At 37.0% G+C, this 69,653-nt stretch overlaps 8 protein-coding genes across 11 annotated transcripts in view; 7 read left to right on the top strand and 1 right to left on the bottom strand.

Moving 5' to 3' along the window:
• Positions 1-5,462: 5,462 nt before the first annotated feature.
• On the top strand, positions 5,463-8,046 carry LOC126788313 (uncharacterized). Its single transcript, XM_050514290.1, has 4 exons — positions 5,463-6,054; positions 6,726-7,181; positions 7,313-7,610; positions 7,700-8,046. The coding sequence occupies exons 1-4, from the start codon at positions 5,638-5,640 to the stop codon at positions 7,837-7,839; spliced, it is 1,311 nt and encodes a 436-aa protein (XP_050370247.1). The 5' UTR covers positions 5,463-5,637; the 3' UTR covers positions 7,840-8,046.
• A 633-nt stretch (positions 8,047-8,679) lies between these two features.
• On the top strand, positions 8,680-15,375 carry LOC126789486 (EH domain-containing protein 1). Its single transcript, XM_050515650.1, has 16 exons — positions 8,680-8,898; positions 9,043-9,122; positions 9,423-9,491; positions 9,594-9,651; positions 9,769-9,821; positions 9,910-9,952; positions 10,035-10,096; positions 10,623-10,736; positions 10,969-11,071; positions 11,164-11,213; positions 13,638-13,766; positions 13,843-14,094; positions 14,207-14,286; positions 14,431-14,557; positions 14,659-14,802; positions 14,877-15,375. The coding sequence occupies exons 1-16, from the start codon at positions 8,814-8,816 to the stop codon at positions 15,060-15,062; spliced, it is 1,635 nt and encodes a 544-aa protein (XP_050371607.1). The 5' UTR covers positions 8,680-8,813; the 3' UTR covers positions 15,063-15,375.
• Positions 15,376-18,950: 3,575 nt separating this feature from the next.
• On the top strand, positions 18,951-20,892 carry LOC126788736 (upstream activation factor subunit UAF30). Of its 2 annotated transcripts, none has more exons than XM_050514751.1 (3): positions 18,951-19,101; positions 20,233-20,449; positions 20,699-20,892. In XM_050514751.1, exons 2-3 carry the CDS (start codon positions 20,276-20,278, stop codon positions 20,825-20,827), a joined length of 303 nt encoding a protein of 100 aa, XP_050370708.1. In that variant the 5' UTR covers positions 18,951-19,101; positions 20,233-20,275; the 3' UTR covers positions 20,828-20,892. The 2 variants fall into 2 exon arrangements, with proteins under 2 accessions (XP_050370708.1, XP_050370709.1); XM_050514752.1 differs by lacking the exon at positions 18,951-19,101 and adding an exon at positions 19,787-19,859.
• Positions 20,893-21,218: 326 nt separating this feature from the next.
• LOC126788275 (GDSL esterase/lipase At4g26790) lies at positions 21,219-22,820 on the bottom strand. Its single transcript, XM_050514248.1, has 3 exons — positions 22,386-22,820; positions 21,569-22,058; positions 21,219-21,484 (listed from the first exon to the last, which is right to left on the bottom strand). The coding sequence occupies exons 1-3, from the start codon at positions 22,758-22,760 to the stop codon at positions 21,291-21,293; spliced, it is 1,059 nt and encodes a 352-aa protein (XP_050370205.1). The 5' UTR covers positions 22,761-22,820; the 3' UTR covers positions 21,219-21,290.
• Positions 22,821-25,015: 2,195 nt separating this feature from the next.
• On the top strand, positions 25,016-29,446 carry LOC126788384 (ubiquitin C-terminal hydrolase 12-like). Its single transcript, XM_050514371.1, has 4 exons — positions 25,016-25,082; positions 25,211-26,010; positions 26,104-26,261; positions 27,571-29,446. Exons 2-4 carry the CDS (start codon positions 25,769-25,771, stop codon positions 27,948-27,950), a joined length of 780 nt encoding a protein of 259 aa, XP_050370328.1. The 5' UTR covers positions 25,016-25,082; positions 25,211-25,768; the 3' UTR covers positions 27,951-29,446.
• Positions 29,447-48,142: 18,696 nt separating this feature from the next.
• LOC126787720 (uncharacterized) lies at positions 48,143-51,061 on the top strand. Its single transcript, XM_050513618.1, has 5 exons — positions 48,143-48,282; positions 48,461-49,045; positions 49,146-49,325; positions 49,414-49,571; positions 50,642-51,061. The coding sequence occupies exons 1-5, from the start codon at positions 48,275-48,277 to the stop codon at positions 50,863-50,865; spliced, it is 1,155 nt and encodes a 384-aa protein (XP_050369575.1). The 5' UTR covers positions 48,143-48,274; the 3' UTR covers positions 50,866-51,061.
• Positions 51,062-53,299: 2,238 nt separating this feature from the next.
• On the top strand, positions 53,300-55,975 carry LOC126787147 (MATH domain and coiled-coil domain-containing protein At3g58400-like). The gene is made up of 3 exons (XM_050513071.1): positions 53,300-53,568; positions 53,664-53,821; positions 54,945-55,975. The coding sequence occupies exons 1-3, from the start codon at positions 53,354-53,356 to the stop codon at positions 55,973-55,975; spliced, it is 1,404 nt and encodes a 467-aa protein (XP_050369028.1). The 5' UTR covers positions 53,300-53,353.
• A 9,116-nt stretch (positions 55,976-65,091) lies between these two features.
• Positions 65,092-69,653, top strand: part of LOC126786867 (ubiquitin C-terminal hydrolase 13-like) — a 5,247-nt gene continuing 685 nt past the window's right edge. The window contains exons 1-4 of one of the 3 annotated variants that reach the window (XM_050512831.1): positions 65,092-65,198; positions 65,555-65,674; positions 65,771-65,928; positions 68,027-69,149. In XM_050512831.1, the coding sequence (XP_050368788.1) occupies positions 65,179-65,198; positions 65,555-65,674; positions 65,771-65,928; positions 68,027-68,073 (345 nt within the window). In that variant the 5' untranslated portion in view covers positions 65,092-65,178 and the 3' untranslated portion in view covers positions 68,074-69,149. Of the gene's footprint in view, positions 65,199-65,231; positions 65,675-65,770; positions 65,929-68,026; positions 69,150-69,653 lie in introns of those variants that run through there. The other 2 variants (XM_050512830.1, XM_050512832.1) reach the window with 2 other exon arrangements.

The following is a 69,653-nucleotide window of genomic DNA, read 5'->3' on the forward strand; positions in this document are numbered from 1 at the left end:
AGAAGATGCAAATTGTCATTGTGCGCATGTAAGATTTCATATTGGATTTTCTCTAGGGATGGCATCATCGAGAGTTCACAAAAATGTGACCGGAGTGGGGTGCTGACTGAGGCAGCAGCTTTGGCCAGCTGGGTAAGTAACGTAGATTTCATGGCTTGTACATTTTCACCTACGGTATGTACTATAGAAATAATAGAATACAGCAGTAGAAGACATTGTACTATAGACTCGTTGTTTTTGTAAGCTTGGCAAATTTGGATTTCGTGCCGCCTTCTCTTATAGGCTGAGGTCGTCGTCACACTGATTCTTGCTCTTGATGCAGCAAGAATCGGAATGACATATTTCGTCTTATCCTACGGGAAATTACATTACCCTAGTGTTATGACATAGTAAGTTATTCACAAATCACAACCGTCCGTCTCGTAGGAGCAAAGTATAGTGTAGAAACCGAATGGTTGCTCCATTGTACAAACTCTTAAGTACATGCAAACCCAACATTCCTCCCGTCTTCTACAATTTCCTTCCATGCCGACCAATTTTGATTAATGAGTTGGTTGATGCTGGTTTCTTCTTCAATTGATTTGGTTACACAGAATACTGCTGGGCCAATGTGTTATCAAATAAAGGCCAGCTAATATCGACTGCAATGCTAAAACAGAGGCTGACACCTGCTGAAAATATGACAATGCTATAACTTTGTGTCCCCTCTTTCTCTGAATATTAATTGAACAAGTGTAGCTACTTTGTAAGGGTACAAGCTCAGCCTTCAGCTTAATTGCCAGAAGAAAGAAATGAGGGAATGAGAAACCAGTGTCAGCCTTCAGCATGAGGAGTGTTTTCTACAGTCTAACGTACAGCATCAAGTTCAACTGAAGAAAAAGATGGATGTCAATTTTTTCTTTGTAGAGAAAAATTCATTTTTACCGGTATCAATATCACATAGTTTATCATTCTTGTCTGGAATGATTGTATCACTTAAGCATGCTAATTTGTGTACTCTTCGTTTATGAATGATGATTATTATTTTGATAACATAGTTGAGGAAATTTTACGAATAGTGAAAATATCGGTATGCCAATATATTCATCTTCCATTGTCCTAAGAAAAATTGTTTGTAAACTTTGAACATTATATTAAAAAGTCATCACAAAAATTTCTTGACATTCAAATGTCACGCAACCTTTTAGTTGATTTCTCTAAAACATTGCTAATACATATTTTGTTCAAGCAAATAACAACGCTGGACCGGCTCTTAAGATGTACAATAAGAGCAACGACACATGGCCCCAAATTTTAGGACCTATATACACACCTAGCAAATATATTAATCTTGCAAAGTGGCCTTTTTGCACAAAACCTTGAGTGTTTCAGTTGACAATTTGATGGTCACTTACTCACTACTAACTTCCACCGGTTCAAGAGTTCGATTCACATTAGTGACATTACTGCATTTTTACATCATATATATATTTTTAATTCTTTTATTCTTTTAGACCACATTTCCTTTTTCTTTAGTTGGTAAATACATTTATCCAAATATCCCTCATCATTTTTTCGTATTTCCTTAAAATTTCTTAATTCGTTGGATAAATATACTAGTTATCCTTGATCTTTCTTCATCCTTTTTTTGCCTATTAGTTTGTGTTTAAGAGATATTTTGTTAAGAGTAAGATATCATAGTTTGTTGATAAAGAAAGGAGAAAATTAATCATATATAGACTCAAATCAAATTAAAAAAAATAGAAAAATTAATCTATTTGGTTGTATGCGACTTAAATTTGCAACAATATTTTGCAACTAATTTATTTAATAATATATTTATATAAAACCTTGCAAAAAGTTAGGGCCGTAATTTTAATTTTGCACAGGTCTCCAAATGTTTTGAGACCGCTCTAGCTCTGGTAAACGAAACATGAATGCCATCAGGGTCTGAGCTTTCTTTCTGGCAACCAATTTGATGATAGCAACAAGCAGCTCTTCTATTGAAACCTTTTCAAGCCTTTTTTTTAGCATTGGAGTATTGGACTATTGGAGTAGTAAATGAATAATGCAAGATATAAACTCTTCCATTAGCTGTCGTGCAATGTCTTGACACTATGAGTCTTCAACTCAGATTTCATTGTCACCTTCGATGTGTAAAATTTTATTGGGAAATTAACGGTCTCATAATGTTTTTATTTTGTTTGGGCTTTTGTTGGCTGCTTTCGTGTATTTCCTATTTCTGTGACTTTTGCAATAGAGAAACTAACCTTGTTGCTTGCGAAATAACAAAGCAGGAGGTGATTGATGATGAAATGGATTGCTCAAAACTCCATATTAATAGATTTTGTGAAGCAGAATAATGCAACTATCATCAACATTCTTTTCCGTAATGTTGAACTTCAACCTATATTTGTTGCTTGAAAGCTTGAGACCTTCTTCAACATTTCAACTGTCATTGCATAAACTAGCTAGCTAGCTACAACTGTTAAGAATGTTATATATACTGCTCAACCTCAACATTATAATTTTTCCAGATTTATAGTTGAAAGAAATTTTGAGGACTAACGGATTTCATCCTCAAGAAGGTCGCCATTCCTTGGTGGATTAGGACTTCGGTGGAAGATAATTGGAAGATTCTTTTTTTTTTCTCTCTCTTTTGCTTTTATAAGGTTTATGCATATTTCAGATATGAAGGTTACCAGAAAAATTAGCAAGGTTTGGTCTTTAGGACCCTGCGCTGGGACAAATCAGGAAGTGACTCGCGATTTTTTTTTCTGTTTTTACTTTTGGTTAATTTGTGTCCTTATCATGTTGTCTATGTCATTAAAAAGATATACAATTACGGAGGGCGCAAGGCGCATGAGAGAAAACCCTAGATGTTGGAGTCATTTGCTCCATCTATGGAGATTTTCAACAGCTCTCTCACCATGGTGGCCCTCTCAAGCTAAGGGTCGGCAATGGGCCGGGTCGAGCCGGGCTTCAATGATTTTTTTTTCAATTTTTCGGGTCGTGCTTACTACTAAAATCTAGGCCCACGGGCTACTTACGACCCTGGCCCTTATGAGCTTTTCCGAGCCTGGGCCTTACGGGCTTTTCCGGGCCGGACCCATTATATTTATGTGTAATGTATATTTTTTATAAAAAAAAGTATATGGTAATTATTTAACTAAAATATAGTACAAACAATAAGAAATATAACTAAATAATTTAACTAATTAACATATACAACAAATAAATACATATAAAATTATTAATTTTAAAAATGAATGGGCTTTTGGTCGGGATTTTTAGGGCCGGGCCGGGCTTTGGTCTAATGGGCCAGGCCAAGGCTTTGAACTCTCGGCCTCTACCCAGCCTTATACCCATAAGGCCGGGCTTTGACCGGGCCGGGCCTTCAGCCTTATGCTGGGCTACCCATGGGCCAAATGATAACCCTTATCTCAAGCCTCCCTCCATTGGAAGCCTTCACAAGCCTCCTTACTATGGCAGCGATCTCAAGCTCCTCTCCTTTGGTGCTCATCGATCACCCTCCCCATCTCTTTCCTCAGCTGATGGTTCCTAAGTCAGATCTTTGAGTCGGTTATGGCAAGTGGCGTCACATGCTTTGGTGGTCTAGCGGCAATGCAAGTGGAGGATATCTCCAACAATTGTAATGGCGGCACAAGGTTTTGGACTTCAGTGGCGTCGATGAATCAGCCAATACGTTTTCCAGATCCGATCATCTTATGAATTTAAGTCGGAGCTGAGGCCTTTGGGCATGGGTTGTGGATCGAATATGAGGAGGCATGCATCAAGACCTCTCTGGGCCGAGTTTGGTCCTAGGCTTTTGGGCCCAGGTCTAGGCGGGTTATTAGAATATGTTTTTTTGTTCTTCAATCATGGCAATTTAGATTTCTAGTGGACATACCTATGTTATGTACCAACTATGTGTTCTCTCATAACCTCCTGTCTATCCATACGGTTAGCGGAGGAGTATGTAATAGGTATCTAACCTTTGATGATTTTCCTAAAAAGAAAAAAAGATATACAAGTACGTGTCTTCTTTTTTTATGGGAAAGAGTTTAAATCAAATATGTGAACCTCCATGGCCTCTGCCATGTTGAAAACAAGGGCATGATTAATATCATTAGGAACCTTATTCTTTCAAATATTGTCATTAAGCAAAGTATGTCACTGCTAAATGCATCAGCTGCAAATTTTGTCTCTCTTAGACCGTGTGCAAAAATGCATCAACCACTAATTTTCCAAGTCTCTAAGGCAAATCAAAGACCCTATAAATTGTAATAATGACGAGCTTAAAGTCTCTATCCATCCACTTCCAACCTTCTATAGTTCTATGTTCGTTGTTTTATAGCCAATGTTTTTCTATCTTCTTTGAACTACCAACAATCGATAACTCGGATTACAAAATCCCTAGCTACCGCTGAGTCACCGACCATCGAACGATCACGTAGGTGGCCGGGTATCTTTGATTTAGGTCTTGAATTGGTAAGTATATATATTAGGTTTTAAGCGATCTGACATAGATGAGAAACTGCCAACAAAATTGAATCGCAAGTAGCAAAGTGCTACTGGCTAAACATTTCCTCACACGTAGCCTCCTTCACTCACCCATCCAAATGTTCAATAGACCAATACTACTTTCCTTTTGTTTCGTCTCCAAATAAACAAAGAAAACCTTGTTTTCTGTCGAGCGGTGATTCTGTTAATACTGAACACTTGGAGCTTATATATGTCTTTATCTGTATAGACGCATCCGATAAGAAAAACAAAGCCTAAACCTTGTTTTCTGTCGAGCGGTGATTCTGTTAATACTGAACACTTGGAGCTTATATATGTCTTTATCTGTATAGACGCATCCGATAAGAAAAACAAAGCCTAACCTTTGAGATTTAGTATTTCTTCATGTGGCAATCTTTGGCTGGCTAAATGCGTAAATGGTGGGCTGATTGGACACGTTGCATGACAAAGCAGCATGGGATCATGTTCCTTTTTAGCAATCACCAGCTGTGTCCATAAGAACTTAATTAAAGAACGTACAATTAGGAATCATTTACCCATTTAATATTCATCGATCAATTGACATCAATAATAGAGCTTAGGATCTGAATCAGACATAAGTAAAATTAAACACAAATGTTCATGTGATGACTTATGATTACCCTAGCTACTATATTTAATCTTTTGATTGTAAATTTGATAAGAGTACATTACAACTGGATCGGAGGTGAACTAAGACCGTCTTCATGAAAAGGATTGATAATGAACACGATATGTAACCCTAAGTTTGATATGATGGGATAATGAACTCGATGTATGAATTTGATATAACTCGATATGTAATCCTAATTTGTAAAATCAACAAGTCTAGTAATTAACTCATACAACCTTTGTTTTCCTTGAGCACAAATATAGCTTCTTTTATTTTTAAGCAAAACCGTACGTACAGGGTCAAACAAGTATATATAGAAGGTCTTCAACATGATTTTCCAGTCTTCTTCTCTCTAACTCATTTTGGTTATAACCAAATCACCAAAGAAAACCATTACATATATTGATATATGTACCCCCTCTGTAGAACTCGTAACAGAGATCGATCAAAAACCCCTTCAGGAAACCGAGAGACTCATTTTCTTTTCTTTTTCTCCGAAATCCATGGGGGACGAAAGCGGCGGCAGAGATGCTCTGCTGGCCGAACGGAGAAACATGATGTTCCAACGCTGCGTTTCGCACGCGCACGACGAGTTGAAGAGCTTCCGATCCTATCTCCGGTGGATGTGCGTCGACCAATCCAACGCCGGCAGACTGTGTCTCTCTTGGAGCGTTTTCGTTGTTTTCACGATCGTCGTTCCGGCGTTGTCTCATTTCGTTTTCGGCTGCTCCTTCTGCGACGGGAAGCACAAGAGGCCGTACGACAGCGTTGTGCAGCTTTCGCTGAGCGGCGTGGCGACGTTGTCGTTTGTGTCCCTGTCGACGTTTGTGAGGAAGTTTGGATTGAAGAGGTTTCTGTTTTTCGATAAGCTTTATGATGAGAGCGAGACGGTGAGGAAGGGTTACACCGCACAGCTTAATGTAAGTTTTCCATTATTTACTTTCTTCTTCCTCAATTGTTTAGGCTAATCAAGTGTTCTTTTATATGTTCTGCGTGTGAGAATACGAGATAATTGATGTGTTTAAAACAGTAATTCTTCATTAGAAGCATGATCGAAGTATGTCAATAGAGAAAAAGAGTGTCTTTAGCACCTCGTATGTTATAGGTGAGTATCGATCTTTTTGTTATCAAATGAAAGACATGCATGAGATTGCCAAAATAACGCTGTTAATAGTTAAAATTTCAATGTAATTTCAGTGGTGGAAGATATTTACCACAAGTCCATATAGCCAAATTATTTGTTTTGTGTGTGTGATTGGTAAGCCATTGGTTTAAAATTTCAGCTATATATAGTTATATACCTTTTATTAGTCTTCATCGGATACGGATGTTAGTCCACTTGAAGTCGTGTTTGTTGTTTCATTACGTAATGAAAAGAATGACGGAGACTCAATTTCTCATAATTATTACATCAAACCTGAAACGGAAAAGAAAAAAAAATCATGTTCTAGCTAATATTGAAGTAAATGTACAAAAGCCACCGCGTAGGCAATTAGGCATGCATATATACCCTCATTTAGAAGTTAGAATCCTTTCATATCTAAGGTTCTACGGTCTAGGAGACTCAACTTAGTTTATATTTTTCTTGTAGAGATCTTTGAAGCTTGTTTGCTGCTTTGTCATACCAAGCTTTGTTGCCGAGAGTGTATACAAGATATGGTGGTACGCATCAGAAGCCTCGGAGATTCCTTTTGTGGGAAATGTTTATGCCAGTGCCGCAGTGGCATGCATAATGGAACTCTTTTCCTGGCTCTATCGCACTACCGTCATTTTCCTCGTCTGTGTTCTCTTCCGTCTCATATGCTACCTCCAAATCCTACGTCTACAAGACTTTGCCACAATGTTTGAAGTGGACTCTGATGTCGGATCAGTGTTATCTGAACACCTTAGGATCCGTAGGCACCTGCGGATCATAAGCCACAGGTGCCGCGATTTCATACTTTGGACACTCATTTTGGTCACAGGGAGCCAATTTGCGCTGTTGCTCATCACGACCAAGTCCAGCGCCATTTCGAGCCTTGATGTTTACAAAGGCGGCGAGCTTCTGGTATGCTTCGAATTCCTTTCCCTATATATATGTGATTAGAACTTTGATCTTTAATCATTTGTTTCATGCATCATGGCTTCATGATTAAGATGAAGCATATATCGTAACAGTGTGATTCTTGTTTGGTACAGTTATGCTCCATAACTTTGAACACCGGGCTCCTCATCTTGCTGCGGAGTGCAACCAAAATCACACACAAGGTGCAAGCAGTCACATGTCTTGCAGCAAAATGGCATGTCTGTGCCACATTAGACTCGTTTGATGCGACAACGGCTCAGGTGGCCAGTAACGGCCGGATGTTCCGTAACGAATCCGATCAGGATGAAAGTGAGGACGAGGCTGAGGATGAAGAAGATGAACTGGACAACAGCAAGTTGATACCATCATATGCATATAGTACCATCTCTTTCCAGAAAAGACAAGCTCTAGGTAATAAAACATTGCATTTTCTATATATGTGAATTTCTTTGCTGATTTGCTGTAGTGTTTTACTCATATATTTTCTTCTTTACTTGCAGTGACATATTTTGAGAACAACAGAGCTGGCATTACTATTTACGGGTTTACATTAGACAGGACTACACTACACATGTTGTTTATGATTGAATTTTCGTTGATTCTATGGTTGCTGGGGAAGACCGTTAATAGTATTTCTTAATCAAGTAATTTAGGACTGTTTTTCTTTTTCATGGCGGGCTTCTCCTGCTGTGTTTATTTTTTATTTTTCCCACAGTTGTCAATGTTTATATTGCGATAGGAATTTTGCATTGCATTTTCTTGGCTTCACCATTATGGCTATTGCCTGCTCATTTACTTATCCACGGTTGTGGTACTACGATAAGCTAAGAGACGAAATACTTCATGTTTTTGAAAGTTCATATGAGTTCTCTTGGTTAATGAGATCTTTCATAGAGACTTACTCGTAAGCGCATTCTTTTGAGCAAACACACTTTGGATCAAAACTTGGAAAGCGCATTATGGATCAAAATTCGGAAGTCACAGAAAAATTGATTTAGTTCGTCAAGACGACTTGGATAACGAGTAATAACATTAACTCGTTAACATTTGCCTCTTTAGGTGGGAAAAGAGTTAAACAGTGAAAATTTCAAATCATGCCGTTGACAATTTATATTGTTTTTATGACTATACTAAAAAAACAATGACTTGCTGACTTCGGATAGGCATAGTATGCATTGCTGTTTACTAGAACTGTTAGATACAAGAATAGCGAAAGTCTAAAGCACAATCGATGATGCTCTGAAGTTGTTTTTCCGGTGTGTCACCATCATTCGCAATGTATTGCATTTTTGCCAAACACAAACCTCGAAGCCGATTGTCACAATGCAAGCGACGTGAAGTCATCTTGGGACTTTAATCAACAACCCTCTAAATCTATTGCGCGTGCCACTTAGAGTCCCGTATGGTATACATCGTCGTATCGACCTTGACTACTTTACGAAACGTTCCGTCATTAGTCATTACAAGTTCACACCACCACCAAAACGACGCCGCATTTCCTCCCCGTCGGTGTCAAAAGCACCGACCTGGAGTAGAAACAAAACAATACAAACCCTCCCCATGAATTGTTCTGCTTCTCTTTTTTGAATTCAAATCCAGAAAATCGGAAGTTCCATGGAAATTTCCTCAGTGCCGATCAGTTCATGCTCCAAAGAGCACCAGAGAATCTACCGGGAGTGGTTTCAGTTCGCCGATTCAGGTACAGTGCTTCACCGCCCACACCCCTCATTCTCTTTCTGTTTCGTCTGAAGCTTGGGAGATCACTCTTGTAGTCTTGTTCTCGCTTCGTTTCGGTTCTTCAGAAACTGGAACAAATGTAGATTTTGGTTTTGACTTTGTGCAGATAATGATGGCCGCATTACGGGGAGTGATGCTATCAAGTTCTTCGGCATGTCCAATCTGTCCAGGCAAGATCTCAAGCAGGTTAGCTTCGATTTCTTCGAGTTCATGTCTATTCATTTTTACTGAGTTGTAATTTTTTTTTTAGTTTCTTCTGTAGTAACTTAGTACTGTCTTGGGTTTAGTGGATTGGTTTGGAAAACATATAGATTAGTGTTAGTTGAGTTATAACATCTTCAGTTTTGTTCATTTTGAGTAATGCAACTTCTTCATCCGGGCCTTATTTGGTTCTGAAATCTCTATTGTCGAAATCAATCTCTATGTGTTCTGGAGGCTTTTGTTTCATCAGACAAGTGTTTACTTAATTAGTTTCTTTTTACTAAGGTTTGGGCGATCACCGATTCAAAGAGGCAGGGATTTCTCGGTTTCACTGAGTTCATTGCTGCTATGCAGGTAATTTTGTTAGTCTATACTGATGGACACTGCAACCGCCTGTATTTTGATTACTGAGAATCTGATGTATTGTTTGTTGTTTGTTGTTTGTGTCACTTTTAGCTAGTTTCTCTTGCGCAGGCTGGACATCAGATTACAAATGATCTTTTGAATAGAAATGGTGGGTTGCTTTGGTATTGTTTTGTCTAATGATGTATGCTTATAGTGGTATAAGTATTCGGTTATGTTGCCAATTTAAGTACAAGTTGAATTTTGAAATGTTTCCTTTGTATGGCAGCCTTGGAAAGCTTGAATCCTCCTGTCATGGAGGGGTTGGATGTGTTATTAGTGGTAAATATGCTACAACCGTATTCATTCAATTCTGGTTTATGTTTTTTCGATATTAAATTGATTTCATCTATTGGAGTACTCCATCCAGAAAAAAAAACGTTCGAACAAGACAAATGAGAACGAACTGAATGGTGAGGACTCTCTCAGTCTAAATGTGAGACTTGTATTTGTACTTGTGCTGTTGATTATGCACTTACATATCCAGTGATGCAGATGCTCCTGTGGTGCAACAATCACCTTCAGCACATTGGTTTTCTTCAAAATCATCCAAAAAGGTATCTCTAGTTCTCAGAAAAAATATTTTGAGGCCACCTCATATTCTTTCTATTTCCTTTGCTTTATTCAAAATTTCTTATATAAAAATTGAATTTTAGCTTTCGTAATGTGTGCTGATTACCTTGTATTATTATGACTTGGTATGCTAGTCTCTCTAAACCTTGTAATTCAATTTGAATTTGAATACCCAAAAGATGTAGCTTTTGGTTGTAAGATCTCCAATGGAAAATGCAAATGCTGTAGGTTGGTAACAGTTTGTTGCACATCTGCTGCAGAAGTGTTGTGCCTATTTTAAAGATAGGGAGAGGAGAAGCTTTCTCAATTCAGTTCCAAGAGTGTTTTTTACTTCAGAGTAATGTTAATTGACATGAATGAACAGTTTAATAATTTTACCATATTAAACTAATAAGATCTTTTGGTGGCTGAGTTGATGCTAAACTTTTTTATGCTCATGTATTGCAATTGTTTTGTTTTGTTACACAACTTAGTTTGCTGATCTCATATATGGAATGACAATTTTCATAGGTTCCGCTCTCTGCTGTAACATCAATTGTAGATGGTTTGAAGAGATTATATATCCAGAAACTGAAGCCATTAGAAGTTATTTACAAGTTTAATGATTTTGTCTCCCCCTTACTGGTGAGTGAACGGTCTTACTTGTTTCAGTTTTTCCTTGAAAAAGTGATACTTGTTTTACTTTCTTTCATTTCTTTGAAAAATTGATACTAGCCAACTCTTCTTTGCTTACAGTTCCTTCTCGAAAAAAAAAAACCCCCAGTTATTATTATTATTATTTTGGTTAATTCCCAGTTATTAAGTTTTGTTGTGTACATGATAATGATCAGCTTTTGTTTATCTTTTTATTATTCAGACAAACAGTGATTTTGATGCCAAACCCATGGTTATGCTCTTGGGTCAATATTCCACTGGAAAAACAACATTTATTAAACATTTGCTTAAATCTAGTTATCCAGGTGAGTAATCTTTCTTTGCGTTTTGTGTCTTGCCAGAACATTTATTTATTTATAATCTTTTCCATTTCTTATTGCATGTCACCCTTTGACAGGAGCTCACATTGGTCCAGAGCCTACAACAGATAGATTTGTTGTTGTTATGGTAATCTCAATATTAATTCTATTTCTAGTACTCTTGTAGTCTTATCTCACATAACAAAATAATATTTGTCTATCTGTTTTATGTGTTTCCTGCAAGTTTTGAAAGCTATAAAACACTTCAGCTCCATTTAGAGTCGGTAGCAATTTTGAAAGAAACCATGATAAAAATTCTAATATTTGTTTTGGTTGATGTGTGTGTGTGTGTATTGTGTAGTGGATGATGGACCGTTTTAAGGCCATCAATAAAACCCTGTAGAAGATAGTATAGTGTAAGAAAATGTATCGTTATAGGCCGGGGATTGAGGGTACTCTGCAAGATAGAGCAGTAGTAAATAATATCTACAATATTCACATATATACAAGGATTTATAAACTGATTTTGATTATGAGTTTTAATTCATACGAGAAAGAAATAGATAAATTATATACATATATACAATTGACCATTCTTAAGCGCAAACAAAACAAAGAAAAACACAAGAACACACATATGAGAATCTAGCAACCCTAGGCATGTTTATTTCATATCTAAGCCAAATTCAAGAGAAAACAGCCCACGCGGCCAAGTAATCTCTCATGTCTATAATAACTATCCCAACTACCCGAGAACGCCTCTGACAATACTAGAGAAATTCCATGTAACATAAACATGCTCCATATTACATGAATCATTCAATACAAGCACAATTTGGACATACTAACACATAATCTGAGCACGCCTCTGACAATCTACACGTTAGTATGCAACGTATGGTTAATCTCTACCAATTTTACTTAAATCCGTGCACACCGCTGACAACCGAAGTCATTGGTACATTCTAGATGAAGAACATATAATCATAAGTACTTATAATCGAAAAAACATGAAAGGTAACTAGATACCAATCACATCACATAGAATGAGAAGAAAGAACAATGAAATATACTGAAATTAAAATAGAATAACAAAAGGTCATAGTTTACACTTTTTGTTCTTCAACACGCTTGAATCACGCCAAGGAAAACTTGAACTATCACAAACTATGTCTACAGCCAAAGAAAAACAGAAAAACCTAAACAAAAGCTAGAGTTTTGTGGAGGAGAGAGGACAGTACAGAGAGCAGAGAAGAAAAAGAATTGCTGCGGCAAAAAGGAGGTCCAAACTCCTTAATTAAGTCTCCTATAGATAGGGAAGAAACCCTATAAAGTTGAATTAATCTTGGCCCTTCTTTGAGTAGATGCTAAAGGGATCCAAGGGCTTGAAATAACTTATTTTTCTGTCCATAATTGATGCTCAGAAAAACCCCAGTAGAAGCCCAATTCGTGGCTGACACATTCTATCATTTCTTGACTAGGATTGCTTTCTCTCTTTATTCTCGGACAGTTTGTGACCTCTGCTCAGTAAATCGAGCATAACTTCCTCCACAAAATTGATATTGCTATGATTCCAGCGCCTCTGGAAACTAGACTCATAGGGCTTTCCATCGATATATTATTCATAATTTTCCTTCAAGTAGATTGCCTGCTATGATCCGTTTAAGTTGACTGTTCTGCAGAGGCAGAATCCTGATTCCGGGTTTTATTGCTCCTTTTGGTCCTTTAAACACATCTTCTCTTATTTTGCTCCAATGTACCTAAAAACAGCAAAACTAAGTCAAAATGAACATTATTAAGAGAATAATTAAACTAAATGAGAGAGATAACATGTTAACAACGTCGCATTATATGCTCCTATCAGTGGATACTGGTGATGGATTTCTGCTTTATCTATCAATATATGCTTTGTTTCTTTTGATACAAGTATCAATCGTTATCAAAGTAAAATTGTAAAGCTCAGTTGCTAGGATTTAGATTCTTGTACTATAGTTTCATGTTTTATTTGAAATAGAATATCTCTTTTCTATCATGTTTTTAAATAAAGTTATACATTTGTTAAGTAATACCTGGGTCTGTAGCCAATTGATTAGGTTTTAATGTTTAATCAAATTAGTGTACGTATACGTATTCTAAAACATAGACAGTTTGGGTTGGGTCCAGTTTTTTTTTCCTCAGGCATTTGATAAACTACTTTGTCAAAATTATTCTCAATGATCTGTTTTAGAATAATCTCTATCAGTCCTGTTGGTTGTCACCATTTTTTCCCTTCAAAATGCTACATTTTTGCATGATCTAGTTATAACTCTCCTCTTACAATTTACACTAAACTAATTTATTTTCTGTTTTAAATGTCAAATGGGTTTATTGCATGCAAAAGACGTTTCAACGTATCCATATGCTTTCACACTTTGCATATCATTTGGAGGTTTTTCAAATTGTTTAATGGTCCCACAAATTTTCTCCAGACTAATAAATGTTTGTTTTGAATTATTATAGCAATGTACTCTTCTTCTGTTTTTTTTCCTTTCCAGATTGATATTGTTTGCTTGATTACTTTAATTCCATGTAGTCTGGACCTGATGAAAGAAGTGTTCCTGGGAATACAATTGCAGTGCAAGCCGACATGCCATTTAGTGGTCTCACTTCTTTCGGAACAGCATTCTTGTCCAAGTTCGAATGTTCCCAAATGCCACATTCTGTATGTTATCTTTCCAAAATTACTGTGGTGTAAGTTCCCATTGAGAACACCAAAACTTACTCTTATGTATCTATAGTTGTTGGAGCACATCACATTTGTGGATACTCCTGGTGTTTTATCTGGGGAGAAGCAACGAACACAACGAGCTTACGATTTTACTGGAGTGACTTCATGGTTTGCTGCAAAGTGTGACCTCATTTTGCTTTTGTTTGATCCTCACAAGCTTGATGTGAGTGATGAGTTCAAGCGTGTGATATCATCTCTACGTGGTCATGACGATAAGATCCGTGTTGTACTCAATAAGGCAGATCAAATTGATACTCAACAAGTAAGCATATAGTTGACATGGTTACGTCGTCATGTTATACATAATACACCTTCTATTGATGGTTTTGATTAGGTCATTTGACGTTGCAATTGATGTCGTTATACTTATATAGTTGATGAGGGTTTATGGAGCATTGATGTGGTCCCTCGGAAAGGTTCTGAATACTCCTGAGGTCATGCGAGTCTACATTGGGTACCCCTTCTATCTGGATGTATTCATTTGAATTTTGGAGAACTTAGTTGATTGAATTTTAGTAAAACTGTTCATAATGTCTTGAGAGTATTTCTATAATTCACGTTTAAGTGTCCCGTATGGAAGCTAATTTCTGTTTTGCAGATCATTTAATGACAAACCTGTCAATGAGGCTGCTTCTGGTCCAATAGGGAAGGAACTCTTTGAGAGAGAACAAGAGGATCTTCTTGCCGACTTAAAGGATATTCCTAAGAAGTCGTGTGATCGCCGGGTGAGTATGAATCTTTTTTCTCATCATGTTGGGTTTTTTATTTCAATGTGGGATTCAGGATTCGTTACCGACATTTTAATTATGTCTTCTTTTTTTCCCAGATCAATGAATTTGTCAAGCGTGCTAGAGCTGCCAAGATACATGCTTACATTATTAGCCATTTGAGAAAAGAGATGCCTGCTTTGATCGGGAAAGCTAAGACCCAACAGAAACTAACGGATAATCTGGAAGATGAGTTTAAAAAGGTAATCGTAATTTCCTCCTTATGTAACTCCATTCAGTACCATTCAGTATTTTTCACACATTACATGCCACACAGGTTCAAAGGGAATTTCATCTACCTCCAGGAGATTTTCCAAATGTTGAACAATTCAGGGAGACCTTAAGTGGTTACAGCTTTGACAATTTTGAGAAGCTGAAACCTAGTATGATTAAGGCAGTTGATGACATGCTGGGTTATGATATCCCAGAGCTTTTGAAGAATTTCAGAAATCCTTACGACTAATGGTGCCGGAATCTTAAAGAAAGTATTTTGAAGTACCTACTGTTGAAAGGAGAGTTTGCTCTTCTTGAGCACCTTGGTTACCGCTGTAATGTAATATGATTCGGGCCTTCTGCCCTTATTGTAGTCTTTCCCGAGTTTAAAAATAGATGTTATTGTAGAATATTCATAGGCTTTGTATGTTGTAATGCCAATTTTTGCTTTCGGTGGATTACTGAGGGGCAGTAAAAAGCTGGGATTTGAAAGAGAGATGACAATGTAACACCAAAAATTGTTGTTCCTACAATTATTACATACTCCAATTTATCATACCGAATAGAGCATATATATGTTCCGACTAACGTTGCATATATATATATATATGTAAAATCTTTTTATGGTACTTGAGGTATGGTCAATTAGAAACTGATATATAACGTTTTAAATAGGACATTTGGTACCTAACGTTTCAAAGAGAACATTTGGTACCTAAATTTAGATTTCATAGGACACTTTGGTACTTTTATTGATTTTGTTAAATATAGAGGGTAAAATTGATATTTACATATTATTTATCAAAATAAAATATAAATAGAAATTTATGGGGTCAAGATTAATTTCTCACCTTGGTATCTATTATTTTTGTGTCGTTTGTGAGAAAATAAACATGAATTAATTCTAAGCTTTAATTGAAGGTGAAAAATTATATTTTTATTTAGGAAATCTAGTATTTGTGATTTAAATACCCATAAGAATGTTTTTAGTTAATTAAATATAGATTCGCGGAGTAGTTTTATCAGACAATTGAATTTCATAAACATAAAATTAACTTATGCTATTAACATAAACCAAAAATATTAACTTAAAAAAATGCATAAAACGATTAAGATTTGAGGATAATGATCATATAAAACTCATGTTTTTATTGTATTTTTTGTAAATAATACACTTAAATATCTACTTTACCCTCTTATTAATCAACATAAGTACCAAAATGTTTTATATAATTTAATTTTAGGTACCAAACTGTATTTTTGAAACATTAGGTACTAAAGTGTCCAATTAGTCATACCTTAAGTATCATAGAAAGAATTTACCCTTACATTTTCCAGTTGTAGGTTTTATTATCTTTCACTAAATTTCATATTAGTTGCACTTGGTTTATATAATTCTTTACAGTTAGTCATATCATCTTTTGATGTAGAGGCAAAATCAGTGTTGCTATTAAGAGCAAGTTTGGCCTTGAGGTGATTATTTTAAAAGCGGTTATAATTGTGTTGTGAAAATAATCAGCTGTGAAAATTGTGCATTCTCAATGTGATGGTATCTCTCTCTATCCGTTGATTATATTACTCTCGTTCAATCATTTTTCAACCAATGCTACATTTCAACTGTAATGTTATTTAATATTAAAATATAAATAAAAAACATCGTGAAAAGAAAAGGTAATTTATTCGGAGGTAGACCCTCCACTGGGTGGAGGTTCACATATATGTGGTTAACGGCGCGTGTATAATAACCCCTAACAGACTTAAGTTACTTAAACAAAAAATGATCCATATCAAATTACTTTAACCAGCTATTTAAACTTGTAGTAGTAAGTGAAGAAGTCAAAATTATCAGAGCCCACATCAAAATGGCAAAATGGCTCTTCCCTTCATCTCCATGAAGCTAAAGACCTGCAAATCTGCGAATGGAAAGCCCATGTATCTAGACTTTCTTCCAATAACAGGTAATTAAACACACCCATTAATCAGGTATCTTTCTCAATAGCAGCCTGATCTGAGAAAGTAGAAGAAATAACATAATAACCCAAATTAATATACTCTGGCAAAACGGTCCTGGGTTCCGGAATCATGACTAGATTCTTTTAATGGAGGTGGAAGATATAAGCTCTTAGGTAGGAGGCGGTCGATATGATTGAGTTTTGTTTCACTTCCACTCTAAGTCGAATGATTTACATAAATTTGGACGATCTCGATCTCTAGTACCCGTGCTCTTCGACCTCGACATCACTGATTTTCAACTCTCGTCGTTTCCTTGAAGTTCCTCGTCAAAGTTCAGCTTCCATCAAAAGTTCAACACCAATATCGATGGGAAGGAGACCCCAAAAGGTCATGTGCTCAAGAATGTGACATTTTGGATTGAAAGAAAGAAGAGATAGTGATTCGATTGAACCCAAGAAAGGTCAGGCTCCTCCCCTTTGTTCCCAAGCTCAAATGAAGATAATCTTCAAATTGTGCCTTGAGCTCCTCCATTAACAGACCAATTGCAACAATTTACCTTTATTTTTTACGAATTTGTCTCCATATGGGTATTGAGTTACTTGAATAGAAGGATTAAGAGAATTATCGTTAATAAAGATTATGGTGAAATCCACTAATGCCTACTACAGCCAATACAAACCCCTTGTCGAAACGGAGACGTCCGAAACCTCTGTTAGTCAAATAAGGTGGCTTGACTCCAATTTGTGGTTGTAGGGCTGCCACATCATCCTGTGAGCCAAAAGGTGGAGGTTCACATGGTGTAGGGAAGAATTTTCGCTAAACATATCTCATAACCTCAAGCCATCACATCAGAATTTCAGTCCGATGATTCAGCAGTTACACAATCAAAAGGTTGCAAACATAGAGACAAAAGCATACAAAGAGCATGTTAGAAAATAGAAATAAGAGAAAGCAACACTAAATATGCTGGTAAGGAATATGAGAGGACACAATACCGGCCATGCAAATAATACAAGCATATATTCACCCATATTCAAAAGGCAAACAACAAACAAAAAGAAGAACATAAATAAATAAAGTTTTTCTCAAATTAGAAACTCGAAACAAGATTCTTTTACTTCCATGTTTACTATTATACTGATCGGAAAAGCATACTCTCATACACACTAGTGAATTCTTTTAGTAGTGCCAAAAGAAAAATGTTGCAAGTTCAATCGCTCATCCATGGCCAAGCTGGTCAACGTATTTCCCACGCTATGAAAAAAATTGTTGCTCATGAGAGTCCCTATGATTAATTCAGTCACGAATTAAAATCTCATCGCTTCTGATAATATATATGCCCTAGAGAGAAACATATGGGTTGCTTCTACTGACCCGAAGTGAAGGAATTACTAAATCACAGTAAAATGATTACTGTAGTCACAAGCTTTTGCTACACAATCAGCCAAAACAAGGTAAAAAGCTGTTACCTTCAAGTGTGAGAGCCCTTGATCTCTAGGCTTCTCTGTCTTGCGAGATATGTGAAGCCATCTCTGCCACATTCCATCAAATATCAATGAATGGTTGAGGATGTAGGAAGTTTATTAAGAAAAACACATCATATTCCCCATTGTTGATTGGGTATTTTGTAACGATCCATTTCTTGTTGGCTCTGAGGTTTGAAACCTGCCTTGTGTACTCAAGTCTCCAACCTACTAATAAACTCAAATAAATTAAAATAAATAGATGACATAATCAATCTACCAATAAGTTAACTTTGAACATCACAAATACAATCAATAGCTCCTGAGATATCATAACTACTACTGTTGAGAAATAATCATGTAACAGCCCGGAATTTTATATATTTATAAATATATATATATATATATATATATATATATATATTCAAGGGTGCATGTACTTGGTAGTATGTTGAAATTAAATAATTCTTAGTTTGTTATATTTTTATTCCTTTTGTTATAATTCTGTTATTGACTAAGTAGGAGAATTAAGACCCAATGACCATGATCCAATACCATATTAGAAAACCCAAGCCCAAACTTGAAATAAGTTTAAGAAAAAAAAAACTCATGCGATCAGAACGACGCAAACCCAGAAGCTATGCCTTCGTCTCCACCGCCTTCTTCTCCTTTAGATATTTTTCAGTATGAAACTAGATAAATCAACATCCATTTTAGACATTCTAGAGAAACCAAAGAATTCTAGAAACCGCCATAGTTAAGCTTGAGGTATCAGAGGGTGGAGAACAAGCTTTCAATTGATGAGTCATTCAAGCTGGGAAGAAGGAGCTGAAACCCTAGAAATCTGAAAGTGGCAGGTCTATGCCTAAATGGGTAAGATTTCAATTGCAAGATTCGATTTTACTACCTTTAATTCTTGCTTGAACATCAAGTTCATCCCCAAATTCTAAACACTACAAATAGGTTATGTGTTCTGGGTTTTAAGAGACATTCAGAGGTCTAGCTATTACCAATGTTCTAAATATCCCGATATATTTCCGATATATTCCTGATATTAAGAAAACGATACGATAAGTTGCTTATCGGTCTATTATATCGGTCAACCCGAAAAATCAAGTCAAATAACGATATATCGGGTCAAACCGAGTTTGGGGATCGGAACTTTAGAGTTTGGTAGACTTCAGGAGGAGTCTACATCACATGTTAAAATCTTTAAGTAGTTTGTGTGTTGTGCTTTTTTTTCCTTCGATCAAGCTTTTTGTTTTACCCAAGAGGTTTTTGTTTTACATGACAAGATTTTTACCGAGTCAACGTTGTGCGCCATGCAACTTAGGCATGCGACACAAGGGGGAGTGTTCCGGCAGAATTATTATTCTATCATTGTGTGTCTTAGCGTTGTTAAGTTTCATGTTAGAGATATATTAGCATCTCTGTAATATATTAGGACTACGAATCCTATAGGATTGTGATTTTATAATGCTTATACATAAGCACTTATATCATTCAATAAAGATACTCTTATTTCATCCGGCATTAAAAAGTATATTGAATAGTAATTGTGGATGTGTTCACGTTTTGGCTTCAATAAGAAAGGGCGGAAGTTAAACACAGCACAAAGACCACGCTCTTGGGTAAACTTTACCGCGCAATTTATCTTAGATTCAACCTGACTGTTACTCTCAACTCTAAGATCTTCGTCTTTTCTTTTTCTATATAAATGTAGAGATTGTCGGTGTAATTTTCTGTTTAAATGTTTGGTTTTGTGGAGTGGTTGTTACTGCACACTAGGTGTTCGACTAAAATCCCCTGAAGCTCTGTTTGTGATTTTAAAATAAAAGTATCAATTCAAACACTTCTACTTTGCTTCTTTTGAAATCTTGATGGGAAATGTACCTCATGTTCATAATTTATATGCGCATAGCTTTTTTGAAGAATACCTGAAGTGGTTGGAACATGAGTGTTGATGAAGCTTCAGCTGCTTTACCTTGTTTCTCTACTGTGCAGGGCCACTGGTGTTTGAATTTCAGGAAGTACTAGAGTGAGAACAATGTTGCCGCAGGGGATTAAAAAGGCGGTTACGGATAACCCAAAGAAACTGGTCAACTTGATTGACCTGGTGAATCTTCCTTCTACTCTGAGAGAGTTTGTGGGTCAGTCTCGGATTTCTCGGCTTGGATGTTTCGTGCATGTCTGGTCGTACATCAAGGACAACAATCTCCAGGTTCTCCTTTACATTTTTCGCCAAGTAATCTGTGTGCTTTTTGATTGAAAATTTGGAATGCAACTAGATTAGTCGTATCAATTATCAAACAGATATTTGGTATGCGTGTATTGGACATTGTATTTTCTTTTGGATTTTCTTTCAGATTCTTTGTTGGATTTAACTTTACAACTCAATTTTTGTACTCGTGCAGTGTAGATCTTATTCTTTTTTCTTTACTGATAAGAAGTCTTGGTGTGCTTTGCACAGGATCCAAACAACAAGAACGTGGTCAATTATGATGAGAAGTTGAAGAGTATTTTGTTGGGCAAGCCTCAAGTTGAGTTGGCTGAGCTTCCTTCATTGATCAAGCTCCATTTCCCCAAAGAGGCTAAATAATTGTAGCAATCCTAATTGAGGTTCTTCTTTTCCCCTCTGTTTAATCCTCTCTCTCTCTCTCTCTCTCTCTGTTGTTTTTTTTTGTCCTTTTTTTTTTGGCATGAGAAGCATTTTTACTTACTAGGTACCTAAGATTGTAAGAAGCTAGTTAATGAGAACTTGAATTCTCGATTACCAGTTATAATTTTTTTTTCGTGTAAAAATCCATTACATTCGGTGGCTCTTTAATAGTATTGTGTGAGATCATGCTGGTAATTTCAGAAAGTAATATTTTTTTTTTCCATAACTGCCAGTTCATCTGCTAAATGAATCTTTCCATGCCTGATTTTGCTCTTCTCCTTCTATGTTTATGTTGCATACTGTCACTCGTCAAAATGTTGACAAATTCAGATTGGGAAAAATGACAGTATGTATAGGTTAAATGTTGACAATTACAAGGGACTACATTATATACTTGGATGTCTCATAGAAATTGAGCTAGACATGTCTTAAATACGTGATTTGCAACAATAGCATTTGTTCTCTCTGAGGGGTGGAAGGCATCCCAAAATACATATCGATTTGCATCTGAACAGGTAAATGGGTTTAATTTTGAACACATGTAACTCATCTCAAACAGTCCTGTACCGCAACAGGCTGTTGCTGCTGTTTCAAATCCTGTAACAGTAAATTTATCACTTTTTTTTGGGGTTAGTATAGAAGCCATGATTACAGTTAGTAAAAACATGGAAAAACACTCACCAAAGGATTCAGGGCTTTGTATGATATTTGAGAGGATATAGTATGGGTTTGAAAGCACAAGCTGGATTCCAACTAGTTGCTCGTTGAATCTGCCAACTAATTCCTGCAACTTGTTATTGAAACTCCTGGCCACATCATTGTAGGACTCGATACAATCACTCCCTGAAAGAAGATGTTTAGTTCTCTCCAATGGCAGACAACCCATTGGAGGAAGGCCACCTAGAGATATCTTTCGAGCTCCAAGCAGGTAGAGCTCTGTGATGAAATTTTCAGCAATACTTACTAGAAAATTCTGGTACTCCTCTATGGAATACTCCGATGATCTTTCTGAAAATACGTAGTAGTTTTCTAGGAAATCATTAGTTCCTATACTTGTTAAGTACAGTGCTTCTCCCAGAATCTCATTTGCTTCATCATCTCCTAGATAGGTTCTGAGGTCCTGCTGGTATTGTTTGAAGTACTCTAACTCCTTCCAGAGAGGTATCACAGACTGCAAGTCCAGCAAGATAGCTGTAAATAAGACATATATGCATACTCTTGATTTTAGCTTATTGTATCTAGTTGGTATTTTGATCTGAATTATACAAAAGCATCAACCAAATTGATTAAAAAATCAGAATTCAAGATTTAATTAAATTTCGAAATAATAGCTCGTCTAAACAGGTATGTTTCATTTTCCTATACAATTTGTCCATTTACTGATGCATCAGGGGGTAATGAATCCGCTACCTTACTCTTCCACCTCATACTTGAGGAGGAAGGAGGTGTTATCTGTTTAGCATTCCTGCATACTAGATTGAGTGATTGTGTGACTTACTAGGACATCAGAAGTGACGTTATCGTAACCAGTTCCTGCAGAGGCAAAGCAAACTCCAGTAGCAAAGTCCTTAATGTTATAAGATGGATCCAAGAATGCAGGTATCGATGGCTTGATCCCAAAAGCTTCAGAAATGAAGTCTGGTGGAATCCTGCCATTGGAAAATCGCCCTGTAGGCTGTCCTCCGTAGAAATCACGGCCATATGGTGGAAAGTCGCTCTTTAGGACTGTCGATATCTGGTTATTGTTTCCTGCATCAACAGAAGAGTCTCCAAACACAATGATAGCTGGAACTTTTGCATGCACCCTACAAATTTGCAGGAGGAAGTGGATTAGGAGAAACCAATAAACTGACTTAAAGGCCATCTTTTCCATGGGGTCTAGCTCAAGCAGTGCAGGTTTATAGTTTCTATATTATTTTGGAAGACAAGGTTGATGAACTCTGATGTGGAACATAATTCTTCAAAGTATACTAGTGCTTTCGGTGATGTGTTGTATGTGAGTAAATGTTGGAAGAGTTGGTTAAGGAAAGTGGAGGTTTTTATTTTCATGGTATCACTTACCTAATTCACAGCTGAACCTACGTGCACCAGGTTGTCGTGAGTATTAAGAGTGTTCAAAATAAGAACAAAAGTCAAGTAGCTGAACCTACCTAGTGTTCCTAATTTGTTCATTCTAAACCGGCAATGGCTAAAGAAAGGTAGAAGTGTATCAATATGGTTATGCAATATATGCCAAGCCACCGTAGCTCGAGTTATGCATCAAGTCCAGTCTTGAAGTCGAGATGCAACAGAAAACACTGCATTCTGGTAACAGCTTCGTCCCAAACATGCGCGTAACACGGTGAGAATGGTGGGAAGTGGCAAGAATAGATCGAGGAAGCGGAAGAACGCCAGTTTAACGTTTCATAAATAACATGATTTTCTTATTGCTTATGATTGTTTAAAACCGCCTGGCCACAAGAGGAGTTCGTTCCGAATTCCAATTTACATCAGAAATGATTTTCCCATGGAATATATGACATTTCTGCTTGTACCATGGATTACAAGGTGGTCATATTGTCATCAGCATGCAAGTTTGAGGTTGAGGTAGGGTCTTTGATGATGCCTAGGAAGTTATAATTCACCCACCCGAGAGTTTGATTGCGGAGTTGTGGTGCCAAGTGGAAGTCGGATAGCGAATAAGTATCGTTTGATTCACAAATGGAAATGAATCATAAAAATTTGTTTGTTTCTATGTAGAAAGTTGAACTATGCTATGAATGTAATAGGATGATGTATATATATATATATATATTTTTTTTTTTTTTTGAAAGGGTGACTGAAATTTTTTACCAGTCGTAGATTTCATTGGTTAAAATACTCATGCCAAGATAATCGATGCATGTTACGCTGTCGACCCATGGGTTACTCGGACTTAAAGATCAAGTATAATTTCGGTGGGAGAAACTGTAGACCTTTTCGTCAACCTCATCGGCTGCCTTATGGCTTCAATATCCATGTTAATTCTATATTACCAACCCTCAAATCATAGTTGTCAACCATAATCATCCTCTAAGAAACCCACATATAAATGAAAATTGTGGGAATAATGAGAAAATGCCATCGAAAATCTAGTCATTAATTTAGACACACACGAACGAGATGTAGTTGAAAAACCAATAATTTTATGGATCATAAGATCATAAGAATTAACAAGTAGAAATATATTTGCCGACCACCCAAACTTTGCCCACTCATACCTACTCTCCTAAATATAGGTCATGTGTCTTCTTATTCTTCTTATTTAATCATGTTTTAACCATAGTTATCAATATAAATTTATAGCACCAAATTATAATTTATTGTAATTTTTACTTGAACATAAAAAGAAGATAATTGTATTGTTATAAATTATTATCACTTAATCATAGTTAAATAAGAAAATACGTGTTGTAAATTTATGAGAATAGGTATGAGTGGGTAAAATTTGAGTGGTCGATAAATTTGTTTTCATTAAAAAGCTCACCTCATATTTCGTAAATGTGAACATGGTAATATTAGTTGTTTCGTAATATCCGTTTTTAGTGAATGGTGACTGCTAACCGTTCAAGACTTCAGGAATATGAATCGGAATACGAACCTGATGCTAACTTGTTAATGTTGGCTAATTTTGGGGTGTCTAATGATGGTTCGATGTGGTGGGATGTTATTCCTCAGTTCCTCTCGTCTTATTATGATGATGATCTTTGTGAGCATTCTAGTTTCTGTTTCTCTTGATTTTTCGTTGTTTTTGCTTTGTCCCTTCTTATTGTTTCTTCTTTATGGGAGTGGTTTTGGCCTAATCCCCCTTGATATGCTTTCATTTTTATAATAATCCCCAGCTAAGGGCGTAGTAGTCCCAACTCCCAAGTCCGCTTTCAAAAAATAAAAAGAAAGAAACCCCAAGATGTACACGCTGAAACACACCGATAAAAATAGAGAAATAAAATAAAATAAAAACTAAAAGACCGGACCTCTATAGATTGTGATCAGGAAAAAGCGAAGAGAGAGAGAGAGAGAGAGAGAGAGAGAGAGAGACAAAAGAGAACTCCCCAAAGGAAAGAAGAGCTCAAATTGAACTGAACTTGTCTGGGTGGCTGGCTGCTCTGCTCAAGAGCAGGAATCTCATGGTTATAGATCGGATAGGATAGCTCTTGTCATCAGCAATGGGAAAAAAGTAAGCTCTCACCCTCTCAAAATTATTGATTCTGTCTCTGATTTGAATGTGAAGATAGTTTTTGGTGGGTTTATGAATTAGGGTTTAGGGTTTTAGTATTAGTTACAAGCACAATAATCAGTTTAAAGTTATGGGCTTTGTACTATTCAACAGGAAAGGTAGAAAAATGTAGGGTAGACCAGGAAGAGTTGGTATTGACCTGGAGCTTCCCACCCAAGGGGTGGCACAAGCTCAATGTCGATGGGAGTCGGCGGCACAAAGGTCAGTGCATTGGAGGAGGAGGTGTGATTAGCAACGAAAACGGAGAATGGGTTTCAGGATTTTCAGCTAATTTTGGAACAGGGAAAGCTATTGAGGCAGAGCTCAAGGCCCTGCACACAGGCTTGGAACTCGCTTCAAAGTCTAAGTTGGCATGCCTTGAGGTGGAAACTGACTCACAGCTGGCAGTAAATCTTTTATGGAATGTAGGCATATTGTACCAGGATCATCATTTGATTCAGTTGATTAAAAGCTGCAATGCTCTGCTGAACCAAAACTCGAGATGGAAATTAAGTAGTGTATATAGACAGCAGAACTGTTTAGCTGATTGTTTAGCTGCTTTGGGGCATACTTTTGAGGAAGGGGTTACGACTTATTATGATGCACCCCTGACTGATTGTGAACCGATATTGATTGAGGATCAGTCTATGGTTGCTCGGACCAGGTTGATTTCCCATCGTAAATTGATGTTTCAGGAAGCTGGTAATATAGTGATTCCAAGGTCGTATAGGTTGAAAAGTCATTATGTTCAGTGCATGAAGAAGGTGAAACATAAGGAAGGGGATGATCTTGCGCCTGTGACATTCACATGGGAAATTGACAATTTCTCTAAGTTGGATGCCGCCTCCAAGCATTACTCTGATACTTTTGTCATCGGCAATTTTAAATGGTAATTTGAAGTATCTACTACTAATAACATGCTTTAAAGCTGTATACTTTCTGAGATATATGATATTGTTATTGACTGGACTGATTTGGGCAGGCGAATCCTTCTGTATCTTAAGGGGATTGATGTTGATTACTTGTCACCATATTTGGATGTCATAAATGCTTCAAAATTACCTCAGGGGTGGGCTAGATGTGCACATTTCAGCTTAACTGTGGTTAATCAACTTCACCCCAGCAAATCAATAACAAAAGGTACTTTTTTTATCCATAACACATTTATGGGTTCAGTGGCCATTATGTTAAAAAATCTCTAATTTATTAAATGGAACTGGTGTTTCTTGTATACTGTTATTGGCCGTTTTCAGTCTGACACTTGCTACATAAAAATGAGATCTGTATGATTTTCCTGACTGTCTTCTAGACATTTTTATATACTCACAACTAATACCTTGTTATCAAATGACAATATGTTCATTGTGGTGTGTGAGTTTTCATTGTATTATTGATTTTTAGAACTTCTATGAAATAAACGGCTAGGTGAAGAAAGGAAGTAATTTTTGTCTTTAGTCTGGAACAATTTATTTCTGTTACCAAGAAGATAAGTGTACAAACAATTAGAGGGGAACTAGAATAATAGATTGACTTTCAAATATGGGGGATGTATCTTTTACAAAGAATTATAAAGCTCACTCTTTATCTTATCTTATTGTCCATGTTGTTTGTTTAATTAAATCCTTTGTCCCGTTATAGAATAAACTCAAAGGGTATGTGCTTCACATTATCTTCTTTATTCCTTTTTTTGTTTCCCTATTTCCTTCAGTTCCTCAATGTAACCAAGCAGGGAACAGATAGAGCAAACATTGTTTTCTATTCTTCCTTCTAATTTCTTACTAATAATGAAACATGGCGTACATTCATAGATTGGGTTGAGTAACCATCTGGTATTACATAAACAACATGATTTCTAGTCTTCTATTAAGATTCTTATACAACGGAAACAACCTTTCTTTTTTATATAAGCAACTTGAAGCTTGTTGGAAAGCAAAATATGCATGCCTGGTTGCTTCACTTGGAGCATTGAACATGAAAAGAAATTACATCAATTAATGGCCATTAATATTGTAAAACATATACATATATAAATAATCACTAGTTAGTTAGCCTTGAAAGCCTCATGCATATTAAACCTCGGTTTGCTATTTTGAAATTACCTTTTGGAATATGTTGATATGTTTAATAGATCAACAATGTCCTAAACCCACCATGCTCAATCATCTGCATCCATCATGCTCTTTTGTAACTTTTGGTTCACAATTTCGTTCATTTAAGCATGGTTTAAGACTTTAAGGCCAAGTACCTTACAACAATCTCTGTAGTTTATTATAGTTTGATCTATGAAAACCTTAATTGAGTTCATCCTTTGCACCCCTAAAGCATTTTACCTTATTTATTTATTAATCTATTTATTTATTTATTTATTTATGTATTTATTGTGTAAATGTGTAGTAATTGGCTATGCTTTTTTAGTTTACTTTTTGTGATATTTTATTTTGCGTGGCAGATGCTGTGCATATCTTCAATGCTTGTGACAGTGACTGTGGTTTCAAATCTTTAGTTCCTCTTAGTTGGCTTTCTGACCATGGTCATGAGTATCTTGTAAATGATGTGTGTATTCTTGAAGCCAAGGTCGAACTTCATCAGGTGAAAGGTAAGAATTCAGAAGATAAAATAACTGCTTGTTCTGCACCTGTGGAGCAGGGGCCTGAGATGGATTCTTCAGAAGCCCCAGACCTTTTGGCAACATGCAAGGAACTGAAATCCGAACAGATACCTTCCTGCCAGGATGCACCAAGTTTCGAAGAAAGTTGCACCGAACTTACTAGCCTTTCTTATGTTGAGGATGTACATCAGGAACTGGGACCTTCAAATGTGGATCTATAAAGCCTCCAGACTCTTTGGCAATATGCAAGGTGCCTGTTTACCAGGGTACACCAAGCTTTGGATGAGTATATACACAAGCAGGACCTTCAAGTGTAGATTCTTTTAAGCTCCAGATTCTTTGACATCATTAAAGACAGCTAATGGTCAACAGGTCACTGCCTCGGGGGATGCACCGCTGTTTGTACAACTTCACATTGAGCCTACTGACCGTACATTAGTCAAGAAACACGAGGATGCGACGCTGTCAGCAGACATTGCTGGGGGTTTAGAGGAAAAAGAAGAAAACTTTTGATTCACTGCTAAATATAGTTGTTCGATGGCACCATTTTGGAATTCAAAATCATTAGAAGAGAATTGAATGTTGATGAATGGGCATCCATTGTTCTGGCTCTATTTGAAGACCATAATAGTAAATATATGATAGATGATGTGTGCGAGCAACCACCTAAATATTCATGGGATGATCAGATCTTTGTATTTGGCTGGAGCCTCAGAAGGTGAATCTTGTGTGCCAAGGTTAAATTCGGATGGTGATGATATGGACAATGAACTACGCTACTCGAGGAGTTGGCCTTTATTTAAATGCTAAATATTGCAACCTGTATTCTTCAACAGATCAGTTGGACATTGTCAATCCAATAGATATACATTGGCATTAAAATTGTACAGCTTCATGCCGAGGTTATGGTGATCTAGTCACGAATAGCTTCAGTCGCATCTTAAATTTCATGTTGACTTTAGTCTCCACGGGCTACCCCTGGTAAGGAGGAAGCATTTTTCAGCTAACACTGGTCATTGGGTATATGCGTATTTTCAGACATAAAAGGCCATTGAATTCTATGTCTCCATGGACATGACTTGGCATATAATCATATGAGACATCCTTGAAATTGGGCGGACTCCGGCTATTCCTGAAAAGGGTGGTCACAAGTAGAATACCAATGGGGTAACTATTGATATCCTTCAGGAAAGAAGGTTGGTCATCTCGAATTTTGGTTCTCAATTGGTAAGTATTGACAACTTTAAGGCTTGAGCCTGTATAAATTTATGTTTGATTTAGATTGTTCTACTAGTCAATTCTGAACGTTTACTACGTGTCAGGGCTAAACTTTATCTTTGCGCTTCAGTAGTTAGAAGTTCATATCTATGATGGGCATTCATTGCTTTTAAATCATGTCAAGGGTACAGATGCACCAAAATCTTTCATGGAGGAGCCTCAAATTTTGGATTTGAGTTGGTTTTGGTTGGAGTCCGGGGGCTTTGGGTGTGAAGAAGTTTGCGGTAGTGTAGAGACTGGAGGCCAAGGTATCTCCTGGAAAGATGAATCTTTTGGTAGCAAGAATAGATTTGTGGTACATACAGTGAAATAGGCTACCTGAGGAGTTGGCCAAACGGTGTATGTATCAGATGTTGTAAAACATGCTTATGCAGTTGTTTATGTATATGCTTCATAGATCAGTTGAGAAATTATCAGTAGGAGAAATATACAATGGTAAAACCTCGAAGGTTTTCGTATTGTGATCTAGTTTAAGTCTAAAACTAAAAGCAAAGCTGCATAGTGCATCAAACCGAACAGATTTTTTTTAAAGGCAAACTGACTCTAATTTATTGAAATCAAACTAACAGAGGAGTTGAATAAAATAACATGATTTCCTATGTCTGATGAACTCTAACAAAGGATAAACAAAAGCTAAATTCGGCATGTGTACACCCACTCATGCCAAACTATATATATATAAAAAACTCGTAGCAAATAGCAAACCCTCAGTCAAGAAACCCTTAATTAAATGACGGGATGAAGCTGGTAGCATTGGCAGACAGTTGTGAGATACCAAGAATAGAGAAAATAGACATATCGTGATGCTTCTTATAAGGATGAAAAGAATGTAGAGCTGACTCTTTAAACAATTCCAAAAGATGACGTTTGGCTTCCAACATATTAAAAATCTTACATTCGAAATGCACCAGATTCCTAGTGATCTAAATAAACCAAATTAGATTACAGGTGACTAGAAACCAAAGTCAACGTTTAGGTTTTGGGAATGCTAAAACACCAACATCATTAAACACTTCATCAAGGGTACCCAAGGCGATAATGAATGAGAAAATAGTGAAGAAGGTAAACTCATTTCCATAAAGCCACAATTTCAGAACAATGTAAAAGAAGATGTGTACTCGATTCCGCATAACTTCCACAAAAGAAGCAACGAGATGGAAGTGAAAAACCTCGCCGTTGTAAAACATCATCAGTTAGTAAACGCCCATGAAGAGCCTTCCAAACAATAAGAGTTTTGCGAGGTTAAATTGCTTTACTCCAGATCACTTTACCCGAGTCTTTATGCTCACCATGATTTGAGAAGAAAACAAAAGCTTCTTTTGCTGTCAGAATTCTTGAGGAGGAGTGCGGTCATAAAAAAGAGTCAGATGTATCTGCATCAGGCAGAGCAATGCGCTCAATTTTTTCTGCTGCTTGAGGGAATGAAGAAATAAAATATGCTGGGAGAACTCAATGAGAATCACCAATAACATCATTCACCTTAGCATGAAGTGGAATAAAACCACTTATTCCAACACTAGCAGCAAGAGGCTCACCCAACCAATTATCTTGCCAAAAAGATATCCTATTACCATCACCAACACTCCAATGCAAAGAATTTAAAAACATTTGCCAAACTTTTTTGAGACCCAACCAGACTGAAGATCTCTTGTAAGACTTTATAGGTTGGAAATCATCTTTCAAAAAACGAGATCTAAGCAAAATAAAGGCTGGAGAGGAAGAAGATAGCATCTCCCAACATCTCTTTATTAGAAGAGCACGATTAGCCTCAAATAGATCACGTAACCCCAAGCCTCATTTCTCTTTGGGTTTACAACAGTAACACCAAGCAACAAGAGGCATGCTTATTTTGAAAGGGTCTCGAGTCCAAAAATAATTCTTGATCCAAAATTAAAGGTCATGAAATAAACCAGCCGGCCACTCATAAATCTGAAAACTATAAACCAAAATGCCTTGAATCACTGACTGAATAAGTTGTAGCCTACCCGCTTGCGACAACAGAGAACATTTCCAAAAAGACAACTTGCATCTCACTCTATCTGCAATTGCCTGAAAATACACCCTCTTGGGACGTCCCTGAAAAATTGGGACACCAAGGTATGTGAATGGAAGAGACTTCTACTTGACACCCAAAATTTTCTAGATAACAAAGCGTGTACGGTGAGCATATTTCCCAAAAACACAAGCGATTTAGATTTATTGACTCTTCGTAAACAAAACCAGTCTTTCTGTCCTTGATTCGATTAGACAAACACAAACCGCGACGAAACATCTTTTCGTAAACATCAGTATTTAAATATAGCTGAGTCACCCAAATTGGACATTTGAGACCCGCACAATAGAAAAGCTGTACACATTGACTGTAATACGAGGACACCGATCGCCCCTCCGTTTACCTCTCTTCAACTCACCCTGCAACTTCTTTGAGTCCGATGGAAAAGTAAGTCTCTTTGAGTTCGATTCTCTTTCACTCTTTGTTTGAACTTGGAAAAGTTAGGATTTTACTTTGTCATCTGAAACCTGATATGTGATGCTGTAAAGTCAACTTTGATGGAGTCAGGTTTTTACTTTCCTGTTTTCATTTATGTTACAGTATAGTCTGATTTAGTTTAACAATAACAGAGTAGAAAACAAACAACTGGAAGAAACTGAGGATTACAATACCAAACAGCCGGTGTACTTGTCGTGGAGCCGTCCCAGAAAGGGATGGTACAAGCTCAACGTGGATGGGGCAGTCCACAAGAGGATAGGAGGAGGCGGTGTGATTCGAAACGAACACGGCCGATGGGTGGGAGGGTTTGCAGCCAATTTTGGAGAGGGCAATGTCCTTGATGCCGAGCTTTCGGCTTTACTTACAGGGTTAGAGTATGCTTGGAATTCCAAATGGTTCCCTCTTGAAGTGGAGACCGACTCGATACACGTTATACAGTTTATGGTGAATGAGGTTGAGGTGGACAATAGTCACCCTCAGTTTGACATAATTAAGAGGTGCCAAGCTTTGCTTAATCAAGACTGGAGTTGTGATTTGCATCATGTGTACCGAGAGCAGAACTGTGTGGCTGATTCTTTGGCTAGACTCGGGCTTGATATGCCGCTGGGGTGCCATTATTTTACTGATCCAGCTCCAAATTGTGTTCGAAGGCTGGCTGAGGATCAGAGGGGTTTTGCTCGGTCGCGGTTTATTACTCCTAAAGCCATGCAGTTCAGGTTCAGGGAGTTATATTCAATGATAGTTATAATTTTTTGTGATATTTTTATTTTATTTTGGTGTTATAATGACATGTTGTTGACTTCGTTGTGGTTTTGGATTTGAAGGAGAATCACGAGTCAGAGTCAGAAAAAGAAGGAGGAGGATCTAGCATCTGTGACTTTCAGATGGATAATTGAAAACTTCTCGGAGTTGAGCTTGAAGCATTATTCTGAGGTTTTCATCATCGGTGATTGTAAATGGTAATCTTCAATTATTTTCTATTATTTGACGTGCTCAAAGGTTTCTACTATGTGCCATGTTTTAGTTTTCCCCTTGTTTGGTTTGGTCAGGCGGATCCTTATTTATCCAAGGGGTAACAGCACAAATCATTTGTCAGTGTATTTGGAAGTTCCAGATTCTTCGGAATTACCTGATGGCTGGTCCAGAAATACTCAATTCAGCTTGACCATGGTTAATCAAATCAATCATTGCAAGTCATTCACAAAGGGTACTTATTCTCTCTCTCTCTCTCTCTCTCTCTCTCTCTCTCTCTCTCTCTCTCTCTCTATCTCTCTCTCTTTGTTATGTGAGTATGCCTGTACTTTTATCTTAGTTTCCTAGTCATTGAACGGTGATGCTAATATGTTGGCTGTGATGGTGTCTGTAGCATCCTTTTATCAGTATAGTATGCTTTGATTTTATTTTGGGTGATTCTAGTTGCACTTCTTAATCTACTATGTATACCTCTTTCTAATTTTGTGAGTAATTACTGCCTATTTTACCCTTCAATAAAATAACAGAAAATAAAAATTGATTGCAATTTCGAAACAGAGAAGAGCCTATTCTCCCTTTGTTCATTGTCATATCTGCAATCAAACCCTAACCTCACGATGAGATGTGTAAAAATCACAATTCAATCTTTGTATCTTTTGGTAAGTTTTCCATTGATTAAGAACCTCAATCTAATTATTTTTCCACAAATTCCTTCCATAGACTTGAGTTTCTCGAGTTGGATTTGTCTAGTTTAGATTTATTTTATGCAAGCCATTCTTGGATTGATAAAGATTGCCAAGAATCAAGATGGAACGTGTAGCTTTTGCTTGTTGTTGAATGGTGAGAGTTGAATTGATAAAGTAATTGGGTGTAAGAAGAAAATTGGGAGAAAGATTTTAATCATTCGATGAAATTATGATTGAGGGTAAAACATGAAATGAATGCGTGAAAGAGTGATTATTTGTGAGAGGTATACATAATAAATTGCAAGTTGCAATTAATATCCCCCTTTTATTTTTTTACAGTGACGCTTACTACAAAAGAGTGATTACTTGGGATTACAAATCATGATTGTCTTCTTTGGTTATTAATTTTTTGGGCGTGTGCTTTGTTATAAATAATGGTTTTCTAACCATAAACTATGAGATTTGGTTCTAAATTTGTAACGCTGTTGTGAAGATAAATTGGTTATTTATAGGTGTACTTAGTATACGCAGGAATTAAATACTTTTAGTCATATTCTATAAATGAATAGGATCCTACATCTGAAAAATGGGGCTAAGAGTTCTTGTATTTTATCATATTTAAAGGAGCACCTATACTATTTAATAAATATCAATTGAGATTTCTCCAAAAGCCATCGTAAAGCACGTTTCTTCAGGACACATTATCAAGCACGAGTCTATAACCATGAGTTTGGAGAAAAGACTAGCCAAAAGTTTTATTTCGCCACCTAGCTTCTCCGCCGCACCGCTGCAGGATTTTCTCCCAAACCAGAGTCAGTCCTGCCTCTTTGCATTATTGAACCTCCACCTTGTTAAACAATGATAAGTGTGGCTAATGGACCAACTGTACTGATATTGTCCCAACTTAACTACCTCACAGGTGTTGGGTTTTAATCACAAAAGGCCTCGGTACAATTGGGTATTATCAACCAACTCATAAGCTTTATTTTCTTTGTCACTTCTTAGATGTGTGATCTCTCCTCTCCAACACGCTCCCTCACGTGCAACCTAATTTTTAGGTCTGCACGTGACAAATTAACATCTCACATACTGGGACGAAATAAACCAAGGTACAGTAACCAATGACACTTGGTGACCATCCAATCAGAAACTCTCTGATGGTATGATAATGGCACCCAACTCGGGCCCACAACAGATTGGAGGCGTGACTGGAGAGGGTGACCATCCTTGACGAATCCCAATGAGTAAACCCACTCTGCACGCCTCCGCTTCCATATTCAGTTGCGAGTGCGCATGCCTAACAAGTTTAACTAAAGCAGCGATACTTAAGCCATTGTCATCTCTAACTACAACTTCAACACCTCCTTTACCACATGAGCTATCGTAAGCACCATCTACATTAATTTTTAGGCAACCGGTCGGAGGACATTCCCATTTCATCAAAGGCCTCTTCTACTTCTGAAACACATTAGGATGAAATTTCTGAAACTTCTCAAGGTGTCTCAGAACCCACTGTATCATGTTCATCGGTCTAGCACAACCAACCTCCCCAGCCGTGAATAATTTCTCTAGCATATCTACTAGGGTTAGACTCGGTGTCAACTGTACCGATATTGTCTCAACTTAATCACCTCACAGGTGTTGGGTTTTAATCAGAAAAAGTCTTGGTACAATTGAGTATTATCCACCCACTTATAAGCTTGATTTCTTTATCACTTCTTAAATATGGGATCTCTCCTCTCCAACACATGACTGCTACCGCCGATTTCAGCTTCTCTCCGCGTGCCGCCATCACCATAGCAACAATAGTATAGCCCTATTAGCTTTTATTGCACAACCAGATAGGAAAAATCCAATTAGAATTTCTCTGCGCTGCTGCCTTTGCCGATCCTCCACCGCTGCTGCACCGTAACAACGTCCTACTGTTGTCTCAAGTGTCTGATGCATCTCTAATATCCCCTAACCACCTCAGAAACACTAAAACCTTCTCAGTTTTAGGGCTTTCAGTTCTGGGCAAACCCGCCACCGCTGTTTTTCTAGTCTTTAACCGCCGCTGCTACCGCCATGGTCACTACTGCAACAATGCTCCAGCTCTGCTATTTGTGATACGCTCTATCAACATAGCTCAATTTTCGAAACTTTCAACCTAAAATAAGTTTTTTTTTAAGTTTCCGCTTTCCTAGATAAAGCCATTCAATTTTGATATACATATATGTTTGCATGTTTTGTTGGAATTGGAAATCGATGCTTGAATCTTTGGTTCTTGTGTCGTCATTATAAGCTTGAAGTCCCTCTATCTAATGCGGACTTGATATTAAAGACTCTTGATACTCTACCACCTGAGAAATACCACTTTAGATCGAATATGATGCTTTGGGATTTCAAAGATACATGCACCTACGAGTCCCATGTGAATACTCATGAAGAGAATGGTAACGAGTTCCTTTGCATCACTACTCAGGATTACGGTTCCACGCACATCCGTGAGAAGCTTACAGGTCTGAGATGTGGTTTGTACTTCACCTCAATATATGCCCTTGAATGCAATAGCATTGTAAGTCAAGATCTGATTGGCACCGACCTGTATCGGCCCTGGCATGACCGTTTGAGTCACCCCGATCATGGAATGATGATGCGTGTCTTAAAAACCTCACACGGTCGTCCGTTCTTCTGAACAAGAAGAGGAAAGAACCAAGTTTCGGTTCTAGGTAACACTCAAGGAATTACCAGTTCCTCAAATCCTTAAGAATCTTAATATTTCTTTTTCCAGTCTTTCTTTATCTTTTTCATGATATAAAAGAAATATAACAGCTCAATTTATTTTATTTCATTGTGTTGATTAAACTATTATAGTGTGAGTTCATATATGGGTTTGAGGTCTTATTCTACATTCCTTCTATATTTCAGTATCAATTTGATGGTTTACTTTTGTTTATGCCTGCTATACCAAGTTGTTGTAAATTAGCAACTTATTATCTACCTTTGAGAACATAAGCTTATTGTTATGTAGATTGTAGTCATGTAAAGTCATTCTTATGCAGATTGTAGTCATGTAAATGAAAGCGTTTCAACCGAACAAGCTTTGATGATTATTTTATTTTATTTTTTCTTTACCTCAGGAAGAGCTATGCTTCATAATTGATGTTTTTGTCTTCTTGATACCTTGATTTACAGGAGTTGTACACATATTCAATGTCCATGAAAGTCAATTTGGGTTCCAATCTTTAATACCTCTAATTCTTCTTCCTGACCAAAGAAATGGGTTTCTTGTGAATGATACTTGTGTCATAGAAGCCAAGGTTGGAGTCCGTAAGGCTAAAGCGAAGATTTTAGAAGACACAGGTTCTAGTATTTCTGCATCTTTAGGCAGTGGCAGCCCCAGGTGGGGGCAAGTGGGTGCAGCAGCCCCCACTCAATGCTCTGAAATTGTTTGATTTGCTCGAGCTTCTTCGTGTAATAATGTAACAGCCCAGAATTGTAAATATGTATAAACTTATTTACAAATTTATGTATGTATTTGTGTTTATATATATAGGAGAATTTTCAGGTGCGAACGTTCGTACCTTACGTAAGGTACAGATTCGCCGATTCTGACAACGACAGGCTGCAATGGTGGAGCGGACCACAACAGCTGCACTCCCCACCTCTCGGCGGTCCCATTTGTGCCGGTCAGAGCTCCATCGGCGACCCACGGCGGCCGGAATCGCGAAATCGCCGGAATCTACCCAGAAACTTGATTTTGCAGATTCCGACAGCCGTTGTTAGGGGTGGGCATAAAAAGCTATATGTTAATATATAATTATATATGTTTCTCTTGTATGATAACACTATAATTTTTATGTACAATATTTATAACGCTATAATTTGAATGATTAATTTAATTTTATAATAATTAAATTCATGGTATCGAAGCAGATGATGAAGAATATTTGGAACAATCTATATGTTAATTTCTTCTATTACAATAATTGGTACTAAAATTTTATTAATAGTAAATTAAGTATTTATTATTTAAAGTCCGAGAATGTGAGATAGACCCGATCTCATCCTAATCCCGACGGGATTGATCCCGGGTGGGACGAACTTTTAAAAACACAAATCTCGGCATAATCTCGTCTCAAACTTAATGAGTGGCACGGGACGTGGGATTAACCTCATCCCATCTCATCCCGTCCCGTGCCCACCCCTAGTTGTGGGTCGCCAATGGAGTTCCGGCCGGCACAGACGGGATCGTTGGGAGGTGGGTAATGCAGTTATGCTAGTCCGCCGCGCCGTTGCGGCATACCGTCGCTGAAATCGGGATGTCTACACCTGAAGAACCTTGTATCTTTGTTTTCTATTTTAGGTTTAGTAGGAATTTTTAGCCAAAACCATGATCCAATACCAAAAAAAAAAAACCAACCCCAAATAAGGTTTTAGAAGTAGAAGAAAAAAGGTCTACCCTCCTAAAAAAACTTTTGTTCCGAAATCTACAAGACCTCAAGGAATTCTAGCAATGCTATCAGTATCCATCACTTGATCAATATAGAGCTATCCTATGGAAACTCATCAAAGTCTATCAATTCCTGAAAAGAATTGCACGTATAGTTTACAATAGATATCACAAATAGATCATAGGAACTAATATATTGTAAAGATAAATCGATCCATAAAAATATATGCAGTGTAATTAGAAGATGTATTCCAGATTATTGCACATATAGAAAATCATAAAAGTCATAGTAATCAATAGTTCAAACAATGAAAAATAACTCTTTCCACCCCAAGTAAAAAAGCAATGCCCTTTTGCATGAAAAGGATGGACATTCTTACTAAAAGAAATCGCACTTTTGTGAAAAATTACTTGTTGCCTAGAAACCAACTCATACTCCGCAAGAATATTATTGATCTCCTCAACCTCCTCTTGTAAACATGATAAATATTTGGGTCTCCACGGAGTTAAGCTATTCTAAGGAGGATGCTTTCAGGTACTTGAGGGATAAAGATTGTAATCACACTCAAGGGTGGAGAGAAAAGACGTTGAGCTTAGCTGGAAATGAGATTCTTATCAAAGTTGTTGCTCAATCCATTTCTTCTTATGTCATGAGGTGTTTTGAGTTGCCGAAATATTTGTGTGATGATATACTAGTCTTATGGCTGGCTTTTGGTGGGGAGATGGTGAGGATCATCATAAAATTCATTAGTTGGTTTGGGATAAACTATGTTGTCCTAAATCTCAGGGTGTTCTTGGTTTCCGTAATATGCATTATTTTGATTTGGCTCTACTGGCGAAACAAAGGTGGAGGCTCTTACAGAAACCTGATTCCATTTTATCAAGAGTTCTTAAAGCAAAGTACTTCCCTAAGTGTTCTTTTTTGGAGGCTCAGTTGAAGGGTGGTCAGTCGTATACATGGAGAAGTATCGTTGCAGGCAGAGAGGTATTAAAGCAAGGGTTGTGTTTTCAAGTGAATGATGGTCAGGATATTTCAGTTTGGCAGGACTTGTGGCTGCCTATACCATTCTCTTTTAAGCTTTAATTGGCAGTGATGGAGGGCACAGAGGGACTTTTGGTCTTTGCTCTGATTGATCATGATAATAAGGTGTGGTTGGTGGATATAGGGCTAGACTTTCAGACACCGAATGCCAGAAAACCGAACCAAACTGTGCAGTTGGTGTTGGTTATCAGTTATATGCTTTCAGAAAACTGATGAAAATCGAACCGAACCAAGAATTGGGAGCTAAGGTTATAGCTTGTATTTGGTGAACATATATAATCGGGTGCTTATGCAAAGAATATATTTAGTAATAAATATATACATGCATAGATATATGATTTTGATTTTTGTATGTGTACAATCATGAATGCAGAGATCTAATGTAATGCTTGAGGGTTTTGTCAACTAGCCCTCATGTTAAGAAAAGTTTGGACGTCTAATGATGAAACTCAGGAGGTTTAATGTGTATTTTAGTTAACTTGTGTTTCAGTAAAGTACAATGTTTTTGTTTAGTTCATATTTGAGTTCTGGATTATTCATTTGGTGAATGTAACTTAATTGAAGTATTGAACTTGTAGCTTACTCCTTCACTTTTAATATTTTTATTTTCATTAGTCAAGTACGAAAAATCTATAAGGATATTAGGTTTTGTAACCAAAATGAAACCGAAACCGAACTGAATTATAAGTTAACCGAAATTGTGGTTTATATATATATTTTCATTTTCGGTTTTGAAAAATATGAAACCGAGAGTTTGGTGTCGGTTTTCAGTTAGTACTCATAAACCGAACCGTTGGCACCGAGTCTAGCCCTAGTAGATATGCTAGAGGAATTATTCACGGCTGGGGAGGTTGGTTGTGCCAGACCGATGAACATGATACAGTGGGTTCTGAGACACCTTGAGGAGTTTCAGAAATTTCATCCTAATGTGTTTCAGAAGTAGAAGAGGCCTTTGATGAAATGGGAATGTCCTCCGACCGGTTGCCTAAAAATTAATGTAGATGGTGCTTATGATAGCTCATGTGGTAAAGGAGGTGTTGAAGTTGTAGTTAGAGATGACAATGGCTTAGGTATCACTGCTTTAGTTAAACTTGTTAGGCATGCGCACTCGCAACTGAATATAGAAGCGGAGGCGTGCAGAGTGGGTTTACTCATTGGGATTCGTCAAGGATGGTCAGATATTGCATTGAGAGTGTTTCAGCCATTCTAATTGATACTCTGAACAGGAAGACGAAGGAATATTCAGAAGTAAGTCGGGTTGCCGATGATTGCAAAAGTTATTTATTAACTTTTCATTATGTTAGAGTTAGACATATCTACCGTAAAACAAACGGTGTAGCTGATAGGTTAGCTCATATTGCTTGCATGTCTCATATTGATAATGTTTGGTTAGGAGAGACTCCTGCTATCATTTAGAATGTTCTCTATGAGGGTTTATTGCATTCTAATGATGTAGCACGGGATTTTCGGTTATATGTCCCTCCCCATGTTGCAAAATTTGTCTACTATTATAAAAAATAGAATCGAACATCTACTATTATAATAAATGGAACCGAGCATGGGGATAAGCCTTTCAGCTATGCTGGGTTCCAAATCTCTTTAAAAAAACAATGAAAAATAGTGAACTCCTGTTAGAGTAACTCACGGTAAAATGTTAACTTTCCTATTCTTGCAAGCTAACTATTGGTTACGCTTATCATCTTGTACATATCAGATCTATGGTAATCCAGGACAATTGCTTTTATGGCCCTCTAGGTAGTGAAATATAAACCACTAGAAAAATCATCTTGTACATATCAAATGTTAATTTTCTCTTTTGGACTTTTTGTAAAACTTCAATTTCATAAAAATAGATAAATAAAATGTAATGGCTAAAATATATAAACACAAAATCAAGCCATATTCCTACTAAACCCAAAACAGAGAAGAAATATATATATATATATACACACACACACACACAAGCCGTTTCTAGTGTGGATTCAGCGTTTCCGGTGATGACATGCCGCAACGGCGGGGCGGACTGTGATAACCACACTCTACACTCCTGACGGTCCCGTATGTGCCGGCTGGAGCTCCATCGGCGACCCACAGCGGTCCGAATCTGCAAAATTCAAGTTTCTAAGCAGATTCTGGCGATTTCACAATTCCATCCATCGTGGGTCATCCACAGAGCTCCGACCGGCACTGATGAGACCGCCGGGATGTACGGAGTGTGGCTGTCGTGATCCGCCCCACCTTTGCAACCGCCATTGCCTGAATCGCAGAATCCACACAGTGTAGACGTCCGCAGTTAAAAAGTTTCCTATAAACACAAATACATATAGAAATTTATAAATAAGTTTATACATATTTAAAAGTCCGGGTTGTTACAAATAAGTTCCCTTTGGTTGTAATTTCTCACACCGAATAACTTTGAAATTCCTTTTTTGTTATTAGCGCACTCTTTCCACATATAATGGTATCAATGACGTTAATTTTATGAAAAATCCTGTGAGAAAGGGTGTTTTGGAAATGTAGAGAAAGGGTGTTTTGGAAATGTAGGATAGAAATTAAGAAGAAAAGAACGGGGAGCAAATGGTTGCTAATATAATAAATCCTAGATAGGATTGTAAATAGGCAATTATGCGTTTTCTTTCCGCATCATTCTTTATATGATGGATTTGCCTTTATTTGACGAAAATATACTATTTCACTGAACCCTTAATGATGTGTATGAAAGATGAACGATGTTTTAATATGAACTTTGTTTTGAGAAAAGTGATTATAAATATACAAATATTTATAGTCTGTTCTAGGAGAATTACTATTCTACCATTGTGTGTGTCTTAGCCTTATTACGTTTACTGTTAGAGATAGATTTGCATCTCTGTAATAGATTAGGACTTCGAATCCTATGGGATTGTGGTTATGTAATGCCTATATATAAGCCCCATTATCAATCAATAAACGGTTATGTTCTGTTATATTTTATTATTCTCGTTTCGTTCCTCCTCAAACACGTTATCATGCACTTTATTCTAAAGTGTCTGAGCGACAAGGCCACCACCAGAAAAATATTACCCTATCCCTGAAATCCCATTCTCCGGCAGTCTTCGCGGCATTGCCGGAAAATTTTACTCGAAACCGACACTTTTTTGTCGGAAAAGAAAAAAATCAGATATCCTAAATGCTATGGGCACCTAGAATTTTTCTTTGGGCACCCCTTCTCTTCCCCGACCACAGCAATCGACCTGTGTAGATCAACTCCTGGCCGACAACCTTAGCTCTCCTTCCCAGACACAACTCCTGGCTGCCCCTGCGCACACGGCGATCTAATGCCGCCGCCCCATGCTTGCAGATCTGACGCCCAGTTTTGCTAGACCCGACGCTGCCAAGATTCGGTAAAGACATCCAGACATCAAGATCGACCACCCCAGTCCGGCCCGGCGTCGTTTGCATCCTCCGACCGTCGTCGACCCTAGTCCGGTCTCCCCGGCACTCCGATGTGCGTTCAATCTCCAAGAGACGCCGGATCCAAACTAGTTTTGCCAAATTTCAACAACAGCCAACCCGCCTTGGATTTGGGCCTCTGGCCTGCTAAGCCCAATAACTCTTTAACTCTATTTTTTTCCTTTTCGTTTTTCTTATTGATTTATTAAATCATTTATTTGCACGTTTAGTTTCTAACTATTTTCACGTGCTCATATAGGAAAAATAATCAATTGTCATACTATTGTGATGACATACATGTCGGATATGGACGTTACTCAAGAGCAATTTATGTCATCCGTACGACGATTGAAAATGAATTCATCAAGCAGCTTCCTGCCTGACGATCTATTTGTAGAGCAATCTAATTATATGCGGTGTATTGACAGACCAACAAGTATGTTTTTCTTAAAGTTTGTGTTTTTGAACATATATATATATAAATTATCGAGCGCTATTAGCCTTCTTCATGTCTCTTTTTCGGCCTTTCTTATAACGCCGATAAGACCAAAGAGGGATATGATTCCCCTTTTTGTCAACGTTTTTCGTGTGACGGTCTTGGGGGAGTCACGTTATTATTTAAAGAGAAGAAATCGATTTCTTGTAGTCGCCTCAGTGCACCGCTGTTTTGGGTGCGATCATGAGAATCGCCAATATGCATCAATTATTTTGTGACCATATACATCACAACCCTTCTAATTCCGGTTACATACTTGAATAGTTTGAGTATTCGAAACATATACAACCCTCGTTTCTAATAGATGCGTCGCCATCGCCATTATTATTTGAATGTTTGAGTTTTCTTAAACTTATGTCTATAAACGATTATCCCAAGGTCTACGTACTCATTTATTTCAGTTGAAATTCAATACTCTGATGCAGCACTATTTGCTGACAAAAGATCCCAAGTATAGCAAATTCTATGGGACACACTTAACATGATTCAATAACCGTCTATGACGTTGTATTACTAGAGTTGACCTTGATGCATGTTCTACATCCAAGAAACACATGTAATTTTTGGCACTTGTATCTATTTATTGAGGGATTGCTATTTTTCAAGTATGACGTTGGCATTGCCATATTTCTTGCTCGACTTTAGCTTAAGTCATCTATTGGAATTAGAAGCTTGTTTGTGTTGTATTAAAGATTGGCATATTTAATAAAATTTCTCGTACTCCTTGTTTACAAGATGATCTCATGAGAATTTTATTTGCCTTGACTTATCATAAATGGTCAACTTTTGCAACTCACGTAGTTTTTAAATTGGCCGCTTTTGAGTTACATGGGGCCCCAATAGCACTACATTGTGAATTTGTGTCTTAAAATTTGGAAAATGAACGTCAGAACGTCAAATATTGACATCGTTTTAGCCTCGGACGTACCTGGTTACTGTTTTGGCGTTTTCGAAACGTTTTCCGGGGTTTTGGCCACCTTCTGGCCAATTTCCGACATTTCTGGCGGCACAATCCGGTTCCTACCGGCGTCCCCTATCGAACTTGAAGCTCCGGCCTCCTTACCGGCCGCTGCTGGCCGGTTTTCCGGTAATCGGCGTCGCTGGAGTTTTCCACGATTTTTTCGTTGTTTCTCGTCATTTTTCCGGCATATTTCCAGCAATTTTTGCTGCCCAGTCCAAATTTCACTCGGGTTTGAGTTCTTTTGACATGGTTTTCTGATTAATTTTCTCGTTTTCTCCAAGTTGTTTCATAGCTAAAACGATTTTATTATTATTGGTGACCACCCGCACCAATTGGATGGTTTTTACCACCCTAGTTGTTTAGTATTCAACTGCTCCAATACCATATTTTTCCAACTTTTAAGTTGAAGAATGTAGTTATGTTGCCATGTGATACATTCGATAGGATTAGACTATTTGTTTTCAATCCTCTTTCTGACAATGTCCTATGGGGTATTGCTTGGAATTGTTCCCCATGTCGTCGGCTCACTTAATTTATTTTGATGATGTCCCACGACGAAGTCGAGTGTTTTGCTAATTGCGTAACCACCCACATTTTTCTACGGGATAGGTAGTTGTTTTACAGATCTCGTGCGGAGATTGTGTTTTATATCTTCGTGTCTTGTTAAGTTTTACAAGGTCATACATGCCAATGATGAATTTTCATCTTGATATTTGTGTTGAGAATGGATATGAATAAATCTGTCAGATTTCATTGACAGTAGCTTTTTCAAGCTTCGACAATAGCTTTGTTAGCCTACAGACATAGTTTTGCTTGCCTGCAGCTGTAGCTTTATGTAACTCAAGATTCTTTGAATCATGGGTTCAGTTTTGCTGTCTTCTCGGTTTTGACATGATCATTTTTGGTCATTTTGAACTAGATATGATGATTCGAGTTTTTTGAAATGCATATGATCATCTATTTTTCATGTTCACGAAGCGATTGGAGGACCACCTCACCCGTGCTCTACACGAGAGGCTGTGCCATGCACCGTGAGGCCGAGCCTGCCCCTCTCGGCGGCTCCATGGCATTCAGGCCGTCGGTGGCGGCATCCCCTCCTTCACAGAAGATTGTGATGCCTCCTGTGTTTTCTAATTTCTCTATGACAATCTCTGATGCCCATCGCTCATTCTGCAAAGCTTGTTCTCTTGCTAGATTTCAAGGAAGTCCTTTATTTGCTAAGGCCTCAACCGAGAACATTTCATTCTTACAAAGTATTTAAGGTGACATTAGTGAACCATATCCAACTTAATGCGGACATTTTTTTTCGGTATTTTTATGGTATAGGTTAAGAGCATCGACACGTTGGTCACACGTCGCTTTGCTTTCCACAAAGATCGCTGCATTTGCTAAGATTTTAGCTATGATCATCATCCTAAGGGCTCACCACCTTTCACATCTTCTCAAATCTATTTGATTGGATATTGTTGGAGACTTCACCTCCACGATTTTTGATGATTTCAGTTTTCATATCTACTGGGATCGTCGTTGAACATATTGTTCCTCATCTTCATTCACTGCACGATCTAGAAAAGGCTCGGTCTTGGTTATGGGTACTAACCTACTGGTCTTTGCATGGGATATGTAATGATATTTCATGCAGCGACACTTATTCATTTCAGACCCACATCTTGTCAAGCGTTTAGTGCGTACCAGATGGTTACTGGAGATGATCCCAAAGTTCTTTTCACTAACGCCTATTTAGTTAAGTTATTTATGTGCCTCTCTTATAGTAATCTCACTGACTCTACATGAAATGATTAAGTATTTTTGTTGGTTATGATTTATGAATCACCAACACTTGTCCGCTATTTCCAATCTACAACTGTTGATCTCTATCCTGCGATTTTAGCAGACGGTCACTTTGATGAGACATACTTCTCGTTGTTAGGGGGACATATGGAATGCTCTCATTCCGGTTTTAACGCCAGAAATTGACGTGTTGTGGCACTATGTCTCATTAAGATCCCGCACTACTCAAAGTGAGCAAAAGTGAAACGCGTTATCGACCTCCAGAAAGTCAAAGATTCAATGCTCAATGACTTTACCGATATTGCGAAAGTGACGAGATTGCACATAAATGTTGTGATGTGCCGGTAAGGTTGGAACTGTCAGTATATAGGAGAATTTCATATGACCTAGTCCTAACACCGTTGGCACCATCCTTGATAGTGGGAAGGAAGCCGGTGATGGCACCATCGTACGCTATGGTGTTGTCGGCGACCGTGGTATTGCACCACAAATAAAATGCAGCAAATGCAAAGATGGACTAGTAAGGGCCATAGCTTCGGTCTTGGCTCCTACCTAGATGAGGGGGAGACCATTATTCTCTGGAATCAAAACCAGAAAGAAGTGAAGTGCGTAGGCACAAGTATTTCGCCTATCATCAAGAGATATTCTCTGAACATGTATATCAACTAAGTTTATGTGGGACGCTACAAACTCATTTTTTTGATGTTAGACAAGAATATAAATATCTCAAATTGATCGTATAAGCGTGCGCATGTTGATGGATTGATCTCTCATGATTGATGATGTATTCGCTTATGCTCTTATTCTGTTGTAAAGTATCAACGATGAGCAACTTGACCGAAGTGGAAAGAATCAATACAGACTGAACTAGACTTGTTATATTAGTCATTGTTCGTAAGTGTAATGAGAATGATGAAGTCATGCGATATTTGCAAGACTTATAATGCAAAGATTGTCTCATTATCCTAGTATTGACTACGATGAGTTATATTCTCTCGTTATGGACATAATTGTTTTCTCATACTTGATCAGAAGTAGTGTCCATGAAAACTGATTTGCAGCATATGATAGTGGTCATAGAATATCTGTAAAGGGATCTTGACACAGATATGAGAGTGCATGAATGACCTTAATTACTTGATTAAATGTCTCCAAACACGGAGAGCTTATGTAATCAGATTGCGACGTTTGAAAAAACGTAGTACAATCTGCTGCAAGAACTTATACCCATACGTGTTCATATGAAAGCCAATTTTGTACTCTCTATTCCATCTAAGTAAAGCTGATGAAGAGACTCAATGAGCTATGGATTCATACATGTAAATGTTGTTGGGACACTATTGTTTTCATATGATGTGATCAACTATGTGCTTATGCATTGTCATTGGACTTGCATTGCTCCTTTGACATGAGTTTAGTTCTACACTTAGTAAACCAACACATAATCCTATACACACCAATGCCACCAACAGCCTCAGCAATATCAACGTAACGCCTTGGTGTAGCAGTCGACACTGGTAGCGTAGAGGATGTGTATGGTTCCATCCTGGACCAAAATCATTCATTGGTCCATTCCCCCATTTCCTTTGTGAAAGACACATTGAATGTAACAAATTAAAATCTGTCCAGTTTCGTAAGTCAACTTCAACGAGACCTACAAAACAGCTCACTCAATGCAATATGGTGAATTTGGTACCGTTGGAAAGGTCTATGTGTCTACTTTTCAGGAACACCAACCATTTGTTAATAGCTATCGTATTGAGTGAGTTATGACCATTTTAGCAAAGTATGACAGGTCTGTTCGGGAATTTGCAAGTCAGTCAACTTCGACATAACACTGTGAACTGCTCCGGTCAAACTAGGTTGTGAACTTTATGTCACTGGAAAGCCACAATTGTCTACTTTTCAGAACATTTTAAGGTTCGCTGATACTATGACGAAGAAGTTATGGCATTTTAAGTGAGTGAAAGTCATTTTACCCGAGAACTGATTTTCATTGCAAACTCTTGTTTTGAGTTGTTATGCAATCTTGTTTCCTAATATCTAAGTTTGGCTATGTATAGCATGTATGATCTATGGATATGTGGTAAGATTAATGATTAATCATTAGCCCAAGACTACGTTTGAGAAGCATGTAATAAACGTTGTATACGTTGTTCTTTGTACTCCATGATTATGACACTAATCAAGGGGAGTTGTTTCGTAGACTCCAGGGGGTGTCTACCTCACATGATGCTATTAAATGTAGATGGTGTGTTGTACTGTTTTTCCCTTCGATCAAGCTTTTGTTTTTCACTCAAGAGGTTTTTATTTTGTTTGACAAGGTTTTTACCGAGGCAACGATGTGTGCACCATGCAACCTACGCATGCGACACAAGGGAGAGTGTTCCGGGAGAATTACTATTCTACCATTGTGTGTGTCTTAGCCTTATTAAGTTTCCTGTTACAGAAAGACTCTGAATCATACGAGATTGTAGTTATGTAATGCATATATATAAACTTCATTATCAATCAATAAACGGTTACGTTCTGTTTCATTACGTTGTTATTATTCACATTTCGTTCCTCCTCAAACACAATTCACATTATTCAGGTACATTCTTAAAATTTTTCGTGCGTGTAAGTTGTAACTAAAAGATAATCAATAAATTTGCTTCCGATTAAGTGATTAACACGAGGCTTCTTAAATGGAACTTTCCATTAAGCCCAAATGAGCGAGCGAAGGCCGGCAAGGCAACAACACTAGTCCTTGATTCTTAGACAAACCCGCGAAGAAACAGGGACTCCCTTACACATGAGAGCATAAATATAGCTGTCGCCAATTTGGATATATATGAGATCCGCACAATACAATGCTGCACGGTCACTGCAACCAATAATTGCACACACTGACTGAAATACGAGGACATTGATCGCCCCTCCGTTTTCCTCTCTTCAACTCACCCCGCAACCTCTTTGATTCCGATGGGAAAGTAAGTCTCTCTTGAGTTCGATTCTCTTCGTTTGAACTTTGAAAAAACTTTGGATTTTACTATGTCATCTGAAACCTCATATGGGTGATACTCGAAATTCAACTTTGATGGAGTTAGTTTTAGGTTCTTCTTTTTCGATTATGTTACTGCATTGTCTGATTTAGTTTAACAATAACAGAAAGAAAAACAAGCAACTGAAAGCAATTGAGGATTACAAGACCAAACAGCAGGTGTTCTTGTCGTGGAGCTGTCCCAGACAGGGCTGGTACAAGCTCAACGTGGATGGGACAGTCCACAAGAGGATCGGAGGAGGCGGTGTGATTCGAAACGAACACGGCCAATGGGTGGGAGGGTTTGCAGCCAATTTTGGAAAGGGCAAAGCCATTGATGCCGAGCTTTTGGCTTTACTTACGGGGTTGGAGTATGCCTGGAGTTCTGGATGGTTCCCTCTTGAAGTGGAGACCGACGCGATAAAGGCTATACAGTTTTTGGTGAATGAGGTTGAGGTGGACTGTAGTCACCCTCAGTTTGACTTGGTTAAGAGGTGCCAGGCTGTGCTTAGTCGAGACTGGAGTTGTAATCTGCGTCATGTGTATCGAGAGCAGAACTGTGTGGCTGATTCTTTGGCTAGACATGGGCTTACATTGCCGCCGGGGTGCCATTATTTTACTGATCCACCTCCGCATTGTGTTCCTGTGCTGGCTGAGGACCAGAGTGGTTTTGCTCGGCCGCGGTTTATTACTCCTAAAGCAATGCAGTACAGGTTCAGGGAGTTTATCTTCAAGGATAGTTTTAATTTTTGTGATTTTTCTATGGTGTTATGGTGACAAGTTGTTGACTTAGTTATGGTTTTACAAATTAAGGAGAATCACAAATCAGAGTACGGTAACAGGGGAGAGTCAGAAAATGAAAGAGAGTCGGGAGGAGGAGAGTCAGGAAGAGGAGGATCTAGCATCTGTGACTTTCAGATGGAAAATTGACAACTTCTCGGAGTTGAGCTTGAAGCATTACTCTGAAGTTTTCTTCATTGGTGATTTTAAATGGTATTTTCAAGTACTTCCTACTATTTAATATGCTCAAATTTTTATACTATGTGCTATGTTATAGCTTTTCCTTGCTCGGTTTGGTCAGGCGGATCCTTATTTATCCAAGGGGAAACAACACAAATCATCTTTCCGTGTATTTGGAAGTTCCTGATTCTTCGGAATTACCTGATGGGTGGTCCAGATATGCGCAATTCAGCTTAACCATGGTCAATCAAGTTAATCTCTCCAAGTCATTCACAAAGGGTACTTATTTTCTCTTTGTTTTTCTATACATGTATGCCTGTGTTTTCTCTTAGTTGTGTAGTCATTGTATTGTAGATCTAATATATTGGCGGTGGTATTGCATCCTTTATCTATCTTGTGTGTTGATTTGTCCTTCACAGTCACGCTTACTGCGAAAGAATGATTATTTGTGATTACAAATCCTGATTGCCTTCTTTAGTTATACTTTTTCTGCTTTGTTATAATTAATGGTCTTCTGACCATAAGCTTTGATATGGTTCTAAGTCTGTGATAGCAATTTTTATATTTTCACAAATGAAAGTATTGAACTATGGAATTTTGTAATTGTTTGGTCTTGACATAAGACTAATATAAATTAATGGTCTTCTGACCATAAGCTATGAGATTTGGTTCTAAATCTGTGATAGCAATTTCGTATATTTTCGCAAATGAAAATATTGAACTATGGAATTTTGTAATTGTTTGGTGTTGACATAAGACTAATTCTCCAAGGAGAACGTCGTACCTACACTGTCTCATATGAAGGAGTATCCTTTTTGGAGAAAACTCTAAAAACATCTCTTACTTTTTTCCTCAAAAAGAAATGGGAAACTTCTGTCTATTTACTTTGCTCTTATTTCATGTCCCCCTAAGACGTAAACACGCAAGAATAAACCGCTTCTCAAAATCTTTAAGTATCTTATATATTTTCTTTTTCCAGAACTTTTCTTTTATCTTTGTCTTAATAATTAATATACAAGAAAATATGACAGTTCTATTGATTCTTATTCCATTGTGCGGTTTTATTTTACATTCCTTCTCTATTCAGTGTTAATCTGACGGTTTACTTTTGATTATGAAGACTGTTGTAATAAATTGTTATAAATAAGTAACTTAGTGACAATTGACAAAAAAAAAAAAAGGAACTTAGTGACTACCTTTGAGAACAGAAGCTTGCTAAGTCATTCTTCTGCAGATTGCAGTCTTTCAACTGAACAAGCTTTGATTATTATTTTTAATTTGTTCTTTACCTCATGAAGAGCTATCCTTCGTATTTGATTTTTTTTGCTCCTTAATATCCTGATATGCAGGAGCTGTGCACGTATTCAGTATTCATGATAGTGAGTTTGGATTCCAATCCTTAGCGCCTCTAATTCTTCTCCGTGACCAAAGAAATGGGTTTCTTGTGAATGATACTTGTATCATTGAAGCCGAGGTTGGAGTCCGTAAGGCTGAAGCAAAGATTTTAGCAGACACAAGTTCCAGCATTTCTGCATCTTTAGGGGCTACTTCAGAAGAGAGAAGCAGAATTTAGAGTGAAAAAGAATCTATATGGTAAATAATAATGACTTATTGTTTATCCTCAGGATTTATGAGACATACATAATTCTTATGCTGCGATGGGACTTCGGCATATGATTGATTGATAAGATCAAAAGTACAGTAAGCCGATTTCTGCCTAGCCTCTTTGATCAAATGTAAAGCCTATTTGACACCAGTTTTTCCTTCTATATTGTTCAAGATCATACAAAATCAATAGTCCCAGAGAAGCCAAGTCTGTTTCCTGATCAAGTATATCATGATCATCAAGCACCGTGAAACCGGTTATCTCCATATGAATTCTTGACTTACCAAAGTAAACCAGTAAAACCACAAAGTTCCTTACTGACAAGCCTGCTTCAACCTCAACATCAGCCTCAGCCACCTTGCCAATGCTCACAACTTCATCCACAAGCAACCTCGTAGCTGCATAATTCGGCACCCAATTCTCCGCAATTCTCCTCAGGAGGCTCTCGAAGTCCCCTACTTGGAACAAGTAATACAGTAAATAGCAGTCGCAATAAGTTGGCTACCATATTCTCAAACATTTTCTTGACTTGCTCATATTTCAAGACCTTGCTTAATCCGAGAATCAACTAGCTAAACGCTGTCGCATTCTCTCTCAATCGGAGTCGCCTAATACAAAATGGTGAAACTAAATCTATGCATAAGGAACTAGCTAGGTAGCCGACGTAGTAATTAGCATTCGTATGAAAATGAGATGCACTGACACGAGTCATTAACTTGGCCATTGATTTGAAATTTTGTATGAGCAGTGAACGGCCACGATTGAAGTTAAGTCTCCACGCCATAACAGGAGACCAGAACCCTGCTCTTCTTCCCAAAACAGGAAATAAGTAATTAAACGAGAACTGACAGAAACCAAAGGTATCTCAAAAAACCTCCCCAAAAACAGACCAACACTTCAAAATCAAATCTCCCTGCAACTCTGCACAACCACTTCAACACGCTTTAATGGTGATGCGTGAAACCCAATCGCGTGAACAGGTGAGAGAGAGCCATTACTCTTACTCTCTTCAATACTCTTGAGGACTAGAAATTGAATTCATCAATCTTTATGTTTCAGTCTCTCTCTAATCTCAAACTATCCTCTCTGCTTTTGAGTTAGGTCACACTCGTCTCTGCTTGCTCTCTCTGCCATATTGGACTCTTCAATGGCAAGTTAACCCTCTCTCTCTCTAATGGGTCTTATTTTGTAGTTTCAATTTTATAAATTAGGAGTTTAATGATTGGAGAGTTTTCTGTTTTTCAAAAATAAGGTTTCATAGATTTTAGAGTCTGAGACTTTAAGTGTTGCTTTGTTGCATTGGGTTCAGTTAGTCATCTAAGTTTATGGGTTTTGTTTACAACAGTGTAAAATGCGAATTTGAGGAGGGTTCCTGGAGGTCTCCCCAACATGGATGGATGTGTTTGAGCCCTAAATTAGAGGGCAAGAGGTATAGACTCAATGTAGTTGGGACTGGGGTAGTGGGATGGAGTATAGCAGGAGGAGGTGTGATTAGAAATGAGAAGGGAGAATGGGTAAGAGGGTTTGCGCAAAAATTGGGAACTGGTAGAGTTATTGAGGCAAACCTTTGTGCTTTGCATAGGGGCTTGGAGCTTTCTTGGGTATCTGGGTGGTCTCCTCTTGAGGTGGAGAGTGACTCTAATCTGGTTGTAGCTCTTGTATTGAATAAATTGGTGCACAAGAACCACCGTCTGTTTCTATGTTGCACGGATACGGACACGTGTGTCCGTATTCGACACGATACGATACGCGGACACGTCAAAATCTCAAGTGTCCGACTTGGACACGTAGTGGACACGTTAATTAAATTTTATATTAATAATATAGTTTTTAAAATTAAAACTTAGTCAATCCACATTCAAACTAGACATAATTCTAGTTTTCCTGTCATCTAATTTGAATGTTGTTATCTGCAGATATTAAGTTTCTAAGTTCCAATAAATGTTCATCATTTGATAAATGTTCATCACCAGGCACCCAATTCTCGGAAACTTCCGAGGAAAACGAATGCGGTTGTGAAGGCTGGATGACCTAATGTTTATGTTTTTTCTGTTTTTCTGTTAAATCTCAATTATACCCCTGCGTGTCCTTGTTATTTTCGTGTCCAGTCCGGACACACACGTGTCCAACTCGGACACTCACGTGTCCAACTCGGACACTCACGTGTCCACCGCGTGTCCAAAATCAGACACGCGTGTCCGAGCGTATTTGCGCGTGTCCGCGTGTCCAATACGCGTGTCCGTGTCTGACACGCAATACGCGACCATTTTCGCGTGTCCGTGCAACATAGGTCTGTTTCCGTTGGTTAAAAACTGTCAGGAGCTGCTTGAGAGAAGCTGGAGATGTTTGCTACGGTGTGTATTGGGGGAACAAAACTTTGTGGCTGTTTATCTAGCCACTTTTTGTTCGGGATGAGTACAGTGTAGCTCCACCGGGGTCTGTTGCTGCTATTAATATGAAGAATCGGGAGGCTGATAGAGTGAATCAAACAAGTGCTAGACTGAAGAATCTAAGGGTGCGTAAACTAATTCAAAAGGCTCTCAGAATGAAGAATAAGAAAGTGAAGGAAGGTCATGAATCTGTGACATTCACATGGAGAATTGACAAAGTCACTAAGCGGCACACCTTCAAACATTACTCAGAGCCTTTTATCATTAGTGATTTTAAATGGTACTTCTAAGTATACCCTGCATTCGCATACTTACAAAACTCTATTAATTTGTGATATGTCGTGGACATTATCTTCCTTTGGTTGGTTTTGTTAGGAGGATCTTTATGTATCCAGAGGGTAACAAGGAAGACTACTTGCCAGTGTATTTGGATATTCCAGATACTACAGGACTCCCACTTGGGTGGTCAAAATATGTCAAGTTCAGCTTCACCTTAGTTGATCAACTTCAGTACAGCAAGTCGATAACAAATGGTATATTTTATTCTCACTATTATTTTTATCTGTCGTCTGGAAGCTTTACATAATGCTGTAGAAGTTTTTAGTGAATTCCTGCATCCTCTCCTGAGGGTTTCTTTGATCTTCTCCCAGCCTTGCTACAAATGAAGGAATGACTGCATGATGACAATGAATGTGGGACACACTACCTTTTACGCTTGTTTAAATTCTTAAATTCACCATTTGTTATGAACTTGTCTGCTGACGGGTCCATGGGATTTAGTTGCAGTAACCTAGAAAATGTAAAACTGGACAAAAGACGGAGAAAAGAACGATGAGAGCATGGAATTTTTTTCCTTTGTTTGAATCAGAAAAGCGATTAGTTAGAGAATTCAGTCTATAGTATGATCTGAAGTCTCAGTCGAAGGAAATAATAGAACTTCAAATCGTCTTATTCTTCATTTTGTTTTTATTTTTATTCATATTTCCCTTCTCTGAAGACTCAAGAAACACATGGTTTTTCAGATCAAAAGGCATTACACAGTTTGCTCTTTTTTTGTTAGATAATACTGTGAATTTACTCACTGCGTTAGAATATTACATTTCCATCCACTTGTACTTGCAGATAGATGGTTCAATTATGTTAATGAAACCTGTGTCATTGTTAAAATTGTTGTGGACAAAAATCATGTTAATGAAGCGGTGCATTTATTGACAATCAATGTTTAAGGGATATTCTTCATCTGCATGTGCGGCTGCTTGTTTTGTAATTTTTTTTTTTTTGGGGATATATCTGATATGGACTATCAAAATGAGTAGGACGCACAATAGCCATATTTATTTATTCAGTTATGATGGAAGAAGGTTAAGTTCCTGCAACTACATACTTTAGTAATGTGGGACAACTATCTGTATTGTATGGTAGTATACTTTCTTTGGTTATGTTTACCTAGCCACTGTGATAAGTGTATGGCTAATTCACTGGAACTATTATCTTGTGTAGGAAGGTGAATATCTAACTTGAATAAGATAGGCCTACATACACTGATAATTCTGTCAAAAGTGCCTTCCCAAAATGTTTTACATTAAATACTTTTAAGATCCCTTATTGGGTTAATTTCTATTTCTGTTTATTGACCTTTGATGTTTTGTATTTCAGAGATTATACATGTGTTCAATGCTTGTGAGAGAAATTGTGGCTTCAAATCAATAGTTCCTCTAAGTCAGTTTTATGACCATGGTAATGGGTACATTGTGAATGATATATGTATGATTGAAGCGAAGGTTGCTTTGTGTAAACCTGATGCTAAAATATTACCAGACCATGGAACTTCTTCACTTGGGGAACCCTTGGGGAAGGAAAAAGAGAGACAGATACCTACAAATGTGCAGCCTGTGAATGTTTCAGACTTTTTAACAGAACGAGAGACGTTAAGTCCTGAACAGGTGCCTGCCACCTACCACAGTGCACCAGTTTCTGAACAGATTTCCAAGGAGTTTCATAACATTTCTGTTGCCAGAGGTTTTGAGGCTGTGGAACCCTTGGGGAAGGAAAATGAGGGACAGGGACCTTCAAATGTTCAGCCATTGAATGTTCCAGATTTAGCTGAATGGGAGTCACCAAGTTTTATACAGGTGCCTGGCAGCTACCACATTTCTGGTGACAAGGAATATGAGGTTGTATCCTCAACATCAGCTGATGACCTCATGGATTTCAGGGGTTTAGCCAGAATAGAAAAAGTTTATGTTCCACTGTTAGATAAAGCTTGTTCCTGTCACTCTTCTCTCATTGAATGCCAAAAGAAGACAACTCCCCTGTTTAAGGGGTGGGCATTCACAACCTTGGGTCGAGTTCTACATTTCTTGAAAACAAGAAAAAATAAGGATATGACAGATGATGTCTGTGCAGAGCTAAAACGTCTATGGGAAGAGCTTCAGGCCTTCAATTTTGATTTGGATTGGCTGGCGCCTCAGGTTCAAAGAGCTATGGGTATGAATGAGTTGGTCAAAAGGGAAGGACAAGTAAAGAGCTTGAGAAAGGATGTGGATGATTTAGAAATTGAAAAGAAGAGGATAAAGGCGAAGCTTGAGGTAGCAAGTAGAGAGTTGCAAAAGACCAAAGTTGTTGAGGAGATGGACATGGATGAGGAGGTAGGTTATGGGCTGTTCTGTGGAATTCTGATTCTTTGAGAATTCTCCTTGAATGCTTTAACATGTCAGAGATTGTAAATGTAGTGTAGTGCAGACTTCAGTATATATGAACGCTGAAGTGTACACTGTTTATAATCTTCAGCATGTTTGAGCATGCAATGAGAACTCAGAGTTCTAGTTAGTTTATAGGAAAAATATATCTAGTTTTAGTTTCTCTTAGTTCTTATTTGTATTACTTATAACCTTTTTAATGGCTTGAGGTTGTACAACTTACCGGTGAGTAAGATTGTGGTAGACTTGTATCAGTCATTGATAACCACCTGTTGGTTCTTGTTGTGCAAATGTTCTTCAGCCATTGCTCTTCCTAGCTTGAGTATGGAGAAGCTATTTGTTCTTGATTCAGCATTGTCAGGCGACTTATCTTTCGTTCAGAAACTTACTGAATTATTGGATAATACCTAGGCCAAACAGTTCATGCGAGCGATGTGAAAGACCTTGGGGATCTTAGTTATTTGACTTGCTTATTTCCTAGGTCTGTAGATTATTCGTTCTACTATGTTGTGGCCTTGTAGGGAGAAGGAAAAAGAATCGCTTATTCAAGTTCTGGTGTGCCTTCTATGACAAAACAAATGCAAATGGCTGTTCCTCAATGACCTCCATTAGTGACTTGGATGGGTGCTAATAAACTAGGCAATCAAGTTCTCTAATTTTGAACTCTTCCCATTTCTGATACGTTAAAGTTAAACTCATCATGGATGGTTCTAGGCTTCTAGCTATAATAGTCAGTGGTTACATTTTCTATTAACTTTTACTTTCTAGGCAGAGAAAAAACCTAAAATGCTACCTAGACTATCTCAAAATGTATTTTTTGGTACCTACGAATTTTTTTTACTTGAAATGGTACCTAAACTATTATTCAGTCACCTATTATAGTACATCGGTTCAATGTTCCGTTTTAATCGCTAACGTTGTATTTATTTAGATTGTTTTTGCTGAATAAGCAAGGGCAACACAGTAATTGTATACACTGATGTATACACCAGATGATCTACCCCTTCACTTTTCATAAACAAAATCGATATGTTCTCAATATCGATCTGAAGACGGCTCAATCAACCTGTCAATTTCCAGAATCCATTCGTTCTCTGCTTCTGCATTTTCTGAAATCGAACTTGAAAGTGGATGTAGTTGGAGATCTCAACCATGATTGAATATTGGAGAGAATTTCGGGTTTTGGGGGAACCCCAATATGACTGTAAGTGTCTAAATTGAAGCATGAATGATCGATTTTCGTTATAATTTTGTTTGTTATAGGGTATCTTTATTGATTCGAGCATGTTCTAAATCTTTTGATCATGCTGGTGTGATGTCAATGTCTATGTTCTGGGCACTTACGTGTGTGGATGAACTTGATATAGGCTTTATCTATGGTTTTGGCTTTATTAGGCTTTGCCCATAGTTCTGGCTTTATTAGGCTTTATTTAATTGTGATTATAATTATATGATTCATCTCACTGATTTGTACATGATTGTCATTTTATTGTATTTGTTGTCATCTGTTTTTTGTGCTTTTGTCCTCTCATTAAAATCTATAAAATTTGGACCACAGGTGAGGGTGTGACACTTGAGATACACATGGAGGAGATTTTATGAATGTAGGCAATGAGCGGTTTGACTATGTGGGTGGGGAAATTTGCTGGGTAGAATGTCTTGATACAGATAAAATCAGTTGGGTGGAGTTGAATGCATTTGCTTGAAGGTTGGGTTATAGAGAGCCTCCAGTCCTCTATTGGTTTAAGAATCTCACAAAATATGTATTCTTGCCAATATCAAATGACATAGATGTTGTTGATATGTTACAGTTGTTGCCTGAATCTAGAAAATTAGAGGTGTACTTTGTGGGTGGAGGAACAAGGCAAACAAAATTATGTGAGATGGAAGATTTTAATACAAAACTTTGAGGATATTATACCTCACACACAGTTCAAACCAGAGGTAAAGGGTATGCCACTTTATGCTATAGGCTATGTAGAGCTTAGTATGTCAAAAAATCTTGAAGTTGTTCATTTTAGTGGAGTTGAAGCAAACATGGCAGAGGTTGAAAATGTTGTTGAAGATGAATTTTTTGATAGTGATTATGAGATTAGGCTAGAGGATGATCCTGAGTTTGGTGATGTTAATTGTAATGTAGATGATCAGGAGTTTGTTGCACATGTTGATGATGAAGACATATTAGAAGAGTTTGGTGATATGGGTTTTGCTGGGGAGATCTCTGACCACTCAAATGACACTGAAGATTTACATAGTATAATAGAGAGCTCTGATGAAGATCATGGTGATAGTGAAGTAACAAGTAACAAGTAAGAAGAAAAAGAAAAAGCAAGTTAAATGGAGGACTTGGGTACCAGAAAGAGATCTAAAGGATCCACAATTTGAAGTTGGTTTGGTGTTTGTTGACTCTACTCAATTTAAGGATGCAGTAAGAAAATTTGCTTTGAAGAATGGTTACGACTTAACCTTACAAAAGAACACAATATTGAAGCTTGAAGTCATATGTGGGAAAAAGAAAGGGAGGAGGAAAGACAGAGCCTGCCCATTTTGGATATATGCATCATTTATCTCTAAGAAATCACCTGAGGTATCAATTAAGTCTTTGCATTTGGAACATAAGAACTGTCCAGTTGTTGACAGAATCAAGTTTTGCACAGCCACCCTCATTGCAAAAGAATATTCACATGTTTTCAAAAATGATCCTTACATTTCAAGAAAAGGGTTTCAAGATAGGGTCAGAGATGATTATGGGCAAAACATAGCTCATAGGCAAGTCATAAAGGCTAGACGACTGGCAGCAAAACTAAATGAAGGAAGTGAGGCAGAACAATACAACATGTTGGAGTCATATGCTAGTGTTTTAAAGGAGACGAATCCAAATACTACTGTGAAGATGATGACTGAAATGGATGGAGCTGTTAGAAAGTTCAAGAGATTTTATGTTTGTTTTGATGCATGCAAAAGGGGATGGAAAGAAAGTTGTAGGCCTGTTATTGGGTTAGATGCTTGTCATATTAAAAATAATTATCCTGGACAACTACTCTCAGCTGTTGGGATAGATGCAAATAATGGTATGTATCCAATTGCCTATGCAATTGCGGAGATAGAAACTAGAGAGACATGGACTTGGTTTATCGATATTCTAAGTGTTGATTTAAAGATCTGTTAGGTTAATATTAACCTAGTAATGTTTGTCTTATTCTTATTCTTTTGCTTTATATTTTTGTATATTTATTTATTTCTTTTTACGTTTCCTACTCATGCTAGGAAAATGTGCAAATGATCGGAAACACGTCAAGAAGAGTGGATTTAGCGCACATTATGGATTCGGGTGAAAGTTTCAAGTCAAAAAGAGCAAATGTGGAGATTTCATAAGAAAAGAAAAGTCAACGCCGGAAAATGCTTGTTAAACTCCGGCGATGAGAAGGTGGTTGCCGGAAATGGTGGTGGTTAAAGTCAATAAGTCAATGAAGCATATTGGTGAATTATGAATTGTAAATTTTAATTTACAATTTAAATTCAAAATAGAAGAAGACAAATGAAGGAGACAATTTCAAGAACAAGATCCACAATTTGTGCTCCATGAATTAGAGATTTAAATTCAAAATAGAAGAAGACAAATGAAGGTGACCATTTCAAGAATAAGATCCACAATTTGTGCTTTCACATTTGTTCACCATATCTAACCATTCATCCCCTTACATCTCCACCATTCATTTGTGACCTTAAGGCCTTTAAATACCCTCATTCTTCACAAATTCGTGCATTCTCCTTCACCACACTAAAACTCCATCAAAACTTCATATTTTCCATAGTTTTAACATAGTTTTCTTAGGCCTAAGTCATAGATATCAAGTTGTGCAAAGAAAAGTGTAAAGTGTCTTGAGTTTTCACCAAAAACTAAAGATCCTTTACACCCTTGATCAATCACAAACTTGTTTCATATATTTGGGTCACTTCACTCTCTTTATCCTCTACTCATACTCTTTCTCAACTCTTGTTCTTTGTTCCTAGATTGTGTGGATAAAGTATGGTGTTCATGGAGTTCTTCTTTTGTTAGAACCCATTAATACCATACTTAGAAGCATTTTCTTTCTTATTACATCTTTGTGGGTAGTAAACCTTTAGAGGTACGGTTTGGTATCATTTGTACCAAACCCTTGGTAATCTCTTTTCTCTTTACTCTACTTCTCTTTTGATGTATTTCATTTTCAAGGGTTGTTGTATTTAATGGGTTGTGAGTAGTTGGATTTGAGGCTAATGAATTCATTTTACTTTTAATTGATGTTGATGCATGTTGAATCTATGGGCTTCTACACTTAAAATGCTTACTAAATGTGTTACTAGTTTTGTCACCTAGAAACATGTTTAGGTAATTAATGAATCGGAACTTGAACTTGACAACTTCTTGAATCCGTGAGAATGGGTAGCCTTTAGGTGGTGGCTTAGTGTTTCTTACGGGAAATATTAAGTTGCTTGAATTTCTTACCATGAATTTAATGCTTGTGCCATGAGTGTAATTACTCTAAGGGGGTGTTATGCTTGTGGTACATAGCCCACTTGTATTATAAGGTAATATAATTGGGACTAAGGTTTTGTGATTTAATTTGGCTCCAAAAGACTTTGTTAAATTGCATGATTAGTTGGTTTCTTGGTAGCTTCACCAAGGCACTAGGGGGAAGTTTATCAAACATGTTATGCATTAATCTTGAGTTACATTTGTGCATGAGTAAGGCTAGGTGCAATGGCTAAGTCTCTACTCCTCTTTTGATTCTATCTCTACATTTACCTTTCTTTGTTGTTTTAGTGCAAGAATTAGTTTGCTTAGCTTAATTCTAAAATCAACCAAGTCGATTCACTACCACTTGTTAATACCATCTCCATGATTCTTAACTTCCAAAGGGCTAAGGTTGTGAACTTGTAAAAAGTTAGAATGCATGTTTTTTCTAGTTTTTCTTGCGAAAATCTAGTTAGAGTTGAGTTTCTCCCAATCCCTTGGGTACGATACTCTACACTTTCCCTTACTAAAACTTGACCTCCTATACTTGGGAGTAGGTAGTTTCACACATAAATACACATAATCATACTTAAGTGATTCAACCAACAAGATCAAGGATGGAAATGGTGTTATGTTTATGTCTGACAAGCAAAAGGGGTTACTGGATGCAGTAGTTAATATAGTACCAGAGGCTGAACATCGGCATTGTGTGCGTCATCTACACAACAACTTCAAAAAAAAGAACCCTGGCCCAGTGTTAAAAAATCTACTATGGCAGGCAGCAAGAGACTCGACCATAATTTGGTTTAACAGGCACATGAAAGAAATGACTAATATTTCTGATAAGGCAGTTGAATGGTTGGATCGTCATGATTCGCCTAATCATTGGAGTATGGCACATTTTGAGACTGAATACAAGTGTGATATGTTACTTAATAACCTTTGTGAGTCCTACAATGCTGCAATTGTTCCTTGTAGGGACAAGTCTATGTTAGTGATGCTTGAGCAATTAAGAAGAGATCTCATGATAAGGATAGCAAATAGACGAGTTGCTGGCATGAAGTGGAAGGTCAATGTAGGACCACAGATCCAAAAGCTAATTGCAAAGAATGCAAAGAGGGCTAGAGATTACTATGGATATAGATCAACAGATTATGTCTTTGAAGTTGAAGCTAGAAGTGGTAGTGCTCTTTCATCAAAGCATACCATTGATTTGGCCAAGAGGACTTGCACATGTAGAAGGTGGATGATGTCTGGAATTCCTTGTCCTCATGCCATTTGTTGCATCTTTCTTAGAGGGCATGATCCAATTGACTATATCGATAACTGTTACAGCAAGAATGCATACCTCAACGCATATGCACATCCTATAAATCATGTTCCTAGAATTGAACTATGGCCTGAGATTCATGCTCCTATTCAACCTCCACCATTTAGGAGGCAACCTGGAAGGCAAAAAATGGCCAGGAGGAGGGAGAAAGATGAAGAACCACCAACTCCTAATGTTGGGGCCACTAAGGCTGGGACTACTAAGATGCCTAGGAGTTCATACGTGACTTCCTCATGCACCTATTGCGCTTCAGTGGACCATAACATAAGAACTTGCCCCATCTTCAAGACTATGAATGCAACTGAGGTTCTATTTTAATCATTGTTCATCTATAGATATATATATATATATATATATATATAGTAATTATAGATTATGTTTTGCATTAAGATGATCATTTGTTTGTTTATGAAGGGACAAAGCAATGGAGCATCAAATCAGACAAATCTTTCCCCAAAACAACAGGTTGGTTTCATATTTTTTGTACTTTTGTATACTATTTCTATGTATATAATCATATGTATCATTGATATTTGTATGTATGATGTGTCCAGTATAATAGGACTATTTATATGTATATAATCGACATTTGTATGTATTATATGATTAGTGTAATATTCAACACATATTTTGAAGATATTAGTGTTTCCAGGTCAAGAGACCTCCAAATTCAAGTAGAATATCAAGATCCATTGTTGTTGCTTCATCTTCGCAACCTACACATCCAATTTCAAGAACTTCAGCTGCCATACCAACATCATCTTCACAACTAGCTTCCAAAATATTAAAGCAACCAAGCACTAGAAACAAGTCACAGAAGCCAACAACCAGGCCATTGTGGAAGTGATTCATCTCACTAGTATTTACACTAGCAGAATGTTTTTGCTTCTTTGTTTTCATAGTCAAACATGAACACATTTTGTTATGTACTGGATATGTCCAAATTATGGCCAATAGGCTGACTTTTATTAGTGCTAAAGACATGCTATAAATTGGAGTTGTATTTTGTTTTGGGTATCAACTAACAATAAAAAATGAGGATATTAAAATTCTATAATTGGTAAACATTTTTTTTTACTTGTTCTTTGAAAGAAAAAAAATTATAACAGATGGAAAGGTGAGTTGAAGGGAACATGTATAATGTGCAAGAATGTATAATGTATAGTGGGATGTGGGAAAATTGTGCAAGATTTTGGCAGGAACATGTACAATGTTGAAGGAATTACTGTGTTTTCGAGGGAAAGATGATTTGACCAATTAGACTGGTGTGTGTGACTGCTAGGACCATTTTATCCCCCAAAAGAGACACTATGTCAGCGATTTAACGGAAGATTTAACCGAGGTACTATAATAGGTGACAGAATAATAGTTTAGGTACCATTTCAAGTAAAAACAATTCGTATGTACCAAAAAGTACCTTTTGAGATAGTCTAGGTACCATTTTGGGTTTTTTCTCTTCTAGGCAACCTGACTGTTATGTCATTGACTGGGATTTCCAATTTTCAGTGTCATCTTTAAAATGAAGCAAGTTTAACGGCAGAAATCCTCTTGATGACCAAACAAAATGATCTGTCATTTTTTTTCAGAAGCATATGCTAATTGTGCAAGATAGGAGCTTAGCCAACTGAGCTAATGTCAACCACAATTAAGCAATACGCATTAGACAAAAATACATATAGATTTCTTTTTAAAAATTAGTTCGGACATCAACTTAATTAAGTGAGTGACTAACCGGCTGGACGATTACACGAAGCTCCTGTCAAAACTACTAATTCACTAAATTTCTCTGTTTTAAGAAGTATGAAAGAATGCAACGGCAGCTAAAGATCATTTAGGTTCATACCAAACCGTGGTAGTGCAACACTGCAACCGCTTTATTTAACACGATACTCCTAGCCCCATGAAGCTCATGTATCAAATTATCAATCAAGCCCTGAAGACCCAAATATCGCTTCAAATAATGATTTTAATCAAATTTATTTCACACTTTCAGAGCAATTTAGCTTCAAATTTTAGCGACAAGGAAATGAATGAAATATATAATTTGGATAAGTTTATAGGATATTGTCCGTCTTTGATCTTGAATATCTTCAAGTTTTCATTACTTACCGTTTATTCACCGTCTTAGTTACATAATCATTACTAAATAATTGAGGCTGAAGTGACATGTGCAATCTAGTTATAGAGATCTAGTTATTTATGCATGCATTTGCTTGGTATATTAACGGTTTAAATAAAATAAGAGCACTGTTAGGGAGCCTTAATGAGCCGCTAAATTTGACATCTTAATCATATATGGCATGTCATTTCATCTTGTCACGTCATTAATTGAAATAATCACACCATATTCTTAAAGAAAAATACAATCTTATTCTCATCTTATAGTAATTTATTAAATTTTATAGGACATGTGAGGTAACAAATGTTTTTTTTTCATGTTTACTCTAATCTTAATTAATATCATGTGTTACGATGTTAATAAATTTCATATTTGTGACACTAAATAAATCAAGAATTATTTCAAATTTAATTCATGATTTTTCAATTTATAAATTTTATTTATATTTACAAATTAATACTTTAATTCTATTGAACTGCAAAAAAAAAACAAATAGAAAAAACTTCACCTAAGTATGATGATAATCATGAAGTTGTATTAAAAAACAAATAGAAGAAGTATGATGATGATGAAAAAGAAAAGAGAAAAAAAAAGAATTAAAAAAATATTTTTATATAATACTCTAGAGTTGTTGGATTATAAGAATAAAATTATTTTTTCTATTAAGAATGATATAATGTGATTATTTTAATTAATGACGTGAGAAGATTATGTGATATACTACATAAGATTGAAACGTTAAAATATTTTTTCATAAAATAAAGTGTTTCATAACCCAGATATTTTTTGTTTTCATGCAAACGCTTCATCTAATTTTCCGCATAATATATATTTTTTCTTGTCAATTTTATATATTTTGTTTCATTAGAGAAAATTTTAAACGCTCATCCATATTCTCGTAATTTTGTGATTTGAGGGGCGAAAAAAAGAAGCAAAAAGCAAAAGACATTACGGTGTGGTGACTGTGGTCATTGAAATTTCCATCGTAATAATTTACGGTGTGGTCATTGTAGAAAAGAGAGGTTGGCGTGTGGTCAAGTCATGGATGACGTTGAAAATGGTAGATAGAGTTTTCTCTGACACTTTATAAACCGAGTTGGCTAAATCTCATTTCACTATTAACACCTTTCAGACTGTCCCTTTCACTTTCAGACTCTCCAGTTCACAGTTCACTCCCCTTAGCTTCCTCAGTTCCTCAGTTCTTAACTCTTTAGTTTTCTACAACATCTCCGTCAATCTCATATATGGAGGCCGCAATGGAAAGGTATACTTTTCTTTCTCATACAACGTTTTGGGTTCTTAGTTACCTTTTGTCATCGAATTTGTCTCAAATCTTTGTATGCAATAATCAGTCTTCATATTTTGATTGAGGCTTGCCTATGGTGAAAACCCTGATCCCTAAATGGTTATGCATCTATCAAAGTTGTAATCTTTTTGTTTGGTGAAAACCCTGATCGCTAAACAAATCTTCACACAAGGTTATGCATTCTTCAAAGTTCAAATCTTTTACTTTTGTGTCCGGAAAAGATCAAATCGTGTTTCTGTTGCATGATACGTATGGTTTGTGTATGTGGTTTCTCTTGTCCATTGACTAATGATGGATTTTTGGGCTGTTGGTAGATGGAACACTCTGTCCCCGGAGGACATCATAACGGTGACCTTCGTGTGGAGAATTTACAACTTCTCCAGCTGCAGTGGAAAGAAGTATTCACAGGCTTTCTATACTGATGATTATAGATGGTAATTTTGAATTTTCGATCACCTTCTAGTCCGGATACATTTGTTGAAAATTTGTGTGTTTTCTAGATATCACAATCACTTGGGTTGTTTGTATAGGCGAATTCTGTTATATCTTAAGGGACACTATGTGCAGCACATGTCAGCCTACTTAGAAGCGATTGGCAGTTCAAACCTGGCAACCGGGTGGTCTAGACTTGCTCGATTTAAGCTGACTGTGGTCAATCAATTAGACAACAGAAGATCGATAGCAAAAGGTACGTTGTTTGTCTTCATTGTTGCTTCCTTCATGTTTGTGCTTCTGTTTTGGTTTGTTGTATTGTCGTTGCTTCATTTTAATGTTGAAATTGTATGTATGAAGGAAGTGATCGGTTTCTTTGATTGTGGATGCTTTAATTTGATTTGGTTTCGCGTTTATTGCAAAATATGACTTTCTTGTGTGTTAAAATAAATGCCTGACTGCCTCTGGCTTACTATAATTCATATCCGTACAAGATGGGGAAAATGAAAAAAAAAACAAAACGATACAAAATGGAAAACTTGTGTGTGCCATATAAGAGAATATATTCTTTAGAGTTGAAATATTGTGGTGAATCTATGTTGCGACATAATTGTATAAAACTGATTACAACATAATGTAAATCCCTCATCTGCATATACTTGCTTATGTTTGATCGATTGAAAATCGACATGCATCGGTGCATGAGCCATACTTTTTCAATTTGAGCTGTTCTTCTTAGAGACACTGTTATTGGACTCGGGGAAAGAAATGTTGGTTAGTAGATTCACTTATTTATTGTGTATACATATGATATACGTTTAATAATTAATTAGAGTAGAGTAATGGCTAGTACACGTTCAAAAGTATGGCATATGTCACCTGCTTGTTAGTATTAATTGAGTTTGATATGTTGAAATGAATAGGATGTTTAGAATCTTTGAATTAATTGGTGTGTAAGGAACCATGATGCTGCACTGGCAGTGTATTCGGTTCTGCTTATGAAAATTGTCAGTGCATTAGATACACACTGGGAAAAATGTTGCCGCTTGTTATAGGTAATTTACTAATATACTATTTGTTGAGTTTGGGGATACGTCCATTCTTGTTCACAAAGGGAAAAATTGTCCGAAATGTTTAGGGAGAGGGGGGCAAATGTTGGATATCATAAGCGAGCAATGAGGGTTTAACTGATGCGCCTCACTCATCAGAAAAAATCTTCTGTTTTTCCATCAGAAAAAATTCGTTGAGTCTCAAGCCTTTCCGACGATATCGTTCTTAGTTTGGTTAATCTTCTCTCGAGTCTTCATTCTCTTCTTCTTCTAGAGACTTTCCGACGATCATTCATTCACAGGATTTGGGTTCCCGTATTCAGTAAGCCTTCAGAACTTAATTGGATTGATAATTTTTCTTTTGTTTCGTTTGACTATGGATTAATCCTCTGCTGGGTTTGCCATTAGCAAACTCGATCTGTTTGGACATGTATTGAAAGGAAAAACGAATACGTGGTTACAATAGTTCTCATATATATGGGTCATCAGTTAGTGATTGATATTCGTAGCAGTGAATCGCCAACTTTTATATTATATATCCATTTGAATGCATCTCCCTATCAATCTGATGTCGGTTTGATTATTTGGCCTGGAGAAGAAGTCACCTCAAGAAATAAGTGATGATCGAGCATATACTTGGGTCTTGAATTTTTTGGCGATATTATATACTTGGGGCTTGATTATTGAATTGTATTACAATGGTCATGCGGCAGCCTTTTCTTTTCTTGCTCAAGTAAGAAATTAATAGGATTTGGTCAAAACAGATGAACACATGAGAAATCATTATAAAGAGCATATACATTGAGAAATCCTATTTGATTTCTGGGCTTCAATAAAATTTACAGAACTAGAAATTGGTCTGAGTTCTCTTCTTTTCAATTAGATTGGCATAACCAAGGTTAGGTAATTAACCAAAAAGAGGGCAGTGAAATAGGAAAAACGATAGTACATATATCTTTTAATTTTTAGACTTAATCATATGCAGTGTGGTTTGCTTCTTTTGTGAGAAAAGTTTGCAAATTTGGATTTGTATGTGTTTTTCCGCAGTTGGTTTTTTTTAATGAATTGTTTACCAACTCAGTCAATATCGGTAGGCTGCTAGACTTAGTGTGGTATTGCATTTTACTTTCTATCTGACTTAATAATTACATAAGATCTTTATTTTCTATCGCCTGAACCTGTACAATTTCTGATAGGAAATTGCAAACTGTCGTACGAAGTTTAATGACTATTTATATTGAATAGTATTGGGAGATATTTATTTTCTACTCTTTGTTTTGCTAACATATCAATTGTAATTTTTAGGATTGGAATTGTTATCAGTGAGGTCGCCAGGTCGGGTGTGGAATTGATTTTCATACGTCATTCGCAGAGCAAAATCGAATACTCCTATTTCTATTCCTTTGGGTGATTCATTTACTGTGGCCTTTTTCCTTATACTCTTTTTGGTTTCTATTGTTTCGATGATGCTGTTTTTTTTTTGGATCATTTAGTTGGAAGAGTGACTTTGTTTGGATAATCTGATTGTTTTTTCTTTGCTTTTGTGTTATATCTGTTTAGAATTGGAGTTGGATGACTTTGTTTGAGGTTGGGAGTTTTAGATTAATTTGTCATAAGCTTGGAATCTATCTAAATCGTTGCATATATACATTTATCAACCAAGGTTTTCCTATTAGCCTCATCAATAAAGGCATACAAGGTGTTTCCTAAAACTAAATTTCTAAGACAAATTAATCTGAAGATGTTGGAAGCTTTCCCATAACAATAAACAGATCTGCATCTTACAAACAGTGAGTCAAGTCCGAAGATGAAAATTGAATAAATAAATAATCTTCAAATGCAGCAAAGTAGAAAAGTTAAATTTAGCACAGAAACTATATTCATCTTTTTTTTTCTTTTTTTCTGGGTGCTTAGCAGAAAGAAGGGTTATATATTCTATAATTTAATCACTGCATCACATAGATATAAGTTCAATGTGTCTATTATTTGATCTTCAGCCTTAAGAGTTTAATGAATAACCTAAATTTATTGACAGACACAAAATTCCCCTACCCTGAAGGTATTAATATGGCTCCATCTTCATGATTTTCATAACCGTTTTCTGTCTGTACTATATCAAAAGACTGAAAGGAACTCAAACAGAAACACGGACCTGAAATGTTGGCACTAATTATTAACCTTAATTAAAAGAAGAGGAATAAGAAAGTGGTTCATAAACAATCAATAAGATCAGCCTCTGCTACATTGCATCATACCAAAATAGACTATGAAATATGTAAAATATTGATTATGTAGTTAATGTTTGGTAGTTTTGTTATTCGCTATAGTTTGATGCAAAGATTAAAGCTCATCTGTAGTTTCTTAATTCCCCAAAAGGAATCATTTTTCCCCTCTGATTCGTAAGGCGTAAAAAAGTATGGCTAAATTTGATAAAGTTGATCAAAGCACACTAAGGAGAGTTCGTGAACAGTAGCAATAAGACAGCTGTTGTAGTCTTAAGGACAAACATGTTACTGCAACATTAACTATTGTGCACTTCTGGGTGGTGGATATGAATTGGGATGACTTTGTTCTTAAGGAAATGAAATAGAAAATGAATTTGCTTCTACGATTGTTGGAATCTTTTCATAGCATTCTCTCAACACAATTCAATTTTGTCTCATTTAAAAAAGGAGATGATCTCAAGACGTAGAAGTATTAGTTTAATTGAACTCAAATTCAATTCTTGATTAATGGAATGTTTGGTATTGTATTTGAATAGAGTGTACTTTGAATTTGTGTTCATGATGGTGCACTGGCTTTAATGAATATATGTTGTAGTCTCCTGTAATTATCTATTGGTTGCAAGAAGTACTTGGTTTGCATTCTCTTTGATTTCGACTGGAAACTGAGCGAAAAAACAACGGCTCAAGATATTTTATATGAAAATGAT

Source organism: Argentina anserina, chromosome 3 (assembly GCF_933775445.1).
Source record: "Argentina anserina chromosome 3, drPotAnse1.1, whole genome shotgun sequence".
Taxonomy (NCBI): Eukaryota; Viridiplantae; Streptophyta; class Magnoliopsida; order Rosales; family Rosaceae; genus Argentina; species Argentina anserina.

Excerpts from the sequence above, each read along its gene's own strand:
- LOC126787720 (XM_050513618.1), top strand. Across the intron at positions 49,046-49,145 it reads CCTAAAGCAATGCAGTACAG|GAGAATCACAAATCAGAGTA; the intron begins GTTCAGGGAGTT and ends TTACAAATTAAG. Across the intron at positions 49,572-50,641 it reads CTCCAAGTCATTCACAAAGG|GAGCTGTGCACGTATTCAGT; the intron begins GTACTTATTTTC and ends CCTGATATGCAG.
- LOC126788384 (XM_050514371.1), top strand. The coding sequence starts at position 25,769 with ATGGTTGCTCGGACCAGGTTGATTTCCCATCGTAAATTGATGTTTCAG. Across the intron at positions 26,011-26,103 it reads GTCATCGGCAATTTTAAATG|GCGAATCCTTCTGTATCTTA; the intron begins GTAATTTGAAGT and ends TGATTTGGGCAG. Across the intron at positions 26,262-27,570 it reads CAGCAAATCAATAACAAAAG|ATGCTGTGCATATCTTCAAT; the intron begins GTACTTTTTTTA and ends TTTGCGTGGCAG.
- LOC126789486 (XM_050515650.1), top strand. The coding sequence starts at position 8,814 with ATGGAAATTTCCTCAGTGCCGATCAGTTCATGCTCCAAAGAGCACCAG. Across the intron at positions 9,652-9,768 it reads TGATCTTTTGAATAGAAATG|CCTTGGAAAGCTTGAATCCT; the intron begins GTGGGTTGCTTT and ends TTTGTATGGCAG. Across the intron at positions 14,803-14,876 it reads TGGAAGATGAGTTTAAAAAG|GTTCAAAGGGAATTTCATCT; the intron begins GTAATCGTAATT and ends CATGCCACACAG.
- LOC126787147 (XM_050513071.1), top strand. The coding sequence starts at position 53,354 with ATGAAGAATCGGGAGGCTGATAGAGTGAATCAAACAAGTGCTAGACTG. Across the intron at positions 53,569-53,663 it reads ATCATTAGTGATTTTAAATG|GAGGATCTTTATGTATCCAG; the intron begins GTACTTCTAAGT and ends TGGTTTTGTTAG. Across the intron at positions 53,822-54,944 it reads CAGCAAGTCGATAACAAATG|AGATTATACATGTGTTCAAT; the intron begins GTATATTTTATT and ends TTTGTATTTCAG.
- LOC126788313 (XM_050514290.1), top strand. The coding sequence starts at position 5,638 with ATGGGGGACGAAAGCGGCGGCAGAGATGCTCTGCTGGCCGAACGGAGA. Across the intron at positions 6,055-6,725 it reads GTTACACCGCACAGCTTAAT|AGATCTTTGAAGCTTGTTTG; the intron begins GTAAGTTTTCCA and ends TTTTTCTTGTAG. Across the intron at positions 7,611-7,699 it reads CCAGAAAAGACAAGCTCTAG|TGACATATTTTGAGAACAAC; the intron begins GTAATAAAACAT and ends CTTTACTTGCAG.
- LOC126788736 (XM_050514751.1), top strand. The coding sequence starts at position 20,276 with ATGTTGCCGCAGGGGATTAAAAAGGCGGTTACGGATAACCCAAAGAAA. Across the intron at positions 20,450-20,698 it reads TCAAGGACAACAATCTCCAG|GATCCAAACAACAAGAACGT; the intron begins GTTCTCCTTTAC and ends TGCTTTGCACAG.
- LOC126788275 (XM_050514248.1), bottom strand. The coding sequence starts at position 22,760 with ATGGAAAAGATGGCCTTTAAGTCAGTTTATTGGTTTCTCCTAATCCAC. Across the intron at positions 22,059-22,385 it reads ACGTCACTTCTGATGTCCTA|TCTGTGATACCTCTCTGGAA; the intron begins GTAAGTCACACA and ends CTGGACTTGCAG. Across the intron at positions 21,485-21,568 it reads ACAAAGCCCTGAATCCTTTG|GATTTGAAACAGCAGCAACA; the intron begins GTGAGTGTTTTT and ends TTACTGTTACAG.